The following is a 72,089-nucleotide window of genomic DNA, read 5'->3' on the forward strand; positions in this document are numbered from 1 at the left end:
TTTGTGTTAAATTTACGATTAAGTTAATGTTTCAATGTAATTTTAGCAAACTGCAAAAGTATACAAAAAAAAATTTTTTTTGTTATTTCCAAAACTAAATAAACTTAACTTAATATATAGAAATAAGGAGATATAGAGCATATAAGTAATAAAAATTGCAAAAAATAAACGTGAAATTTTAGTGTATCATCATTTTTGAAGAAAATATATTTATTGTCCTAGTAAAACACGTAATTTATAATGTATTTTTATTATTCTAATTCCAAGTTTGCATATAACATCCAACAACTAAGGCTACTGTTAAAAAACATACTGAACTAAATACAAGTTTAAAAGTGATTTTGTTTATAATAACTAATTAAAACTATTTATAACTTCTTAACAATTGAAATGCAAATCAGAACAAGTGTGATACTAATATAGCAACTAGCGTTTAGATAAACTCTTGCTCAATTCAAAACATTAAGTTGTTTTAGACAATAATCAGATTTTTGCAATAAAAATTAAAAGGAATAAAAGAAACAAACGTTTTGACTATATTAATTTTTATTCACAGAAAACAAATTTAGTAAATAATAGTTAAAATTCACGAAAATAAGTTCAACTTGCTGTAAAATTAAACTGAAGTTTTTCAGTTTTGTTTCAAATAATATAACTATTTATTTTTTTGTTTAATATTTTTTTTAATTTGCGATAAAAATAGTTAAAATACTTATTTAAACAAGATTTTTTGACTTCTAAAACTACAAACCCTGGTTAAATTGTCATGTACATTACTTTTTTTTATGGTAACCTACAATATGGTGAATGTTGAATCTATACTAATGCTTCTGAAAAGGCATAAACAAAAGCTCTCATTGTTTATCATTGTTTTTCAATCTACAACTACATGTTACATATCCTTGTGATACCCTCTCTATTAAAAATTTTTTCAGTAGCCTAATAACTTTGCATTGTCTAATTCAGGTTGTTTAAAAGATTTTGATGAATTTAAGTTAGTTAAGAACATAAATATTTTGTCTATTTTAGCTTAAATACCAGAAAACCTTGAATTTAAACATTTGTCCTAATTCAAATCATGGCCTAAGAACTCCCTTATTCCCCCTCACCCTTTGGCTCCTATTTCAGTTCATGACCCACTTTTTTAAACTTGGTTTTGGCAAACAAAATTAACCTTAAATTTTAGCCGAAATGAATCTTTGTCAATTTAGGTAAAGTTTGGTTAAATATAAATATGACAATTGATAAAAATTTTAACACAATATTTAGGGAAGCCACTTTACCTGGAATACTGGAAAAACCTGAAATTTGGAAAATTTTGAACTAAAATCACTAATAAATCCTGGTATTAACAGTTTCTACATTTTTATTATAGAATTTGGATTTGAAACTAAAAATATATCATTTAGATAAGAATACTTAGTCATTATCAGAAATTGTTTATATTAAAAAACACAATTAAAGTAACTTTACAGCATCTTTTCAATGTTTTTATACTATTTAACACAGTTTCTAACATTAAACTTAACTTAAAACTAAAAATAGACCAAAACATGTGTACTTTTAGAAACCTGAAAGAAATTTAAAAAACCTGGAAACGTTTGAAAAAACGAGTGGCAACCCTGAATATCTTTTTTTTTGTTATATGATGAAATAAAAGTAGTAATGAAAGTATCTAAGTACAGAGGAATAAAAAAATTGTATTGTATAAATCTTGAAGTAAATCTTTGATGAAATTTATTAAGGTACTGTGGCTATCCTAATAAGAGTATTAAATCTTTTTTTTTAAACTTGTCCTTTAAATCTAGAATAGTGCCCAACAATGCTGGGTAGTTTTGTAAATAGCAATTATTTACAATATAAAATATTTAAGATAGATACATTTTGATTTATTAAAATTTGATGTGTGTAAAGTTAGGTCTTAGTTTAAAAGTGAATATAAATCAAATAAGTTTAAAATAACAATATAATCATGTAGAACTTAATTGTATAAATTGTATAGTATATAATTTGTAACATGAAGCCACAATGAAGACACTCATTAGCTGATCACCCACCAGTGCTGAAATGGAACAAGCTGACTTTCATTAGTTGTATAAAGGTTTGTTATTCCATGAATTCTCATTTAGTTTTAAATGCTTTGTAATTCATTTAATGTTAACTATATTTGGTGAATTAAATTATTATGAGTGATTTCTAATGAATTTTTATTGTAAACAAATTGAAAAGTTTACTGTGTCTGTAATTAGTTCTCAAAAATAAAGGAAATTTAGTTTTAAGGACTTGAGTAATTTAATACTATAAAGTTTGTGTAATTAAGAGATAAAATATGTTTTGAGAGTTTTAATTACTTTCTTTAGTAAATAATGAAATAAAGTTACTTATATCACTTTGGTCTGAGCTAAGTTGAATCTCAATACATTTTATGAAATCTTAAGGTGAAACCTGTAAGGTCTATTCCGTAAGGTAATATTGTTAAAAAAGTTTTAGATTGATAAAAGTTTATAAAGCTCACTACATTATAACTGTTATGGCCACAAAAGCTAATTAGAAGAAATACGATATGGTTATAAAAAACCCAGTTTTATTAGAGTGTTTTGTGCAAACCTAAGAATTTTTCTTTAAATTGGTCAAATTTTCTTCTATCCACCTATTTATTTTAAAACTCAAATTTTCTACAATTAATAATTTATTTTAACTGTACTTAGTTCTTAAAATCATGAAACCTTGCTCATTAGTAGCTTTTCACTTGTTGTCACTAACTATTTAAAATGTTTTAATATACTCAAGTAACTCAGGCTGGCTTTAGTTGTTTCCTCAAAGAATGCCAACTATTGTGGTATTTTGTTTAAAATTAATATAACTTTCTTTATTTTATCGAATTTCAGAGAGTGGAAACATTTTGTATTAGTTAGAACAATAAAAAACAAACAGGTTGAGACCATAAACAGGGTGGTAAAACACTTCTTTTCCAAAAACTAACTTTGGGTTTTATATGAATGCTTCAAGTACAAACTACAAGCCAGTTTTTATATAATTTGAAAATACCATTTAAACTTTTAGGTATTTTATTTATTGTAAAAAGTTTCTAATACAGACATACGGACCGCAAATTTTTTGGGGTCAATTTTCTAGAAAATTTCAAAATACACTAAAAATATATGTCCTTCATTTTTCAAGCAATCTGATTTAAAATTTTAGGAAATGTTCCTTATATAAAAAAAAAAGTTATGTATAAATTTCTATAATAAAAAAAAAATCCACAAAAAAGTCTTTTATTAAATAAAAAATATTTATACAACTTTTTTTAAGTCCAAAGTAAGTATTTGTTAATGTATAAAATTAGACTGTGAAAGTTTAAATAAGATTGCTTAAAAAATATAAGAGGAGATATATTTTAAATAAAATAGTCATTTTTTGCTGTTTTAGTTTGCCTTTCCCATAGGGAACCTATTATGCGACCCAACTTTGACTGGTTATATTTTAAAAATTAATTTGAATTATAAATAATGATAAAAAAGTTCTTGAAGCTTAGAAAAAACCCTATAAAATAAGATAAACTTGTAAAAATTATGGCCAACCCCCCTCCCCCCTATGGCCTTAATAAATGTACATTTGTCATCTCATCTGGAAAATCTAGAATTATTTCACGAAGAATTGTTTGTCCTATAGTCTTTTTGGTTAATGGCTTATAGTATGAAAATCAAATGTATTTTTTAAAAGTTAAAGTTCAGTTGCAAAAATTTCAATACTGTAGTTAGAGATATATAAGTATAGTAAAACTATATATAAAAGAATTATATACAAAGCAAATGGGTTTATAACTGTACATACATTAAGAATAGTCTGCAAAATTTGAACTGCTGCTATAAAGAAGTTTTTGTGTTAAAAGCACGTTGTCCAGTGTATAAACACTTTGAAAAACTACAGATGAAACTTTTTAAATAGTGGCAAAACTAAAAGCCCACTAACAATTTATCTTCAATTTTTAAAGTTTCTGAAAAATATATTAGAATTGAAAAAGTAATAGTGATAAATTTAAAGTTTGTATAGATATATTTTTTAACATTATAAGTTATTTATTTTTAGAATTAATGCTCTATACATTTATAAATATTTATATGTTGAAGAAAAGTTACATATTGCTTTAGTTATTTATGTTATAAGAACAAAATAATGATCATACAAAAAAACCTTCTCACACATAAGGGCATTTATGATTAAGTTTTTCAAAATTATCAAAAAATAACTTTATTTTGTTTAATTGTAATGTAATCAAATATTAGTTACAATTAAAGATATTAAAATAAAATGTTTACTTTGTATTTGACATCTTGAAAAACAATTTATATTTAAAAAAAATATATTTAGGGAAGGTTGGTAAGCTAAATTGTATATAAAATTGTTGGTACATGGTGATACTGTACTATTTTATCAGACTGTATTTACTTGTTTATATAAATTAGTTTTTCTTAATCGAATATAAAAAATGGTATGATTCTTAGTCCTAAGCTGTACTATTGCAGCCACTATCTTAATTTTGAAACAAAAAGTTGTATTTAATTTATCTGTTTATTAAGGTCTAGTTTATTCTTAGTGATTATGTAATGAAAATAAAATATTTATTTGTATAGTTTTAACAAGTTAAGTAGCTAATTAGTAATTTTAGGTGTTATTAAAAAAAAATTACAAAGTAGTTGAAAAATTAAAATAGTTGACATTATAGGTCAGAAACCCCCATGCAAGAACGTAGTATCCTCAAGTCATCAAGGAAACCAGGTCCTGGAAGAAGAAAGGTTTTGGATACAAGGATCCAGAAACTTTCCAAACAAAAGCCGTGTGAGATCTAAACTGACCAAACGCTACAAAAGTTAGTTTACTTTGTATTTCAAGGAGATATTAAAAGGTTTCTATCAAAAGAATTCAGTTAGTTTTGATTCCGTTTGTAAGACGTTTATTGTTTAAATTACATTTATTAAATTAAGTATTTAGATATAAAAGTCTGTAAGAGCTTCTCAAAATTCTTTTTTTTAACAGACACTAAATTGAATGTATATTACAGTTTTTTTCTTGATAGACACTTTATAATTATAAATATTAAACAAGGAGTTTAAATAAGAGATTTATGTTTTTTTTGTTTATATTAGAACAAGTTTTTTTGAGTAGATTAATCAGGGTTGCAAAAAAACCTTTTAATACCTGGAGTTTGACTGTCCTGGCAAAAACAAAACTGAAAAAATCTGGAACTTGAGAAACTTTTGAAAAATCTAGAACTTAACACAAATTTACATTTTGCATAATAAAACTTCGACTAAGTACGAAAAATCTACCATACCCAATTTTTTTTTTGCTTTCGATTACAAAAAAAGTATAAAACACATTAAAAGTAGCATCACAGTATTGTTTTATTACTTATATGCCATTTAAGAGCTTAAATTTAATTTTCGACTAAATGCAGACTTAAACACTTTTATTTTCAAAAATCTGAAAACTTTTCAACAAACTATTGGCAATCCTGTGTGATAGTTTTTTTTTTATTATAAGGTATTTTTTGTAAAGATAAAAATTGTAAAACTTTACTAGTTTAATAGTTTTACTTTTGAAAAAGAATTTTGCATATGTTTATTGTAGGTTTTATTATGGTAAAAGTCTTTAGAGTTCACTTAAAATGTTTGTTAAGCTGAAAATTAATTTTAAGCTTAAATGTTTTGCTCATTGTTGAAGTTTATGTAAACTTGATGTATAGTATCACTTGTTATATAACCACTTGTTAAGAAGTTGATTTATTATTATTTTGTTCATTTTATAGTAGCTAAAATCTTAGAATAATTCAACATTTGTAAAAAATATAGTTTAACTGTTAGTGTTGACACTTTTTGGTCTGGATTTATTTTTAAAGATAACAATTTTTTGTTAATCGAAGCCTTAATTACTTATACTACATTTTATAGTACTGTTTTGTAATTTATGTTTCTTTTTGATGAAACTTTGTTTTACAAAAAGCCTTGTAAATTTAAATAATAATTCAAAACTGTCTAGTGGTAAACCTTTATTTTGACAAACTTGGTTTGCTTTTATTATAACTTTTACCAATTAAAATATTATTAAATTTAAATAAGATGCAACTTGAAATAAATTTTCTAAATTTGTTATATCTTTATTAATATATATAGTTAATTATTACTTATTATAATATACTTGTTTAAAATTCGTAATTTATCCTAAAGTACAAACGTAATCAAAGTAACCAACTTTTAAACAGGAATTGAAGGAAACCAGCAGACGAACATTGATGGCTGTGTTTTCTTTTGTTTTATTGCTTTTTTATTTTTGTTAATAAAATTATCACTGACGAAAAATCGATATTTGTTGTTAAATTTAAATTAATTGTGCGTTTTGAAGGTCTACATATAAAAATGTATATTTTTGTACCTAAAGTTACTAATTTTGTTTATATAACGACTGTAAATCAAGCTATAAGTTGTAGCTTGAAAGTTTTCTAATGTCATAAGTAGTGTATACCTTGTTATTAAAATTATGTCTACTCGCCTAATTTAAGCAGTTTTTTTTTCCAAATATCAAATGTAACTTCGGCCCACAAGGTTCATGAGGTTTCTTATAGAAAGCTCAAAATGAAAGTAAGACTGTTTAACTTTAGTTTTTCTAATTGCTGAATAAAAAATAATTCATCTTTAAGTTTGTTGAAAAACTGTTTATTGAACGACAAATAAATACGGTCAAAGGGTTTGGTCCAAGGACCCGTTGTACAAAAAACCTGTTGATTATCGAGTCATGCACCAACACAGTTTAACGTCATGCCCAGGACATTATTGTTCATTAGCGACCTAAAAATGCAACAAGTGAAAACATATTTATAAAAGTATAGTTAGTTTGATATGTGTAGTTGAACTCAAAAGAACTTTTTAGCGGGCCGAGCTTGTTAAAATGAAGTTTGTAGATCGAGTTATTTTGAAGGACTTAACTAAATCAAACAAACATCCTTGTGCCAAAATTAAAACAGGGGTTAGGTTGGTAGCCATATACAAGTCTTTGGTAGGTTTTTCTTAAAATACTTGCTCGCGTGCCATACTTTCTTAGGATTGTCCAAGGATGTTCGTTATAATGTACGCATTTTGCTGATTCCTAGAATAAGAGTACACTTCGTATTATTTGATTTATGTTTTGTGTATACATGTTATGAAATCGGACTTGATATTTGGTTACACAATGTTTAGCAGTCAAAACAATATTTAAGCCAGTTAAGTATTTCTTCTTTTCTATGTATAGTAAACTGGTTCAAATGATCAACGTAATTAGGCCGTCTTGACCTCGAATTCATTTTTGACATGGCTTTTACTTTAATTGCATTTCATAAAAGTAAATCAGTATATTTGAAAATAAGTTAGACTTATTTCATCTGAATTTAATGTCTAATAAAATAGGTTATTTACGTCTGCAAATGTGTTTAGACTGAAGCGAAATAGAAGATAAATAGGCATACTTAACAATTTTTATGGATATCTATTGATTACCACTCAACTAGAAATTATGTAATTAGATTTCAAAGGTATTTGTATGTACATGCACATAAATACTTATCTGAACAAAACAGTTTTTCTTTTTTAACTAGGCTGTAAGTTGAGTATAAAATTGACATTTTATAGTATGATTTTGGTTTTGAACAAATATCGTTATACTTTTGTTGATTTTACACGAGCACGTTTAAAATAAAATCTTTGAACTGTTTTTTCGTCAAAATTGTTTTGTTTCGAAGTCTACAAAGATACAACAAATTAATTTTTAAAATGCAACACATTTGTAAAATATATTGATAAGGTTTAAAACCCGTTTTTGATTTTAGGGTATTTGTTTTCGTTGCAAAATGACTTAAATCGCATAACTTTGTGTTAAAACTTAGAAATGAAATAACTTAGCTGCTATAGTGTTGAACTACTGATAATAACTTAATACATTTCGCTACAAAAATTTGTTTGAATAATGAACTTTCATGATGCTTTGTTGATATTATAAAATACGCTTACAGCAAAGTCTTTGTACAGTCTCAGCAAACATATTATAGATTTTAAGGACTCGGCAACTTAAACCTGTAAAAACTTGTTTGTATTCTTCAGTTTATTTGCTGATGGACCATGTTTTGTTTTAATGACTAATAATTTAAAATTACCATTCAATTTTTTTGTTTATATAAGTCATAGAAAGTACAGTTTAATTTTATTTCACGATTTATTTCAAAGTTTTCAAAAAGAATTCTTTGGTTATACACAAATATCTATAAACATCTTTTAAAGTCTTGATTAATTGCAACGGTACGTAAAAAATCGAAGTTTTATATATACAAACTAACAAAAAATTGACAAATGAAACTATACGTTTAAACGGTATAATAAAAATTGCCTGTTCTCAAAGCCATAAAACTTTTCAGATGTGATGAAATGACTGTAAATTCAACAGATTTAATCGACATTATATACAACATAATATATGTCTCAAGGTATAACTGCGTAACTGTTTTCACAGCATAATTTAAGCGTGTAGGCAACACAAACGCTATAAATGAATGAAATATAACTTTTTCATGAAATAGTTGGATAGAAGTGAAATTAGTCTGGGTTGAGTTGCAAAGTAGACTTTTCTTTTGAAATTATCTGATACATACCAATGACAATGTTATGCAATTAACAAAGCAATATTTGTTAAATTTTGAGCTTATAATGTGTTTGTCGATTTACGCTTGATTTAGAATATATAATGCTTTATAATTTTACTTTAAACTCTTTTTTTCGCTTTACTGAATTTGTAAACAAACTAACTAAAATTACTAAAATACTGTCTTGTTAAAATGAACCAGTAAGTTATGTATATAGTTGTGTCATTTATAATACAAGACACAATTTAAAACATTTAGATTAATCTATCAATTTTTTTTTTAAGCTTGAACTTACAAAAACTACTAAATGATTTAATAATGCAAAATGATCTACAATTTTTTCGTATAGTGAATTAAATCTAATTAGTAACTGCATAAAATTAGTTTTAAACAATAAACCTTGAAATATATCAGTTTAGCAAATTATTAACTGCCTTTTTTTACAACATAGACTAATACAGTTTAACTAAGTTTAAAACAGTTGTTAATTTGCATCTTTATGTTTTTTGAATTATCAAAATGTTATATAGCATCATAAGCTTATAGCTAACCTTTTAAGTATTAAACAAGACTATTATTGTTTTATTCGAATCATGTTAATGCCTGTTATAAACCTTTCTTTTATATCTTGTTTTTTTTATGAAACTAGAAGTTTTAAAAGTTTTAGGGACTGAAGTTCATACCTAGACAGACAACTTATTTAAAGTTATCATTTACTTAAAGAACAAAGCAGCACCTTATTATACAGGTTTTTTTAAGCTTAGAGAAAGTACTTATTTAAATCTCTTAAAAACTGTACTTAAGTTTAGCAAACAAAAACAACTTCTATCTTACAAAAATTTAGCGTAAGTTTTAATCGATAATGAACTGTTGAAGTGTTTTCAAAATTTATAACGAAAGCATTTTTTAAACTAATATTATACTTGAATTTTAAGGGTTTTTGTATAGTAAATGAAGAACAATTATCAAAATCATTTTTAATATGAAAATTAAATTTTATATAAGACTGTTACACTAATAAGTAACACTTTTTAAGACCTTTTATTAAACAGTAACGCAAAAACTAATTCAAATTTTTAGTATGTTAACTTTTTTACTGAAAGTAAACATTGAAAACTAGAGAAAGGAAAATTTTACACGGAATGGTTCAAAATTTAGGTTATAAATCGTATGAGATTATTTCTTAAAATAGTTTTGTCGTATGATTATTTTATTAATTAGTGTTAAATTGTTAAAGTTAAGACTTTACTTTTACTAAGTGCGGTATATTTAGTAAAATAGGCTTAAAGGCGTTTATTCAAAATAAACATACGAAAAGTTCAGAATTTTTAAGCTCTAACTATAAAGAAAAACATAGTTATCAAAATACGCATAAAGACTAAAAGAAATTTATCCGCTAGGTGGCGCCACTGAGTCCCTAGTTTTGTCTGAGATTGCACAGATTTTGATCTAAAAAAAAAAATAATTAAAAAGGTTTACAGGTTTTTTCACCACACGTTGGCGCTGTTCTCAGGCCACCACGTCCGTCTACTCCACCCTTAAAGTTTAGCTTGACTAATACTGAGCCAAATCTTTTTTTTAACTAAATTTTCATCTTACGTAATATTCCCTTTCAAATGCATTTTTCACTCTTTTATATATTTTTGCATTATTTTGTTACTATGCAAACTATAATAATGTTAATTTATTATATTTAAGTATACCAGTTGCAACCTTTTTTTTCTTTTGCTCTATCTTTTACAGTTTATAAAAAAAAAACGTAATTTTTAAGTCGAAACTTCATTTTAACAGAAAGAATGTATTTATTTTAATTAATACTCAAAGTTTGTTAACAATTACGTTTATAGTTTCAGGCTTTTTATGTTGTTTGATAATTTTCTTAGTTTAGTTATAAGTTAACAAAATATCTATGCATAACTAACACTTACAATTGATATACTTAAAGTGACAAAGGTTGTGTATTGAAACTTTGATTTCAAAGCCAACGATGCAATATAATGTCTAGTAATTTAAGTTCTTCATAATTTGATTAAGAAGTTTTTAAACATTCAGTAAGTAATAATTAACAAGTTTAGTACTTTTTACAACCTTAAAATGTTGCTTTCTTATAAGAAGTTTGGTGAAAACACGGAAAGTATCATAAAGAGTCTTAGCACGTGTTTCAACGCAAGAATGTTCAAGAGTCCACTGAACTTGTTGACAACCTTTATAAGAGATGGTTTTTACTCTTGTTTGTTATTTTACGCTTTTTACTTGTTGTGTTGTATTTTTGTTGATGGTGCTTCATACATGCTTTTAAGTTATTTTTTAACTTTCTTTGTTGCTTTTTTAATGTAATATTCTGGTGTCCAAGCTTATACAAAATAAGTAAGTGTTTTTTACTAGTTTCTCTTATTACTAAGTTAGATTTAGTTTTCTCAAAATTATATATATGTATAAATTATGAAAATATTAATATATTTAGTATACTTTTATTTATTTTGTAAGTTCATTCTGAACTAATTTTCGTTTTGATAAAATTAAATTTCAGTTAATAGGAAACAAAAACATTTTATTACATATTATTTTGAAATACATTACTTGTATCAAGTTCAAATTTACCTCAAAGACTATCAAAAGTGCTGAGTTTTCTTATATAAACTCACTTGTTACAGTCTCCTGGTACATTTCAAATACTTTATTTCAATTGAAAAACATAACTAGTTTTGTGGAAGTAAAATTGTTAAGTTGCAATGTAGATCTAAAGTATATTTACTTGAAACTGTTGTGAAGTAAGAACCTTTGACTAAAGAAAAAAGCAACCTTTGCTTTGGTATGTTAAAACAAACTCATTAGTTTTATTTAAACAAAATCAAGATTCAATATTTTTTTAAACACTTTAAGTTATACTTTGTCATTGCTAAGTTTTGAATTTAAAGTTTAAACAAAAAATAATCCTTTTAATACATGTGTGCTTATATTTCAAATTCACTCCAAACAGATTATATTTTTGATAAAACTTATTTCATGTATTAATCACGAAACAAGTATGTTTTATCAGATATTTTTCTGAACGTTTCCTGCATTGTTTTAATCTTTTTTAAGACTCACGCAAGTGCTGATCCTTCTGAGATCACTTGTATCAGCCTTCCTTGTAAATTTAAAAATACAACTATATTCACAGTAGAGAAGTTGTAAAGTAGCAATAAAGTTCTTTAAAGTAATTTTAATTAAAACTAAGGTTAAGTTAGACCTGTTATCAAAAAAAAAAAAAAAACAGCCTGTGTTCTGTTTAATAAAACGTTTTTCTTTTAATTTTATTTTTAACAAAGACATGGTTAAAGTTTTTTTATGTAAAACTTTTATTTTTAGTTTGTCAATCCTAAGTATAAAAAATTTAAAATAGTTTTTATGATTGAGATAAAACAAAAAGGAACTTTAAAAAAAATGGTACTGTTAAGTTTCAAATGAAGAATTTAAATTTGTTTATGAACTACTAAAAACAAAAAAAAAACTTTATTTTGTTATATTGAAAACAATAAGTTTTACTACTAGTAATTTAATCGTACTACGTAAAAGATAAAAGCCATTAAACCAAAGTAGCAAGTCTAATAAAAAAATATTATTAAATTATCAAAAAAAAGTTAACCTAGGTTAATCACTGAATAAAATTAAAAAAAAAAATGGTATCTGTAGTAAAAGTATCAGTAAAAAAAAATTAATTAAAAGAAGCATGATGTGTAAATAACGTTGTTTTCAATAAATTTTCAGAGGCTTGAATTTCTACAATATCCTGAATTATTTTTAAAATCTACGAAAATCTTTGCAAAAGTTTATGTACTTGAAAGACTATACTTTAGATTACAAGTTAAGTAGAAACCCAGTAATTTTTTTTTTAGTTTATGATTTAAGCTATTTAACTAGCATAAAAAAGAAAAAGCATCTTTATTTATATTTTATAAAACTTTTAAACTTTTTTACTTTAATTTACTCAGTAACTGCTTACTTTAAAAATAAATAAAAAACTAAAATCCTTAAATGCATAACTTTATCGAATCGAAAAAAATCTTGTTTAAAAGGCTAAAATGTTCTAGAAAACATTTTAAATACAAATTTAAAATAATATAATGTTTTTGAAAAGAAAGTAGAACATTATTGAAAAAAAAAAAAAACGTTATATAGTTGCATAAAGCAACTTTCATTACAAAATCATTAAATAATTAAAACTAATAAAGTTAACTTTTAACCACATGCCACAAAGAATTTTCAAGAAAAAAATGTGTTAAAATATATACTAATGTTGTACTTTATTTGGCTTCGTGCAATTTTTTGCACTCGTGCAATTTAGTAACCTCGTGCAGTTTTGTATTCGTGCAATTTAGACCCGTTTCCACATTTAAAAGTTGTTTACGTTAAATCTGTTGGCGTTGAGTTTAGTAACACCTAATTGTAGCTTATTTTAGTTATGATAAAGTAAACTGTACTGTTACGTTAAAAAACTGAGTAAATAAGATATAGAATATAGTGACTTTAATTTTAAACTTAAATAATTGTTCGGAGCAAAATCAATTAACTCGATAAAATTAAGCAATGATACAACAAATGACCAATATAAAATAACACTGACACTATAAATATTTAACTATGTCTATTTTGTATTAACCTTGCATCAAGTGCTTAACTAAAGTCACTTGTTTCAAAGTAAACTTTAAATTTAAGATAACTAATATTTCATTTAGAAAATATTTATTTCCATAATAAAAACTTAGACTGTAATAACTATGACATTTAAATATCAAAATTTGTTATTAAACAATATTAGAATAGCGATTTGCAACTTGTCTTTATGATTTTGAAAGTTATTGGTTTTCTACACTTTAATTTTTTTGTAACTTAACTTTTTTAACTAAAAAACACATGATAGTTTTTTTCTCTTGTGATAATAGAAACAAATGCATGTAAAGAAAAATGTTTTGGAAAGTAAATTTATACAGTGTAACTTTTCTTTGTTTTATAAATATTTATCTTTCAATACAAGTACAGACAAAACAATGTTCACTTTTTTATAACATTTTAACCAATAAAGTTTAATAAAGTGTTTCAAAACAAAAAGTATAAAGGTCATTTGCTTCTAAATTAATAAAATACTTATTTTAGTTTACTTATTATTAATTGATTTTACTAAAAATTGTATTGATACAAGTTAGTAATTTTTTTAAGTTTACCTACTTTAGGTTGGTTATATAAATTTAAGACCTAATTTAACAAGACTTAAAGAAATAAAACTTAGTCATTAAATTTTTGGCTTGTGAATTATAAAAAATTGTAGTTTTAATCAAACTATAAGTTCACAATCAAAATAGTTAAATTACTGTTAGAAACAAAAATGTACCTAGGGCAAGTAACAAAAAAAAAAACATTTTCACCTGTAACTGATACATTTTAAGTATAAATGTTATTCATTAAAAAAATATAATATAATTACCTTAGGGAAAGATACGACTAATTTTATTTTAACTTTTTACTGATTTGTTTTAAGTATAATAGGATTATTATTCCAAAAAAAAGCTTTTGAATATATTAGTGTACACAATTAATCAAGTTAATTCACGCAAACGTAAAACAAGGTTAAAATTTAAATAAAATTTTTTCTATTGTTAACGTTATGAAAATGACACTGAACGAGCTTTCAAATTCCAACATTAGAACTCTCAGATTAAGCTTTAGTTGTGGTAATATATAACTACTCATTGACTAAGGTAGTGGTAAACAAAGCCACATATATAAACTGAACGTTTTCAACCACGAATATTGTACATGATAAATTAATTAATTACCTAATTTAATTACTTATTAAATAAAAAGAGACGGTAAAAACGTGACTCACTATTTCCTTCTCAAACAATACTTAATATATTAGTTTTAGTGCTACATAATTTATATAATGCATATTTTTTTTTACCGTAGTTTTCATTTAGAATAGTTGTTATATTATCATGTTAAGACCGAGTTTTAGTATTTTTATTTAAATTTATACTTAATTTGCTAAAATTTTCTAGTAAACATTCGCAAATGTTAACACTTTGTTTATTGAGTTTTTAAAATATGTTCATTTATTTTAGTCTTAACTTACTATTTTTTTATCACAGATTTTTTTATTATTAGCATATATATTGAATAAAACAAAGTTTACTATTTTGTTATACTTCTTAAGGTTACACAAGGTTAAACTTATACTGATTTTCTAACTAAACCTAGTGGTGAACAATACAATTAATTTGTCTAATACTTCTATTTAAACGAGCTGTTTAAATTACAAAAAATTGAGCAACATATTTTAGTTAAGACAAATAACTGCTAGAAAAGAAACAAGTAAATATTGTACTCCAGTTTTACACAAAAAAAAAAGATTAATCACAAGTCAAATAGTTCAAACGGATATCTCATAAAAACAAACAAATTGATAACAATTGAAATTGTAGACTTATTTCATTCAAATTATCAGTTAATCGTTTCAGCTAAAATACAGGCTAAAGGTAAAAGTAAACAACAAACAAAAGCAAAAATTCAAAAAGTTGTTTACAACTTTCAGACTTTTTCCAGTAAGTTTTATTGTGCCCTGAGGAAAGCTAATAAGGTCAATGAATCGACAAAAGACCGAACATAAAGAACAAACACAAACGTTTTCCAAGCCGACAAATACGTGCAACCTCGAGAGAATTGAAAACACATGCACTTTTGTGTTAAAACAAGCAATAAAATTAGTAGAAACTTTTACATAACACATTTGAACTTGTAAAACGCTGTCGGTGATTTTTTATCGACTTGAATAAACAGTTCCGGTCTTTAAATTTATTTAAGTTTAAGGTAAATATTAATTGATAATATTATAGTGAGTTTAAATTTTATTTTATTACTAAATATTTCTTAAAATTTTGTTCATTGTTGAAAAGTGTTATTTTACATGCCTGTTATAGTTTACAAGTTTATTTGATTTTATAAATGGTTTGTTGAAAAAAATAGCTGTAATAAATTTAAGTAATTAGCAGCTAGTTAAAATTTATCCTAGATAATTATTTTATAGTTTAGCTAGTTTACTTTGCCACTAAAGCTTTTTATCTAAGCACAATTAGGTTAGGGTAATAAAAATTATAATTTTATGTTCTGCTTAGACATTCGTTGAAATAAATTTAAGTAAATGCTGAAGAATTTGTTTGAGAAATTGTTTTACAAAGCATAAGCAACTTTTTTATTAGTTTCTAAATTATTTAAAAACATTTATTTGTCGTTATATAAAACACTTTATTTTATATAAAGAGTGCTAAGTTATAATACAATAGATTTAGCTATTAATGTCGACTTTTTTCTTTAAACTATATGTTTTATATCTGATTTTTCTAATTAAAAAAGAGTCTAATTGTATTTATTCTACATGTATGTTAAACCTAAAATAATATATAACATCAAATATTTCTAGTAATTAATATTTATTTTTGCATGTTTTAAACCAGATTGAAAAGTAAAGTTTATTTTCATTAAAGATAAATTAATTTTGTAACAGCTTGTTTATTTGTCATTTGTAGTTATTTGTAAAAAATTGCTGCCGAAAACGAAAATTTAAAATGAAACTATAACTACATGATTATTTAAAGTTTTGTTACTGTAGGTAAAACTAACTTTTCTTAAGTTTTAAACGCAAGCCTCGTAAAATACTTACAACATCTGACTTAATTTGAAATTTGTTGTAGTAATTTTCCACGGTGCTAACAGTGATAATATAATTGGTTTTCGCTGAATACTTGTACAACTGCCAGCGAAGTTGCTATTAGCCGAGATTAATCATGAGAAGTGATGTTCAAAAACCGTTTCATATGCAGTCATAGAGCTCTCGTTATTATATTGACCTTTTCGAAGTGTTTAAATCGTGCAAGTATTTAGCTTGCTTTTTGCTTTTAAGGAAAATTTTTAAAAAGTTTTTATTGTAGAGTTTAGTAAGACCAGAGTATAAGTTTTAGTTTTCAAATCTAAGTTGTAAAAAATTCGTGTTATATCCAGTTACGATTATAACGTCTAGATTATAATAGATAATTCTAAGATACATGCAATTTTTCTTTTATAATTATAGTTTTTTATTTAGCTTTTGTTTATAATGTGCTTTGAAAATTTGAATTCAAGTTCAACTGATAAAAAATGCGTATTTGCGTGGGATATTTGCGTTTTTATTTCACGATATTCTAAAGAAAAATCGATATATGGTGTAGCACGTTTATTAAGTTGTTGATAATTTATTAGTATACGTACATGTAAATTATCAGTTTAAAAAAAAAGAAGAATGAATAATATAAATTAAAAAAATGTGGATAAAAATGTTACTCGTAGGTAAGTTAAAATTTCTACATGTTTATAAGTTTTAGTTATTTTAATAGTCTATTATATATTGAAATTAATTACATTATTACTTATTTTTCCTTGAGTTCTAAATTATTATGCATCTTTAAAATACATATGTTAAAGCATTTTTTTGACTTGTTATCATGATAAATCAAAAATGTTTACAATTTTATTTGTTTTTTTTTAATTTTAAATTTAGAGTTTGCATACAATAACAAACAACAAAGAGCAGTTAATTGAAAATAAACATTTACAATTTTACTTGTTTTTCTTTTATCTTGATATCAAGTTTGCATATAGTATCCAACAAATAAAATTACTCTTAAGAAGCCTAGTAAAATAATAAAAATTATTTTTAACCTTTAAACAACAAGTATTTTAAATAATGCAGAAGTATTATTATTTTTTTTTTTTCAATTCTGAAAGTAGAGTTTGCATAGAAAGTCAAAAAACAAAAACTTATTTTATGAAATATCAGTATTATCTTCTGGTTTATAAGTTTACTGAACTTGTAAAATATTATGTAATTTAAACTTAATCGTAAAAGTTGAACTTTTCAAACTTTTTTCAAAAAAGTAAACATTTTTGTCTTAGTAAAACAGAAAAAATACAATGTATTTTTAACATTCTTATTACAAGTTTGCATATAATATTCAACAACTAAGACTACTGTTTATAAGGTTAATGAACTAATTACAATTTTTTTCTAAATATAAAATCAAACCGTTTAAGACCACATAAAATGTCTTGAAAAAACTTTGGAGTTATCGTAATAAAACCTTTAAAGTTGTCTTAATTCCTCGTTTATAAAAAACAATTAGACAAACTTCTTTCTGTAAAATATTTCATAAACTTACTGATTTATTTACAATATATTTTTTTAACCCTTGAAATTTTTGTTTTTATTTCTTTTCAGTACTTCAGTAAATTTTTCGGAAAGCCTGCTATAAAGTTGTCATAGTAGAGCACATGAATTTTAATGAGGGCTTGTCTTAAGTGCACGGGTTAATTACTTCTTTTCAACTTTTTTAACGCATGATTTTTTTTCAAACAGTTTAATAAATTCGTTCGAGCAGTAAAATAACTTTCTTTTAAAGTTAAAGTATAAATGATTTTTTTTTACTTTAAGTTCATTTAATTTAAATAAAGTATGACTTTTTAATTGCTAAAACATGTATATGCTTTTTAATATCATTTGTTTAAAAACATAGTATAGATGAAAATAGTTCAAAATAAATTTAATAAAGTTTTTTGTGTTTGAAAACAGTTGATGTATAAATGATGTTTAAAGTTTTTTGTCTCAAGTAAATATTTTTTATAGATTTAAATTTTTTAATACTAATGAAAAAATATTATTATAAATTAAAACGAACGAAAAAATTGACATCAATAAATTTATGTTTGATTTTTGTTTGTGATAGGAAATGAAAACAAAAGTTTTATAATTAGAAAAAAAGTTTATTTAACAAAAAGTGTTATTAAACGTTCGAGTGTACAATGCAAAAGTGCTCTTGAGTATTGATTTGCCGAATTGTTTTTATTTCACATTTTCATACACACACATGCAAATGTTCAAAGGTCTATTTGAGCACTTTGCTGTGTTAATGCAATATTAGCGACTGTTATAATTTTGTTTCTATCATTTTAGTTAGATTGTCTACAAAAACATAAATAGTTTTGTTTAAATTTTCGTCTTTTTTATAGATAAATAATTGTTTTTATATTTGATTTATACGTTTATTACACAGACTACATAAGTTTAAATTAAAAGATCAAAAAATAAAAACTATAACTATTTTAAAGCTAAAAAACGAAATAAAGGTGATAAATTAATACTGCAGTTTTTTTAAGGTTTATAGGTTTTGTATTTAAACTAAAATAAATATTTAGCACTATGAATATATTAGTTTAAAGAAAAAATAGTTGAAAAAAAATCTAAAAATGTTTAAAGTCATGTTTGTTTCTTTGCTAAAAGAAATATCTGATCTATAAAAAATTTAAAGCATGTTATCTATCAAAAAACCAAAGAAAATTGCTGTTGTCAGTGAAAACTTAAACTTTAGCCGACATAGTAAGTATGCTTTTATTGTAGAAAAAAAAGCTTTTGTTGAGAAATTGCTCATATTTTAGGTGTGAGTAAAATCTGTCTACTAGTAGTAAACTTCAAGCAACAATTATCAACACAGGTGTCAATACTATTAGACTGATTATGAGTGATAAATTATTAGTATAATTACAATGATATTAGTTTTTTATAGAAAAATGTAAAAGCTAGTAAATAATTTTGAGTATACCAAACTTTGTATAAACAAACATGCTAATTATTTTGTATAACTTCATATTTTAAGTTTGAGCTGCTAATAGTATTTAGCAATTAGTAATAATTTTTTTTTGGTGTTGTATGCAATTTTTTTTATGCTAAAGTGTGTGAGGTTATTCGGTTTTACACAGAGTAACCTTTTGTTCATATATTTTCGAGCATACTTTCTTTGTTGCATTTTTTCGCACAAAACGAAACGTGTTAGTAGTGAGAAAACGCTTCTATGTGTTTCCAACGTTTTTTCTTCGAAACTTATGTAAACTTCGCTGTTAACTTCAGTCTTAGTGCTCATTTCTGTGTTTAATTAGTCTCGAGTGTTTCGAATAACTTGCATTTTATTTGTTGAAATTTTTGTATTTGTCAGTATTTTTGTTTGAAAGTAGGTAATGTGAACTAATTTTGTATGAACAGTTTGGTTTTACAGTTTGTTATGTTTATCTTTTTTTTTAACATGTTTTGTTGCAGTTGCTTAATTTTATGTAATTTTATAATAGTTTGTTACTTAAGTTAGTATAGTATGCTTGTTTGTTGCTCGAAACTAGAGACATAATTACAAGCTAACTAAAAACTCGTTATCAATTGGTATTTTTTTATAAAACAATAAAAAATAAAATAAAAGCTACATATATGTACACATCTCAATTACTATTTTAAACAAATTTAAATACCTAAGTTACAATCTTCTAATGCTACTACTTAAAACTACAAAAAAAACGAACTTACTGTAAACCATACTTAGTTTATTTTATTATTCAAACAATTTACAGAGCTGTTAAGTCAAAAAAAAAATTTTATGGCATTTAAGCTGCAGTTTCTTTGTTTTAAATTTACGATTAAGTTAATGTTTTAATGTAACTTTAGCAAAATATGAAAGTAAACAAAAAAGAAAGATATTTTTATGTTACTTCCAAAAGCAAATAAACTTAATTAGATATATTGAAATAAGGAGATATAGAGCATTTAAGTAATAAACAATTGATTGTAGTAACATTTTATTGATTTATCTATTTTCGGCGGTAGTAATTACGCATGAGTAATTACAAAATAAAATACCTTACAAAGTATTTAGGTTTAGCTACTACAAGTATATTTCAATAATAATTATTTATTTTATGCAATTTTTTCATGTTATTGCAAAAATTTAAGAATTATTGTTTGTAATAATAAAAGCATAATGAAAATTATATTAAAAAATTTTAATTTTAAATTTCTTTTATCAAAAAACTTTTTTAAATAAAATCAAAACTATTTTCACTCTATTTAACAGGTTAAAAATATGTTTTGGTAGTAACACAGTTAAATATAGAGTAGTAAACTTTTAAACTCAAGAAAGGCTCCTCATCAAAATAAACCAGCACTTAAACCAAGTCAGATTTAATTGAATCGTTAATCAGTTTAACGAGTTTATAGACAAACGACTCTGTTAAACTTAACAGCCAACTTGATCGTATAATGTTTGCATCATCAAACATCAAAGTGTTTCAACATTGAGTCATTGCAAACAATTCTAATTTGTTGATCAATGCAGCAGGAGACTTTGTACTCGATACAATTATAGTAGCGCTTTATGCTTTAAATTTTGCTCAATGTTAGTCGTCTCATATGACATAAAACTTAAATTGTTTATAAATACAATTTGTTTTACTTTGTGTCTGTTTATAATGTTCTAGTATGTGAGATAACGAAGTTGCTGTTTTTTTAAAACATTTTTTTCATTATTTTACTACTACTAAATTGTTTTCAAGTATTTGTTTTTAATTCATATGATAAACAGGCAAATATAGTGGCGCTACATGCTATATATTTTGTTTAATTTTTTAGTTTTCATGTGACAAAAACTAATCCTGTTTATAAATACTTGTAGCTTAAAATATGTTTGTTTATAAAGCTGAGTATGTTAGATAAAGGTTTAATGTATGTTTAGTTTTGTTCAAAGTTACTCAAACGATTTGGTGTTTTTTTACATTTTATTATCATTTTACTATTACTATATTTCTGTTTTTAAACCTTATATTAAACAGGTAAAAGTAAATTTATTTTGAAAAACAAAAAAAAATGTTTGGTAGAATAAATATTAATTTTTATTTAAAAAGTTTATACATAACTGACTCATTTTCGAAAAAAGTTCAGTACAACTCTATTTTATTTTCAAACTTTTTTTAAATAGACTTTTATACTTTATGACGTAACTATTTTTTGTTAGACTTTTCAAATTATTTATATATATCTAAAATTACTCTATAATATTCATAGATTTTAGAAATTTTATTCCGAAGAGAGCAAAATCATTTTTCGAAACTAATCAATAAACTTTTTTCGAAAATGAGTTAGTTATGTTTAAAATTTTTAATTTTTATTTAGTATTAAAACGTCTTTTTAATATTACATACCATAGCTTATAATTTAATTAACAGCAACTCAGCGAAATTACTGTGTTAGTTTATTGTGACGTAGAACTCAAGCTGTTTATATTAATATGAACCTTAAATTCTCTTGTATTGCATTTGATTTTTAGTATTAAGGTAAACAGGTATAGAGTGTACTAGATATAGTTTAAAAAATTACATTTTCTTACTGTCAGACTGCAGGTTGTTATTTAAGTAGTAGCAATTCATCAGAATGACCTTGCAAAAACTAGATGAAAAAAACACGGAATTAAAACGAGAAGTTAGTTTTATAAAAATAAAATGCAATTACTAAATGTTTTTATGTTTTTTTTTAACTATTATTTTTAACTAAATTATTTAAACCGTACAGTATGAATTTATTAAAAATAATTCGACTTTTTTGCTACGGTTAGTAGACTTAAAAATTAGACTTTGTTCTTATAAAACTAAAAAAAAAAACAATGTTTTAAATTAAATATAAGTTAAAGATAAAATAATAACGTATTAATGTAACTTGCCCTTTTAACTGTCGAAGTACCCATTATTGTACAACTACATATATTTTTTAAATCAAAATAAGGTTTTAACTTCAATTTTGTTAGAAATTTAAAATTTTGGAATACAGTTAAACAAGCTGGAATGTTTTAAATCACACTACATTGTCTAAGCCTACACTGTATTGTACGTCAGCGCAATACACAAAAACAACTTTGTTTTTTTTTTGAAGTGAATTTGCTGCAAATCTTGCTGAACCCAGTTTTAGCAATCCTAGCAACGAAAGAGCTTAAAATAATAAAATATTCAAAAGATTTTGACCACACCTGTTTCGAAAAGGTTTATTTTAAAAACAAATTTTACGCAAGTTTTGTCTTGAAATAAAAATTACGTAAAATCATTCGTTGAAAGTATTTATTAGCGTTTTGTTTTTTAATATAAAATCTGAAACTGATATCATTTAAATGTTATGCGAACCGAGCTTGGTTTATTAACCTACAAAAAACTCTTTTAACTTTGATTTTTTTTTTTTGATATCTATTAAGTAGTTCAAACAATCAACTAATTTTGTTTTTAAAACAAAGTTTATACCTATTTTGTCTTGAAATGAAAGTTACGTAAAATTTTTAAATGCAGATATTTATTTGCACATGTTATTTTTATTCAAAAACTCAAACTAATATCTTTGAAATGTCATGCAAACCATGCTTGGGTAATAAAACTAAAGTAAAAAAATTTGAACTTTGTTAATTTTTTTGATTTGTATTAAGTAGCACTTGTTTAAACAATGAACTAATTTTATTCAAAAGAAAAAGTTTATGCCTGTTTTATCTTGAAATAAAATTTACGTAAAATTTTTCATTGCAAGTAATTATTTGCAAATGCTATTTTTTCATACTAATATAATTTAAATGTCAAACGAACCATGCTTGGTTTACTAACCTAACTTCAAGGATAAAAAACAAACTCTTTGAACTTTGATTGAATTTTTTGATTTATTTTAAATAGAGCTTGTTTAAACACTAAAATAATTGAAAAATTCCTTGTAAGAAAATTTCAAAATTCTTCGTTTCGTATTTTAATTTGACAGAAGATTTTTAGAAAACAATTGATATCATTTAAGAGTGTACTTACATGTTATAACTAAATAATTTTACTAACAAAATCATTAAACATATTTAATAACAGAACATACTATAAGTTACATACTTTTAGTAGTTTACTCTTAACTCTTTATTTTTGTAAGTTTTTTCTCTGCTCTTTGATTTAGTTATTTTCAAAAAGTATGTTTGATACTATTTGTTTTTAATGTTTTTTTGCAGAAGTGGGTTAAATTATTTAAATTAATTTTAATTACGACCCAAAGAAAATAAAATCATTTATTTGTGATACGGTTGTTAGCTACTTCATTAGTGGTTTCCAAATGAAATCGTAAGAGTATGTCTAATATTTTTCATTTAACATAGATAAGAATCGTAGGATTAATCTAATAGTTTTGATTTTTTTAGAGTAAGTACATATAGATTAGTCACAAAACTATGTTCAAATATAGTCATATGTAGTCATATGAGAATTATATGCCATAAAGCTCGTTTTATGAAGTAATTTTTCTAATTTTTTCATGTTTACAGATAGGACTCGTTGGTGGAGTATGCGTGATCGTGGGATCGATGATCGGATCCGGAATTTTCATCTCCCCGGTCGGAGTCCTCGCTAACTCCGGATCCATTGGTTTCAGTTTGGTAGTTTGGCTGCTGTGCGGAATCATCGCTACTTTTGGTTGGTTTTTAACTGGCCCAAAATTTTAAATAACGAAAAATTTAAAACGTAACAACTGTATTGTGTTGGAGTTATTAAAAAGTCATGTTTAATTTTATTGGGGAACAAAATGTAAGTAAAGACAGTTTAAAAGGTTATTTCGCAATAGTTTAGCTGATTTTGGTTTTATAAACTACATATAAATACAGTATTTAGACTAACTAACTTGTTAATACACTTAAGAGAATTTTTCTGCATTAGCTTTTATTGTAGCAATGAAAAAAAAAAAGATAAACTGAAAAATTTTGACTAGTCTGAAAGTTAAACTTCTTGTTTTATTTTTGTTAAACATTCTATTTTGTTTTGTTAATAGAATTCTGTTTATTACAATATTCAAGGTAATTTTCGTACAAAAACTTGAACTTAAATTTGAAACTAAATATATTTAGGATCGCTTACATACGCGGAACTTGGAACAATGATACCGAAGTCAGGAGCGGAATATCCATATATCAAGGAAGCTTTCGGTAGGATGCCAGCATTCCTGTTCGCATGGACAAGTTCTATAGTACTAAAGCCTTCATCTGTAGCTATTATTGGTTGGTTTGTTATAAAATAATTGAATTTAAAAACTTTTGTTTACAAATACAAGTTCTGTAGTAATAAACCCTTTATCTGTAGCTATTATCAATTTGTTTATAAAATGTTATTTTCCTAAAAAAATATTTAATTTTATATTGCTTTGAAACCTTTATCAGTAACTATTATTGGTTAGTATGAGATAAAATATATAATTTTATTATATATGTACTATTGTTTACAAATAAAAGTTCTTTTTTTTTAAAGCTTTCAACAGTTGCTGTTATCGGTTTATTTGAATAGATATAGCAGCAACATATTGAATATTTTTTCATTTCAATAAATCATAAATATGTATTTTTCAAACCTTTCTAATAATTTTAACAGTCATCTTTGGCTATCATCGTTTGGTTTAAATGTATATTTATTTTAAGTTTAGTGATTTGTGTTCAAATCTTTTATACTTTAAAGTTTTAGAGAATTAACAAAATACAAGTTAATTATAAAGGTAAACATTTTTAATTGTACTAAAATATTTTTCTTAGAATTTCGAAACTATATTTCTAAAAGATTACTTATTTTATATAATTTTGAAATTTTATAAAACTTTTGCTGTTCAACTGTGTAATTAAATTTGTTATTTAAAATGTTTTTGAAAATGACAAAAAAAAAAACATTTTGATAAATAGCCGAACACATAGTTTTGCAGAGTAAAAATAATAATTTTTAATTTTACTCTGCTGTTTTTAAACTTCATTTAAACTAAAATATTGTTTACATGTAGCAATTATCACTGCAGTACATTGTACAGAATTTAAGAAAAAAATTTTAACAAAGGAAAAAAAAACAAAACTTAAATTATTCATTAAAAACAAAGTTTAAAACATTTTACAAAAATAATTTACACAAAATTAAAAATTTCTCCACAAAAATTTCTTTTAGTCAAATTGAATTTTATAAAATGTGCTTTTGCAATAACTGTTATGATTAAAACACAATTAAAATACAAACTATTAGGTTGTACCTTTGTTCCCGTACAGATTACATTGGGGTTGCTTTCAGAAAGTCTAAAATTGTCTTATTTAAATTTAATTTTTATCAGCTAAAGCTTCGCACAGGATGCTTTTGAGATATTTGTCTAGTATAAACTTTTCCCTAGATGAAAAATTAAAGTTGACATTTTCTATTAGCATTCTGTCATAGAATAATATATTACTTTCTATAAAAATTATTTTTTTTGAATTTAAAATCAACATATAGTTTCTTTAATTACATGTTTTTAATTTTATTGATAAAAAAGGTGTTATTGTTACAGCTGTTTAGAGTTTGGTGAACTTGAGTAAAAAATATTTGTCAAAAATATTTAGTAATTCTACGAAACTATTAAAATAGCCTTGCAATAAAATTTCGCTACTTTAAAACAAAACAGTAATAAACTCTTTCGATCAGTCTAAAGTTAAAAAATATAACTTTAATTACTTACTTTGGCTAGCTTATTGTTTCATAACAAGGTGGCCGATTAGATTATGATAATTAGCTGTCACATAGCTAATAAAAAATTAGCAAAAACAGATAACTTTTGTACTTCAATACAAAATTAAACAACAGTCGTAGATAAGAAGGTTTGTTGTGCAACGGAAACAAAGTGCAAACTTTTGCTTATGCTATTTTGACAAGCCTCCGTACTATCCAATCAAAACGCCTTTAAAGTCTTGCCTTTTATTTTTCGCGGTAAATGCAACATAGAGCGGTTTTTTAACAGGCAGTTGCAACGGAACTGGCATTGATAATTGTAATTAAACTTGTTGTTTCTATTGGTATTGATCTAAATACATGTTCATTGGATATTTATTAAACATCTTAAATTGTACTGTTTTTAGTCGAAGTACGTAGTTTGTTTTTAATTAAAACAATTAACTTAAGTTTGTCAACGAAATTTTGAAAATAAACAAACATGTATTTTAATTATGTACTTTTTTAGTCAAGCTTAGATTTTTTAAGCATTTTAATGTATTAAAAATTTTTACATCAGAAACACAACATTTTTATTTCAAGCTTTAAATAAAAAATAATAACTCAAAACTTTATGTTTCGTTTAAAATTTTTACTCAGCAGTTAAATTGAAATTTCATAACAAGTTTGGATTTTTTTTTTCTTAAATAATATTTTTGTGAATTTTAAACTGATTAATTAGATATTATTCACACAATTTTAATATTTAAAACTATAGTTAGTTAAAATACTTTTATAAACTTAAACTGATGTAGTGCAGTTTTTATTGTTTATAAAAAAAAAACAAAAATCAAGGTTTTGAAATAACGTTTAACTTTTTTAACTTTTAACACTTTCCTAGCTGACAATTTTACTTGGTTTATTTTATGTTTAAAATTTTTTTTTTATTTAGTGAGAGTTTCAAAAAACAGTTATTATAATATGAAAAATTAATTATATATAATAAAATAAATTTATGTAAAAATAACTTTTGCGGATTTTAACAAGTACTTCTACTATGATCATTGCACTTAAATCAACTTGTCTGATGCATTGTTTTTGTAATACACATCGTGAATAGCATGTACTTGAATTTGTAATACATATCGTGCAATGCATACACTTGATTTTGTTAAACATATATGCAATGCATACACTTGAATTTGAACTTTTGTAATATGCCAGTTCCAAAGTTAGTTGTAATTGAAAATAAACAAACCAATAAACTAAACTAAATAAAACAAATTAAAAAAATATCTTTTCAAGTCAATAAGTAACTAATAAATAACAGTTTTTTATAATAAAATTAAGTTTAGTAAAATGTTTTTATATTAATGTTTAAACGTAAGTTACCAAAAGTTTTAGGAGTCGTTTAATTTTCATAAAATATACCTTTTTATTCAAATATTTCAGTTTATTTTTTGCTAATTTTTATTTCAAATTTAGACCATAAAAGTTCAATAAAAATATTTTTCAACACAATATTACTTTTTTAAGTCAACTTTTTAATGTAAACAAGTTTAAGTATTTAAATGTACGTGTAATTTTTTTTACAGCAATGGTGTTCGGAAAATACCTGACAAAACCAATGTTTCCCGGTTGTGACAGTCCTGACGTACTTGTGAAAATAACCAGCGCAATGTGCATATGTAAGTGTAAAATTTAAACATTTTATAGAAAGTATAAGAAAAATGCATATTAGTCCTGACGTTCTTGTTAAAATTACCAGTGCATTGTGAATATGTTAGTTTGAAATACAGAGTAACAGTAGAAATTAATCAAAAGTTGTTGTTACAAATTCAAAGTTGAAAATCGTTAAATTTTTTTTGAACGTTTTGTCTAATTTAGCATCAAATCTAAACTATTGCGCGTTATAATTTTCAAGTTTTTATTAACTTTATATATAATAATATACTTAAAGTACAATTTTTATAAACTTTACAAATGTTATTATTTGATATGAAAAGTTTCTAAACAAAAATTTTCAGAAAATGCTACTTGAGAAATTACTTTTACTTTTTATATAACACTTTTGTTTGCGGTAAACTGTTACTACATGGTCTAAGTTTACCTCACTTCTACAAATGTTACCTAACGAATATGAATTTTTAACGAAACTTGAATTCCACGCTAAATAAAGCTAGATATGTAACATTGTAATATTAAGAATGTGCGTTGTTTTAATGCGTATTAGTTGGTTTTTGGAGAGTATACCAAGTCTACGCAAATTTAATTAAGTCTGCTGCGTAAATTGGAAAAAATAGACTGTTTAACGTAGAACTATAAACATAATTTCTAAATAAACTAGTAATATTTCTTGACATAGTTAATTTTACATTGACATAAAAAAATGAGTACCTTTTTCTGTATTCAATAAAAGTAAAAGTTTTAATCTGAATGATAAGTGTGTGATTTTTTTTATTGTAGAATTGCTTTAGCCTAAAACCATTACCAACCTTACAGTGAACATACTTTTATTTAAAACAGATTATTAACAAAACAATACTGCATTTTAGAAAACGGTATATACTGCATTATCTAGTCAATAATATATTTATTAAAATTACTTTATTTGAAAACTAGTTAACAAGCTATAATGTTGTAATTACTATTAAGTGACGTCATAAATGTCTTTAATGGTTTAATTAAATTAAACTTGCGGTTTTTATACAAGTGTGGTTCAGTTTTAACACTTTGAATTCCAAAATACATTGTAAATGCCAAAAAGTAGCATGTTTGCCAATATTTGTAAAACTATATCATTTAGTGTAAAACTTAAGAATGTTTTACTAGTTGAACTCAGGCTTTACGCTTAATAAAAGGTTGTATGTCATTTAATAATTTACTGAAACATTTATTTTCATCAAAAAAAAATATGAATTTTTTTTTAGTAAATTGCTATTTAAAAAAAGTTGATCAAAGAAAGTTATTGTTTTTAGTTAAAATGTAAAAATAAAAATTAAAAAAATTAAAAACGGATTTTACTTAGTTTATGTTAACAAATTAAAAAATAAAAGCTAACTAATTTACTATTCTTTAAAGTTTTATATATATAGGCGACATATAACCTTACTAATCTAAATTTATTAAATATCTTAAGTATTCGGTAGTGTTCGTATAGCTGGAAATATAAGACAATTTGATCGATATAACTTTATATTTTAGTTTCAGTCAATACACAGATTAAAGTATATATAACAAATTTAAAAATCTCATTAGGTGTATATTCTTTAAATTTATTTTGTTGAAAATATTTTTAGAATTATACTTTAACAGTAGTGTTGCTGCTATGTTATTTTAACTTTCATATATTTGACCTGCAAAATTATTTGTAGTCTTTATTCGATTTACCTATAAAACTTATTTTTTACTAGTGGAATTTAAAGCTACTGCATATTGTGTATTTTGTTTAAATATATTTTTTCAATTTTTCCTTGAAGTCTAAAGTTGTTTATAGTATTAATACAATTGATCTGTAATAATAATAAATAATAATTTATTTACAGTACTGGTCGCCTTCATTAATTCCTGCAGTGTGAAGGCAGCTTCAAGGGTGCAAATATTTTTTACAATCACAAAAGTTTTGGTTCTAATTGTGATCGTTTCATTTGGTATGATGGCCATGTCTAATGGTTAGATAATTAAATACTTACTAGAAATAAAACATAAATAACTAAAATGTATGTAGGCTGCAATGTAAGCAATACAAATTTAAGCTTTAATAAGGGTTAGGTAAAATATTTGTTTAACTCATAATTTTGTTGCGTATAATTTTATAAAATTAAGTGAAAATAATAACTAAAAAACTATCATTGTTGTAAAGAAAACAACGCTTGATCAAATTTCAACTCTAAAAATATTTTTAGGTCTCATCAAAAATTTCTTTTTACCTTTTTTAGCCCAAGATCTTTACTATAAAGTCTAAAAAATTAGTTTGTAGTAAAGTAAATTTAATTTATTTTGACAAAAAATTACTTCTGAAACTATCTTTTTGTATGTTTTTATAGGAGACACAGACAATCTACAGAACAGCTTCAGTGAACCCATCCAACTGAAAACACTTGGAACCGCTTTTTATCAGGGTTTTTGGGCTTACGATGGATGGAACCAACTCAACTACATCACTGAAGAACTTGAAAACCCCTATGTGTATGTTCGCTATCTAAGTTAATTTAAAATATAAATCTTTAAAAAATCTGTTACTTTTTTCTAAAATAAATGAAAAAAAGTTTGTTAAGTGTTGAGTAAAGGAGTATTAATACGACTTATATTTGCTACAAATCAACTAACAATTTGGAAGTTTTAATTATTTAAAGTGTTTACTCAGTTTAGCTGATAAAAATTGTTCAAAGTTATCCAATTTTTTTTTTATATTAATAAAGTTTTTCAAAACAGTGAAAAAATAACTTTAGTAAAAATTCAAAACACCTTTTTTCTCTGTTTTTTGCTAGAGCAACTTACACATTTTGTACTTTATTATTAGTTTTATTTAAAATACATAGTTTAGTATAACTATAAATTTTAAGAAGTTTAATTAGCAGCTAATACTTGAGAAAAAATATTACTAAGTTAGTTGATTTTATCGAAGTAATAAGAAAATAGTCACATACAAAACACATAACCAGTTTCGTTTAAAGCTTTAAGATTTTTATCCTTTACGAAAACTAGCTTATGTTTTTAATTAAAAGTTTAAAGGTAGTATATCTTTGTAAGATGATATTTAAAACCTATTAAGTTTAAAAAACAAGTTTTTTGTTGAATAATATTAGTAAAAAGAAAGATATCAAACGAAAATCTAACTTTATACTTGCTAAATTAAATGTCAACTACTTATTTTTATAGAAACCTACCAAAAGCCATTTGGATCGGAATACCATCAGTGACATTTATCTACCTCCTCACCAATATTGCTTATTTAGCTGGCTTGAGTTTGACACAAATGCTTGAAACCGAATCTGTTGCTGTTGTAAGTGAATTGCAAAATTAACACTCAATACTTTTAGCTTTTTAAATAACAAAAAAAAATAAGCAATACTTTTAATCTGTTCAAGTTATATTTTATAAAAAAAGGTTTTATTATAATAAAATTATCACTAGTGTATAAAAGACATTTAAGGTTAAACAATAGTTTTGAAATAACTGCATTTACCTAAAGACTTTTTAGTTAAAGAAAGTTTAAACTAAGAAACAAAAGTTTTCATATGTCTATATAAAACTTAAAAGAAAATACTCGTATACTGAAAAACAAATATATCAAAACTTTTTGATAGACGTTTAGAAATAAATATTTAGTAATCCTGTTATTGCATAACGATTCTTTTATTTTAAATGAATATTATATATCATTTAATTAATAGTTAATGACCTTTAACTAATTTATAAGTGAACTAGAAGTACTTGCTTAAAAATAAAAGTTTTTTAAATTAATACTTACAAACAACAGGAGATAAATGTTTAGGAGTATTGAATTGCTTGAATAAAGTAAATATATTAGACAGTAATGACTTTTTCAAAATCAAAATAGTACTAATTTTATACAGGCGTTTGGAGATAAGTATTTGGGAGTGTTGGCGATACTAATCCCCATCGGAGTTGCTTTTTCAACATTTGGAGGATGCAACGGTTATACTATTACCTGCCCAAGGTATAATGCTTGTTTAATACACTTATTTTTTATGAGCACTGTTTGTTTTAACCTAAAATTAAAAGTATTAAACAAGTTTTGGTTGCTTGAATTTTCAATTGCTTAAACTAGTACTTTATAACTAAGTCTAGTTCAAGCTTGATCGCTTTATTAAAAATTAAAAAGTTTAAGATAAGTGTATACACTGTTTTTTCTAATGTTTACATGCTTAAGTTAAAATATTGTTTAGACTGTATTATAACTATTTTTGTATCAAAATAAAAAAACAAGTTTTATTTCTTATTATTAAACATTTTATTTTCATTAAACTAAAACTATTTAAAAATTAAAAACTAATAAACTAGCATTTTCTTCAAATTCGCTGCAACAGTTTTTAAACACAAAACAATTATGTTTTATTAGTACAGACAGGTCGTATATTATCAGTTTTAGGAGAAAATATTTCTGAATTTGTATATTTTTATTTGATAATAATTAAGTTATTCAATTTGAAAATATCGATGTTTACAATCTAAAAACAAATTTAGCTTAGTTTTATTAGGTTATGAAGTTTTATTGCTTTTTTTAACTTAGTTTTATTGGTTGTAGCCTGTATAGTTTAATTCATTTACATATTAAAAAAATCTTTTTATAAGCAAAAAACCGTAATAAACAATTGTTTTTTAAAGTACTTTTATCAGTAAAATTTTTAAGTAAATATTTTTTAATAAAGTATAAAAAATTAAACAGCACATTACGTAAAACTAAAACGCAATTTACCTTTATACTTCCTAACTTAGATACTTGTTACCTTATAAAAATGTAAATAATGTTTATTCATGAGTGACAAACTTCAAAGAATGCTATACAATGGTAATAATTACTTATTAATTTTGTTGGATTTTCAAACTTTGTTAACAGTTAATTTCGTTGTCGATTACATAAAAACAATTACTTGGTTTTGTTTTTATATAACCTCGTTATACAATATATTTGCTTATTTACTATAAGAACTATAAAAAGTTTGTAATAAAAATTAGTTAATTAGGTTTATTACTATCAAAATAAAACAAGTTTTTAAGTTTAAGTAGTTAGCTAATAAAACTAAACATGTAAATAAAAATACTTAATTTTAATACTTTAAAAACTGAGTTTTACTAACTAATAAATAACTTTAAAACCACTTTTAAAAAACACCAGCTTTTAAAGATATGTTGAGAACTAAAAGAAAAGCATTAGTTTTGTTTGGTTAATATAAAACTAAAAAGAATGTTTATCGAGTGAACACAAATTTTAACTGATTTCTTTAAAGAAACTTGTAAAACCACTTGAAACTTAAAAACTATATATTTCTTAAAATTCGTAAATATATGTAAATATATGTAGAATAAGTAATATGAAAACTACTAAGTCCTAGAAATTAGCAAAAAATTAAAATCGTCGCTGATCTAATTAAATTATTTTAAAGCACGCATTAAAAATTGTTGATTTTCATGTAAGCCTTTCATTTTCGTAAGTAACATGTTAAACTGAACTGTTTTAATGCATATTTTGAAACGAATTGTCAAATAAGTTTTGAAGTAGTTAGCTTACATAAACTATTCGTAACTGTTACAGATAAAACAACTAATATAATCTGTTTGTAATTCAGAACTTATGTTCTAGTGGTTCCTGATATTTCTAAAACACTTCTTTTTTTTTTATACACTTTTATGAAAAAGGTATGCTTTAAAAAAGTATTTAATCTTAGTTGTAAAACTTAACTAAACTTAAACTAACGTAACAAAATTTATAGGCTAAATACTAAAAATAAAATTGCAATAAGTTCATCAACCTTGCCACAACAATGTGCAAAAATACAAATTTGTTTGAAAAACACTTTTCATTTGTTTGTATATTAATTCAATTACTTAACTTTATTACAAACAGGATAACGATGACGGCAGCTAGAGATGGTTCGATGCCCGAACTATTAGCGATGGTTCATCACAAAAAATCGACACCCATACCTGCTATTATTTTCAATGTAATGTTTTTAAAACATGAAAAAAGTTTGAGTAATTTATTAAAAGTCATCACTTGATATAAATTATTTCCTAAACTTGCTGTTTATTAGTAATTTGTTTAGCTAGTTTCTAAAAAAACTTTCAACTACAATTATTTAAACGTAAAATTAAACTAAAGTTTTATAATTTTCATTTTGGCTTTAATAGACAAGCTTTTGTATTATTTTTCTAAATATATCTAACCGATACCAATAACACCTTAAGCTTTACTTTACGCATTAAAATTTTTGTTTTTATCTAATTAAGTTCTCCTTTTTTACCGATTTGAAACATAAAATCAAAAGCAAACAAATACGATAAGTCCACAAGTAAAAAATCAGAAACATAGTTTGTTTTACAGACAGTAATAGCAATCTTGGTGCTGTTTCCGAACGATTTCGGAACTCTGGTCAATTACTTTTCATTTTCAATGTGGATCTTCCACGGAATGTCGGCCGCAGCACTCATAAGGTTGAGGTACACACAACCTAACAGACACCGACCTTATAAGGTGCGTTTATAACTTATATTTTTAAATAAAACTGTTCATAGTTAGTAAGGCATGTTTTTGATTTAAAGTTTATGAGTTTTTTGAGTTTAAAAATAGAGCTAATTTATTTATTTTAACTGAATAAAATCTAGTAAAGTTAAATGTTTTAAAATTCAAACTTCTGATCCAACTTCAATTTTGTTTATCTTGTTTAGTATTTTTAGAATGCAAATAAACATTCAAATAAATCCAGGTACAATTAATTGTATAGTTTTTTTTAGCTATCCTTCTAGTATTGTTTTCTATCTAATGTTTTTAGATCTACTTAACGACATCATTTTAAAGGTCCCATTCTCAATCACCTGCAGTGTGATCTTGGTAGCAATCTTTCTAATATTATCTTTGGTTTAATATAAAAATCTTATTACAAAAATACAGGTGCCTCTTATATTACCATGTATCTTAGTAGCAAATTTCCAGGTATTAACTTTTAAAAGTACACACCAAACATTTTAAAGGTTCCATTCGTAATCCCGTGTATGGTGATCTTGGTAGCAATCTTCCTTGTTTTCTTTTATTTCTAACGTAACTAATCCTACTCTGTTCTAACACTCACATATTGTAAGACTTGTAACAGTCTTCCTGGTTTTCTTTTTTATCATCAGCGAACCCGGAAGTTGTACTTTATGTTACTAACATACATTTACACACACTTCACAGGTACCATTCGTAATTCCCTGCATAGTGATCTTGGTGGCAATCTTCCTCGTGTTCTTCCCCATAATAAGCGAGCCTGCTTGGGAGTTCTTGTACGCTTTCCTGTTCATCTTATCGGGATTGTTGTTTTACATCCCCATCGTTCACTACGGGAAGAAACCAGATTGCCAGTGCTTCGGTTTGTTTGATTTTCAGATTAGTTTTGATTATTGTTATTAATTTATAATTTTTATTAAACTTCGGTTTGTTTTTTATTTTATTTCAGATTAGTTTTGTTTTTTAATTGTTTATTCGTATTTTTTATTACGCTCGTGATTTGAACTGCACTAAAACAACGGTCTAAATTTGGTTCGTTTGTTTATTTCTTTAATTTGTTGTCGAATAAAGTTATTAAGATTTTACAAAAACCAATTAAAACATTTGAAAATTTTTACAACATTATTTTTATTAACTTTTGTTTTATAGCAAGCAAAACTCGACTAATAAATTAAATTGTTATTAATATATTAAAGTAAAATTAGAAATGTAAAAGTTTTTTGTTTTCATTAAAATGTTTAGCTAGTAGTGAAAAAAAAAGTTAGGACCAAAACATTAAAATAATAGTTCGTAAAGTATCGTTGTTATTAAGCAAATCAACGACAGTAATAAAACCAAAGGTTGGTAAAGTTTTGATTAAGTATACTAAACTAAAGTACATGAAAATAAAATAAAAATAATTAAAAGACTTTATACAAACTATTTATTATTTTCAAGGTATATTTACGAGGTTCGTGCAAGTGTTGCTGCAAGTTTTACCAATTGAAACTCAAGAAAAGTACTCGCTGAGGGAGGAGAAACCTCGAAAGAAATATTAATTTAGTGTTTTTTAAATATCAAAGAAAATTTACATGCTTTTTATTTAACATTTTATAGCTTTATCAAAATGCAACAGTCTTTAAAGCAACACGAAAAAAATTAAGTTTCAACTCGCTAAATGCTTGATTCTGTTTTCGTATAAAACTTTTTCGTTATAAACCTAAATAAACAAGTAATAAAACAGTTTCGTTTTAAACGTTTGAGTATATAAAAAACATAAAATACTAAAAAATTTATGTTAAACAATTGTTGAAGTGTTTTAAATTTTGTTTGCTAAAGAAATAGAAATAGAACTAGATAACCTGAATGGACTGAAGAGCTCTTTTTGTAATAATTTATTTTTTTTTAGAAAAACCTCAAAAACTAATTTTTTTAACCATTTTTACTATTTATAATGTAATTTTGAAAATTTTATATTGAAGTATAGTATTATACATACAATTTTTTTATTTAGATGATAGTTAAACTAATTAACTCTATAGAATAAATAGATGTTTTGTTATGGTTTTGTATTTCAACTTTGTCGTATTTATTATTCATGTATTTTTACTTTAGTATGTAGTAATATTGTAATGTACTTTAGTACATAACAATATTTTTTTTGCTTAAATGTTTTCAAATGTTTCTAAAACAATTTTTAATAATTTTTTTTTACACGCTCAGTACACTTTATTTTGGGTTAATATTTGTTAGTGCTTTTTATTCTAGAATTTAAATATCATTACTAGATCCTGCTGGTTAAATATTATGCTTAACCATAAGTTTGTTTTTCAAAGTCAGGTTTTTCAACGCATGTTTAGACACTGCCTATTATTTAACTCAAAATCTTATTGATAGTTCTTATAAATAGTTTTTCTATTTTGCCTTTTCTATGCTTTAAAATAAATTATATAGTAATCGTTCTTTAGTACACATATACTGTAGTTTGAACTTTTAAGCGTTGTTACTCAAGTTTTGATCCATATAATTTTAATTTATTTAAATCTAGTACTTGTTTAAAAACGTTTTTTATTGAACTTCATCAGTGTATAAAATGCGTATTTACAAAAATACCTTCAGTAAATACTAATTAATTCAATGCTATGTGCTTTTATTTGTAGTTTACTTTTTTTTAAATGCTTTTATGTAAATTTAAGCTTAATAAACTTAACAAGATCAAACCACTATTCGTTATCTCTATTTAATTTTTTCTTTAAACTATTTGATTTAGATACAGTTGCTTTAATTTGTTTAGTTTAATCCAATTTTAGCAAGTATTTTTCTTTAGTTTAGTTTGAAATGTACAAATAAAAAAAAATTGTAATTAAGTATTTAGTAAGTTATATTAATAATTGATAAACTTCATTTAAAATTATAAAAATATTGACTTATATCAAACATAACATTATAACCAAAAGTTATATAATATTTTATTTGTTAATAACTACAGTAAAAATAGTGGATTTTTTTTAAGCTTTGTTATATTCTAAAGAAAAAATTTTTTTATCATGAAATGTAAACAAAATTAAAAAAAAATTGAAATAACTTTCACTAAATGATCAGTATTTTTGTTTGTGTTGCTAAGTTTATAATGTTATGAACACAGTAGTTTTCTTTAAAACTACACCTAATACTTTAATCTAAACTATCTCAAATAAACAATATTGTTGTTTTCAGTTTCTTATTTGAAATATTTAATAAATATTAGAAATAGTAAATATATTTAAAAAAAACTATAAGATGCAACGTTAAAATGCGTTAAATCCTAGAGATCCTGATAAGCTAAGCTACAGATCAGTGGCGTAGCGTGGTAATTTGGTCAGGAGGTGCGCAAATTTGCTTTGTCAAAAAAATCTCCTAAATTAAAACTTTTGTAACTAGCTATAAAAAGATTTTTTTATAAGTATTACAGTTGAAATAAATTCATTAAGTAAAATAAGTTCGAAGTAATTGTTTTAAAACATACTTATATATTACAAAGTTAAACAATTAAAAAAAAGTATGAATTTTATTAAAATTACTTGTACTGTAATGTAAACTTAATAAATATTTTTTTTACTACTTTCAATAATTTTATATGTTTAAAAATTAATATATTCAATATAAAGAAAGTATATGTTTTATGTACGAAAAAATATCCATCTCTTTAATATACAATCAAACAGTGATAACAACACCTCATTACACAAAATGTAAATAAAGTTTAACAGAAATTAAAATAGACCAACTTTATAACTGTTAATACAACTTATTACAACTTTGTGAAAAAGTTAAAAGTATATTTTTAGAATTTAGTTTATCTTATTGTAATTGTTTAAAATTAAAATCACAAACAAAGTTTATTTCTCATAGGCCGACACGCTTTTTCTTTTATATTTACAAAAATAAAAACTAGCAGTAATCTTAACATTCATTGTAGCATAAAAATAACTTGTAAAAATTGTTTAATTTTACTTTAATCGTGACGTATTTTTGTAAACTTTTTGTAGAAAAATCTGTCATAAAATTATACTACTGTGGCGCACTAAGTAGTTGCGTAGTTTTTAAGTCTTAATACTTATGAAGTTAATAAAGTTATAAAATTTTTCCTTATGGAGTTTTTCATCAACATTGGTGCGCACTTTCGCTTGCGCACCGAATCAGTTAATTGGGTAATTTCCTTAACTTGTCACTAATTGGTATTAAAAATTTGGTTTAACTATTCGAATACTAGATAAACATAGTTGAAAAAAGGCAAATTAAGCAGAAAAAGTACATAATAAAGGATAAAGATATTACATTCTTTTTTTTACTTCTTTTCTTTTTTTTTGGGTGGCACGCATGCACCAGTGTCCCTCCCCATGCTACGCCCCTGCTACAGATGTTTTTGTGTTAAAATGTTATTCCGTTACATTTTAAAACATCTGTGGTAAAAAAAACTATTTACTTTTTGAAAATTCTTAACCAATAGTGCATATGTAACACAATCTTCTATTAAAAACGTTAAATTCCACAACCATTGTTTTTATATTACTTATTTAAAAATAGTAAATTTTTGTAATTATTTAACCAAATTAAGTTTCATAGTTCCAACGATTAAGTTGAAAATCATTATGAAAAACCGATAAATAACATTCTATTTACAGTTTGTACACAAAAATTTTATAAAATTTTATGTTTTAAAACCTTAATGGGCATTGAATAGAAATTAAGAATTAAAACATAAAGTTTTAGTAGCTTCAGTTTAAAAGTTATAACAGTGTACAGCCGCTGTTTTTTTTTTTATTAAATTCTTTTATCTAGGTTTTTTAAAACGTCTAAACTTGGTTTCAATAATTTTTGTTTTAAATAGTTCTAATATAAAACTTTAAATTAAGTTTTAAAAACTTATTGTATAAGTTGAATTTATAGTAATTTTATAGTATAAAATTTAACACCAAAAATCATCATTATTAGCGATAAAAACAGCTACTATAAACGTTTCTTACAATAACTTGGAATTAAAAAATTGTTTTTATAATCAACTTCTTCCGTTATCACTAGACGTAATATATACGGTTTCATGTTTTCTTATATAAAAAGTATGTCTTGAAATAAACCAGTTGTTGTTGCAGCAACCTAAAAAAGATCATATAATGGGCTTAAAAGACAAATTTTTGAAATGATTTGTTAACCTGCGCATTTAACATTTGCATATTCTTTCATGTGTTTTTGATGGGAACTCCAAATGTTACGTCACTAACTCCATCACAAGGCACTACACAGTAATTTTGAAATTTCAATTATTCAAAGCTGATACTAAACAACTTTACTAAAACTTGTTAAAACTCACAAACGGTTATTGTATTTTTTATTCACGCAAACTTATGATTTTTTTAAAACTTTTATTCATTCACCTAAACTGTTTTTTCAACAATTAAAGTTTTGTTAATAAAATAGATATATGTTATCTAGTTTTTTGTCTATTAGTAAAATATTCATGTATAAATATCTTTTCATTACTAACATTTTTAGAAATAAAATTGCAATACTTTAATATAGTGATCATATAATCTCTAAAAACTACTTATTAAAATAAATTAAGCTTTATATTTTATTATTATTTTTTTACTCTTAGAAATTTAGAGATGTGTTTCCAAATATAAAAATAAATTTTTATTTAAATTTAACATGCTACGTCACTAACCGCATCACAAGGTACTGCACGGTAAATATGAAAATGAAATTATTCAAAGCTGATATTAAAGAAATTAAGTAAAACTTCTACAAGCTCAAAAACTGTTATAGTATAATTTGTTCATACTATTTACTAACTATGATTGATTTTTTCAGTAATTAAAGTTTTGTTATATAGTTTTGTTGTCTATTAGCTAAATAAATTATGTATATAATATCATTAATACGAACATTTTTAGAGCTAAAGTTGCAAAATATTTTTGATGATCATATCTTTTTGATAATTTATATATTAAACTAATTTAAGCCAACAAATATAGAGTATTAGAAAAGTACATTTAAAAGAAAAAAAAGTTTGTTTTTAATTGGGTTTTGTTAAACTATGTAGTAAGCAAAAACTAGTAGGTAAGAGATTTAGAGACACATTTATGATAAACTGTTACTTTTTAAAGCATTACATTTTTGATTTTGTTTAAAAGTTTTAAATGACTAATAGGTTTAAGAAAGTTGCTAATAGTTAGACTTTTTGATTGTAAAATCGGAATGCTTTCTCAAACTTATATATATTAGGGCAACAAGTTCTTAATAAAATAACTAATATAAAAAATACTTGGAAACTAATTACTTTATTTAAGTTTATTAAACGATTTATAACTTTATTCGATTATGGACAATTCTACTTAATATTCACTTTCATAAATCGTGACAACTAGCAAAAAAAAAAACACTCAATAAGTAACATTCTACGTTGAAATATAACTACTTTAAATTTATTAAAGAGATTCTTTTAAATTAGAATTATTAATTAGTAAATACAGCTTGTTTCGGAAGCTGTTGCAAGCCTGTAGCTAAATTAGTTTAAACTTATCATTATCAAAAAGTTTTAGGCGTTTAGTAGTTCTAATTATATAGTTGTAAATATATTTGTTTAATTATATGTTTAGCAAAAACTTTAGAATTACATTTAAATTAGTTTTTCTATATTTATAAACATAACACGCAAAAAATAACAGGTTTGGTGTTTCAACATATTTATAAAATAAACTATAGAGATAAAAAACATTTAAAACTTGTGATTAAATCAGGTTTTGAATACATTACATGTATAATAAGTTTTAGATTTCCATTAATTAAGATATTCTATTTAAAAGTGAAATGTATAAAAAACGAATCCTGAGAGAAAAATAGAACTGTTTGATTTTAAATCGAAGCTGTAAAATTGAGCTTGTCAGGTAATTAAAAGCAATTTATAGCGTTTACAAAGACAAGCCTCAATATAATGTTGTGAAAAAAATTGTAGTTCTTCTAAACTAACTTACTAAAAAGTAAAAACTGTGAAAGGTTACAATACTGCATCCTTTTATAAAATACTCCAAACAACAACTATAGTAGGTTAGTTGTAAGTTGTTATTAAATAAATATACCTTTCTTTGTTGAGTTTATTTCAAACTAATTAAAAGAATGATAAAATCTGTACAAGAAAACATAATGAAAGCTAGGTAAATACTTATACATCTCCCCCCAGATTTTATCACCAAGGGGATGAAACGACACGTCTAGCTAACAAAACAAATTATTTACAAAATTGCAAACTTAAATACCGTTTTCTGTGCTAACATCAACGAAACAACACTCAAAACGAACGTAAATCACTAAAATGTTACAATAAACATAGTTACAATTTGTAGAAAAACATTAATTTTAACAACAGTTTAAACAGGTTTGTATGTACCGCTTTCGGCATCATAAATCTTTCTCCGGGTTCTTACACGACCGGAACGACGCAGTTCATTTTCTTGAAATACTCCATCGTCATTAAAATTTCTTTCAAATACCCTAGATTTATCATTAGGGTCCAAACGAGACAATACACCATTTTTCTGATTTGTAGAGGATTGGCTTTCATCAGGGCAATTTGAGTCCTCAGGTGAAAGGAAGGTAGTTGGTTTCGCTTTGCAAATTTTGTCAAAGTTATCTCCAGCTTTGAAACGTATTCCTTTATGGGAGCGCACACAATCAAAACTTTCCTTGGAATCTTTTCTCTCATAGTTGCCAGAAAAAACCAACTTCTGCGTTGGTATGTTTGTTTTTCTAAGATAAGGGATACTATTTTGAGATTTGCAAACAGGAGGATTAAATTTTCTTAAAAACTTTCGATTTCGTACAGTTAAGCGACCTGATCCATCAATCTTGACAACATACTGATGATAGTCTTTTAGTTCTACTATTACACCACTTTTCCCCCACTTGTTAGGGAAGTTACCTGCTTGATTCTGTATCATGGCATGATCACCGCAATTCAATGGTGGCAACAATCTTGTGTGCTCACTTAAATTCTCGAGAAACTTAACATAACGAGACCTAAGAGCTTCTTCCTTTTTACTCCATGCGTTACGCCAAATTTTTAAGATCTGCGGGTTATTGTAAGCCATAATACTCTTCATGAGGTAAGGCAAGGAGTCCTTTAAATTTCTTCCAAGAAGGATCTGTGCAGGTGATAGTTTGCATCCTGGATCAGGCGTGTTTCTCTGCGTAAGTAAAGCTTGTACCATTTTGTCATTATATAGTTCACCATTTGAACCAACATTCTCCATTAGCAATCGCTTAGAAGCCTTTACTGCTAATTCCGCCCTACCGTTTGACACTGGATGATATGCAGATGACATACGATGGTGTATACCCCATCGTTTCAGAAAATCTTTGGTAACTTTTGCAGAAAACTCTGGACCTCCATCAGAAGATATTTCAACTGGAACACCAAAAGTCACAAAAATACGACGCAAAGCTTTACACAGCCCTTTTGAACCAGAATCATTTGTACCCAATTTGATTCTTTGTTGTTCTGTCCATCCTGAAAGTCTGTCGGCAGCTACAAAATAATACCAACCTTTGAACTGAAAATAATCACAAACAATTGACTCAAAAGGAACCTTTGGAATCAATGGTTCAATTGGAGGTAGGCGAGGATTGCTTGGTGCAATTAAGTTGCAACTATTGCAATTTTCCCGACAGCCTTGAATGTCATTTGTTACTCCCGGCCAATAAACAATCGATTTTGCTCGCTCGTTCATTGCAGTGACTCCTTGATGAGCAGAATGCAACACTCTTAAAACCTCTTTTCTTAATGATGGAGGAATAACAATTCTATACACATCATCCTTAAGTATACTGCTAGGTGATAGAAACTTATTACGATCAAGTTCTCGTTTACGATCACCACACATAATGACCCCATCCATCATAAACAAAGAATAGCGAACTATCCAAAACTCATGCAATTCTAATGGTAGGTGGTCTTTGGTCTCTGGAAAACCAGCTTGAACATAATGAATAAGCTTCATCATTTGTTTATCTTTTAAAGTTTCTTCTTTAACTCGGTCAAAAGTCACATCTTGAAAATTGTCACCTACTTGATTACTTGCAATGATACACTCACTGTCTGGCAAACGTATTCCAGCTAAAATTTCAGAAGCACTTATCTCAACTTCATCTTTTGTTTTATGTACGGTAACCACTGGATGACGTGACATTGCATCTGGAGCAAGGTGTAGTTTACCAGGTTTATGTAGAATCTTGAATCGCCATAAAAGACTTCTCTGCTTTAACCGGAAAAGGCGGGGGTTTGCAATTTCATCAAGTGTTCTGTCTCTAAATAATTTAACCAGTGGTTTGTGATCAGTCAGAACCAACAAATTATCACATCCTTGTGTGAAATACCGTGATTGCTCAAGTGCCCATACAATTGCAAGGCTTTCTCCCTCTACCGCAGCATAACGTGATTCAGAAGGTCTAAGAAAGCGAGAGCCTGCTAAAACAATACGCCATCCGGTTTGACAACATCCTGGCACAGCAGACTTACAAGAGCAATGTTTCTGCGACAAAAAGTAACCAATACCAGTTGTAGACCAGTCTGGCTGTATACAAGTGGGCTTTCCCAAATTAAAAATTTGTATTCACTTTGTTATGGCTGCAACTATAGCTTCTCTTGATTTGTAGAATGTATCCTTTAGCTCATCATTCCAGTAAAATTTAGTTTTTGGACTTAATAATGGCTTAAACACAATCATCAAAGAAGTCAATTGGTTGTAGTGTGAAACTTGGTGCACTAAACCAAACCATGATCGCACATCTGTTATTGACTTTGGTATAGGAAAATCTCTAATAGCATTTATGAACTTTTCTTGTGGCTTAATTTCAGATTTCGTAATAGTAAAGCCAGCAAAGTCTATTTCTTTTTGTGCAAATTGAAACTTTTCAGGATTGAGTACAACTCCATTTTTTCCCATTAAATCTAAATAGTCAATCATACGCCACCAATGATCAGCCAACTTCTCATCCCATAAAACAGTGTCATCAACGCATTTTGTCTTTCTAGGTATATCTATTATGATTTCATCATACCTGCGCGTATATGCATCTCCACTTGCCAAATAACCTTGTGGTGCTACTTTGTAGTAGTACCTCCCCCATGGAGTGAGAAATGTTGTGAGATGATGATCTTCTGGACGAAGTGGTACTGAATGAAACCCATTCCATGCATCGGTCACACTTTTCCAGGTGTTTGCAGGAATTTCACATACTTGAATGAATGGAGGCTTTACATGATGTGTTTCTCGTACACAATACTTATTTAAAGGTGGAAGGTCGACAACTCTTCTACAGCTACCATCAGCTTTAGCAACCACAACCATACGATGTACCCAAGTAGACGGAACACCAACTGGAGTCTTACCAAGCACACCTAATCGAGTTTCCCTATCCAAAGTTTCTTTTACTTCATTTTCCCAATGTTTTGGAATTGGGGAAGCAGTTGATATTGCTTTTGGAATGGCATCTGGGTCAATATGAATTTTCAAAGGTGGACCTGTCATTTCTGGAAGCAATTGGTGAGTACATTTATTAAATGTAGATGATGCGTACCTATCTAAAAGCCATTCTCTCATCTTTTGATTGTTTGCAGGAATGCAAGCAAATGGCAACTCCTTTGGCCTATCAGGGGGAGGAGTTCTAGGTATACAATCACAAGTTTGCAGTTCTTCATGGACAGTGCAGGATTCAATGGTCGCACCAATACGAGGAAAATCATGATTTATTATGCCAAGTGTTATGCAGGCATTTCTTGAAAGGAAAAACCTGTCAGTACATGGGCTTATATATACCATTTCTTTTGCAACATGAACTTTACCTATATCTTTAGCCATTAATTCCATAAATATAGCACCAGTTATTTTGATCTGTTCTCTGTTGGCCGCTAACATTTTTCTTTTAACTGGTATAAGACTTGACTTCTTAAAACCATGTTTGAGGTAACTATTAAGGTCCCATAAGCATGACTGAGCACCCGTATCTGTAACGACATTAATTTTGCAATAATTTTGTCTAGGGCATTTTATATTCATCTGAGTGTATGCTTGTTCATCAATAGAAGCTTTTAATTGAATTGTTGGATGTTTCAGTGACACTGATGCTTTCCATCTATTCAAACAATCAAAGACGTAATGATCAAGTTTTACTACACTATCATTAACACCAACTGACTGATCAAAATTTTGTGTATATGATCCACCAACTAGAAGTGCATTCGTCTCATCTGCACAATTGTTGTCACCATGATAAACTTTTTTCCTGGATTTAATCCAGCATTGCTTACGTGTAGAACACTCAATATACTTGTTATTTTTCCTGCTCCAAATAAATTTTGTTGATGTTTTACTACATACATTACAAGTTATTTTACCACTTGGTCGTTTTGTAATTTTCCTAAAGGATTTGTACGAGGAAACTGAGGCAGTAACAGCAGGTTGTGTCATTGCATCACGTGCCATCTCTTTTGCTTCAATAAAACCAATTGTCTCATTGACATCTTTCTCGTCTAAACTACCCCATCCTAACACCTCTTTGCGTATATACTCATCAGCTAAACCGGTTACCATGACATCTTTAAGGATAATGTCTGTGAAATCTATCATTTGGTTACAGCCATCCTTTGGGCATTTACATGAGTACGAGCATGTACTAGCTTTTCCCTTTAAACGGGCAGCAAATGATCTCGTGTTTTCAGTCAAATCCTGTCTTGTACTAAGAAAGTCTGATCGTCGTACAACAACTGAAACAGGAATAACTGCAAGCTGCTTGATCATCCTTAAAAGCTCTTGCTCACTTAAATTTACTACATCATTATGTCCCTTCAAAATAGCATCGCCTAGATCTTCCTCACAGCACTGGTACAGTTGACGATGCTTTTCTACTTCTGTCATTTCCATACTATCTTTAAAAATAGTCCACTTTTGCAAAAATATGTTCCAACCCTCTTCATTGCAGTCTCTCCCTATTCGAGGACGGTCCATTTTTGGAGGCTTTGGTTTTGAAGAATTTGCATTAATGTGAACGTTGTTGTGAATGATAAGTAAAGAAGCAGCTACAGAAGCATCAACGTCTGGTGTTTCATATGTGCAACACTCAAGAGGGCATTTAATCACAGGCATTGTAGATTCAATTCAGCAAGATTTTATCATAAATAAATATATCTTTCTTTGTTGAGTTTATTTCAAACTAATTAAAAGAATGGTAAAATCTGTACAAGAAAACATAATGAAAGCTAGGTAAATACTTATACAGTTATCTTAATTCTTGAAACATATTTTCAATCATAAATAAAAACGGTACTTTCGTTTGAACCACGGTCAATTGCTCTAAACCACGAGCTTTTACTAACAAAAAAAAATAATAATGAAAAACATCGGCGAAAGTCTGCAGAGCAGAAGTCCGGACTTTTGTTTGCCGTGATACAAGCTCAAGTTTAACAAAAGGGTTGATCATGCCAATCCGATCATCAGACCACAAGTTTTGGTATACTGAGACCGGTTTCGTCCTTATTAGGACTCATCAGTCAGTCAGTTTTCTTATAAATGACTGACTGATGAGTCCTAATAAGGACGAAACCGGTCTCAGTCTACCGAAACTTGTGGTCTGATGATCGAATTGGCATGATAAACCCTTTTGTTTATTTAATAATGAATTGATCATTTAAAGTTGATAAATGTTGTTGTTAAATCGGTAAGCTGGGTTTTCCTGAAAATATCTTTTCTACCATTGTTATTTTTTTAAACATGTTAAAAAACGTAATTAAATTAAACTTATAATGAAATGTAACATTAATAAGCACTAAGGTATAAAAAACAAGGAGGACTTAAAAAGTGCATACTTGAGGAATTGTCTTAAGTTAATTTAAGTTTTTCAAAAGTTATTTTAGACTTAAATTTATTTAGCCGAAAATCAGAGGTTTTGCTTTTAATCTTAATATATTTATTAGTAATTGAGACTATATTTCTTTTATTAAAGTTTGGTAAATTTTTGTTATAACGTCATTGTTTTAATAGGTTTTATTAGGTTTATACAATCTCTTTAAATTTTTGGATTTTAAATAAACTTAAAAGCAATATTTAGTTTAGCGTTTGTGAAGTTGCTTAATGTGAAGTTATGTAACGTTGGAAATATTAACATTTAATTCAATTTGAAAATAAGCCAAATTGTTTTATGAGGGTTAACAATAGGTATGTTGACAAATAAAAAGAAATGTTTTTTCATATAAAAACATACAAATAATATTGTAAACTTTCTTACAACTTTACTTAAACCATATTACGACTGTAACACTAGATGGTTAAAAACATTAGAAACAAATGTATACTTATTGCTGTGTTTTAAAAAACACACTTAAATTGCAAACTTGAAAATCAAGTGATTTTTCCACAGATTTATTGCTGTGTTTTAAAGCAGCTTACAAACTAAACTTGTTATTTTTCGAGCCATAACTTGACAAAACTCAACTCTATTATTCACACTTAAAAGTCAAATGAGTTTTCCATAAGTTTATTGCTGTGTTTTTAACAGCTTTTAAATTGAAGTCCAAAGTCTACACATCGGTATATTTCAAAAGTAGATACTGTAGTGTTGATATCTAAAAAAAGCGCGCACTTTGATGCGTTTTCGACTTGTTACGTCACAAGATGCTTCACAGCGCGTGTTACTTGAAGACAACTTCTAGCTAAAGTTTACGCATGAAGTTACTTATTAATGCTTTTTTCTCAAGAAACTTGTTGATAAACATCTGCTACATTATTTTGAAAATATTGAACAGGTGTATATAATGTGAATTGTATATTTTGTTTCTAAAAATAATGTATATAATCATAGTAATAGTTATAATTTATAAAGTTTAAAAATAAAAGCAAATAAGCATATAAGTTGTTAAATTTGTTGTTTTATATATAAAGTCAATAACTTAAAGATTAATTTAGTAAAAGCAAAAAAGTAAAATAATAAAGTCAGTTGAATACAAATGTTATCAATAATAACATGAACTACTAAAAATGTTGTTATATAACTGAATTGTGAATTATCAAAAGATATAAATGTATTAAAAATGTGTTATCGTTATTTATAACCTTAACAAAACTAATAAATAAACTTAAACTGGTAGAATAAAATCATAAACTTATTTTGGAATTAAAATTAACTTAAACAACACATTTAGCTTTATATAATCGCTTATTTTATGTTTTATCGACAGTTTAAAAATAAAGTTTCGTTAATTAGTCATTCTTTTAAAGATGTTAAACTTAAGTGTTATTAAAAAGCTTTTTTATATGTCAGTATGGAATTTCCAACAAAGTTTATGTAGAAAAAATCAAATTTATCAACTGTTTTTCTTACGCTTCACCGCTAACTCTCATTTATTCAATTTGAAAACTGTTAAGTGACGTATAAAAATTTCTGAGGAAAGTTAATAGCTCTTTATATTACCAAGTGTGTTTAGAAGAATAGCGGGTGCTTACAATATCTCCTGTCTAACTATTTTCGTATTTGTGAGTTGTTGTAAAACAACTATTTTATACTTATAAATAAGCTTAAAATAATCTTAAAAGAACTTTAAATGTTTTAGTAGAATAAAAAGTTAAATTAAAAACTGGACACATAACATCTTATTTTGTTTTAAAACTTGTTTACATTAAAATTTAAAACTCTACTTATGAACACTTTTCGAAGAAATTTTAATTTCACAAGCAATGTCTAATTGTTTATTAATTAAATATTTATTAATTTAGCATATTTTTATAATAAGCGCAAACGTTTGTAAAAAAAAATCTAAAGGTACAAACCGGCAAATTTAAACTAAGTAATTTTTACAACTTTTAACGAGCGTTTCATTTGTTAAGTCACGCTTCACAGCGTAATTTTAAACGAAAATAACCAAAAACAATAATTATACAATTAAAATTGTATTAAATAATTAAGTGAGTATTTGCTGTAAAACAAATTAATCTTCTTTAAACTCATAAAACGCGTTTAGCTTTAAAAAAATCGTCAAATAGTGTTTTGATTTATAAATTGTTAGTTTTAAACCGTTAGTTATAATGTAATTTGTTATACTAACAACTATCTAATTGTTATAGTACTAACTAAACTTAATAATATCAAAATACTAAAAACGTTTTAAAATTTTAAGTATAAAATATTTTACTTTTATAAAACTTCAACAACTATTTTCTTCATTCAAATAACAAACTTTTAAAATTAAAATAACTTTGTTTTCTTTTTGTAAAATACATAGTTATAAATTCTTATCTATGACTTATTGGAAATTAAAAAAAGTATTAAACTTAACTAAATTAAGTTAGATTAAATTTAATTATTTTTTTATTTTTATTTATAATACTTACTGCCCGTTTTATAACTGAAACGAAAATCAATAAATGTATATCGATACAAAACATGTATGTATACATTATAATCTAAAATTAAATTATATGTATTTTTATAAGAAAACAAACTACAAAATTAAACTTTAAACCTATACAAACAGACTAAACAATATTTCTTTTTGAGTTTTTTAATGTATCGTTATGAAGTTTATGTAAGTTTGAAATACAAAAATACGTAATAGTTTTACTTATCATTAAAATGTATATCATAAAATAAAAGTTTACTGATTTTTAATTTAGAAAATTTTCACCATTTTCCTATCTAAGCACTTTTAGCTTATGCAGTAATATTACTAAAATTGTAAAAACTTTTAAACAACTGTATTACAAAACAGCTCATAAATAACTGTCGGGACATTTTTGCAAATCCCACTTCAAAATAACAAATATTTTTTTTACAACAGTCTTATCAATCGCTTAAGTAGTTTTCTAAATTTTAATGCTTTTAGTGAAAAAAACTAATGTTCCATTATAAGTGTCTGCGGTAAGTTTGTGATGATTTGCAGTGAAAACATATCAAAATCTTTATTGAAAAACATTGATTGTCATTTATTCAAGTTAAACAGATAGTAAGTGCTAATTTATATTTATAAAAACGTCAATTATTTATAACAAGGGTTTAGTAAGTTACGTCACTGTACGTAGCACAAGAACAAAAATGCTTAGCATGTTAAAGGCGAAGATAAAACTTAAAATGAGTTATTTTTTCAAGTTTTTGTTGAAAAATTAAGTTAAAAGTATTGTATTATGTTAACTTAACGAGTTATATTAAGTTGTATTAGTTATCTAATCAACTTAATTTTTTTAACAAATAAAAACTTATAGTTTAAATGTATTCAATTTCAAATGTCAACAACCTATCAAACAGTATTATAGAATTATAAAAATTATAATCCGAGGTATAATTTTCAAAGGGTTAAGTTATGACTAGAATTGTTTAAAGTTTAATTTAATTAAAGTTTTTAAGTAATTATAAATTTATACTGCAAAGTGTAATTTAAACTTAAAAAAAGCTATACTATTGTTTGCTGGTACTTTGAAAGATACTTATTTAAACACCTTTAACAACGAAACAAGTAAACTTTATAAAAAAATAGTTTTTCAAATACTTTGACTATTTTTAAGCAATTACTTTTGAAAAATCAAAATAATTTCATGAACTTTATCCTTTTGTACTAAATTTTTATATTTAATTTGTTTATATAGTTGTAAATGCTACTTTTTATGATGTCATCATGTGCAAATCTTTAAATTCAATGAAATATTTGTCCGTATTTATAAAAACTTAAACTAGCTGCGTTATATATGCAAGGATTATTCCTTGGGCACAACAGGTCTCGACAATTTTAGTTTTGGAGACAAAATTATTTTTTAAATTAATTTATTTACAAAGGCAACAATTTTTCACCCCTAAGGGATCTTCAGGCCTGCAAAATAAAATAAACATAAGACTTTAAATAGTAATCACAAGTCAAAAAAAACCTGAATGATGCTTACATTTAAGCGCACCTTTGTTAATATTTATAATGCTTTTTAACACTTTTTTAACTAGCTTTTAACTTGTAACGTCATTAAACAGTTGACATTAAACATATTTAGAAGTATTAAATTTTTAATACTTAAAGCAAAATAAAATTGACATGGATTTCAACTTGTACATCACATAAATTAAACTAAACAGTCTTTACTTTAAATAAATAATTTTATGAAATGCTCGTTTAAAAATATTTTTGAATTTAACAAAAGGTAAGCAAATAAGTTAAAAATGGAATATTAAAATTTAAAATTCAAAGAAACTCAACTATCTCCACATGCTTTAGAGTTTTTTCCGTATAATATCTAGTAAAGTTTAAAAAAATTTCTAATCTATCAAGTAACAATTATTTTATATATTATAATTCTTGAATTGGTGTTAAATTATTTATCCAATAAAATAAAGTTAATATATAGAAATTATTTGTTATAAGTTATGTTAAAAAACAGATATGTTTTTTTTTCTGTTTCATTTAAATTGAGTTTTAAATTTTAGCTTATTTGTTTGATTTCTACAAACTTTTGTATTTACAAATTTTTTATTCAAGTTAACAAATAACGCACACAAAAGACTTCTGTTCTTTAGGGAAGTTTATTTTGCCTACTTGAAATTTTTACAACTACTAAGGTAGTTCAAAAACTTTATTTTTTAATTAGTTTATTTTGTCTAATTAGTATTTTGATCAGCTGTGATTGCAACAGCTTTCAAAAAAATTTACAATAAGTTGCGGAATAACCATTCTTATTTTAAATAAACGTGTTTAAATTAATACACATTGCGAAACACTTTTGTTAGTTGTTCTAATTATTTGTTATTAATTGTTAGTATGTCACTAATTAATTTAAAACACATACTTTACCAACATGGAAGCTGGCAAATAAAACTTTTTTAACGGTATGCAGTATGTAACGTAGTAATTTGTTTGAAATTTTTATTTTGTCTTTTTGTTAAATAAACAAAAACATTTCTTTTAAACAACAAAACTATGTTTTCAGCAACAGTTATGTTTTTTTGAACAAGGTTAAAAACGCAAAAAAACCTAAAATTAGATTTTTAAACAATTCTTTTTTTTTTAATTTTCAAAAATAATAACACAATAATGTAGAAATAAAATAGATTAATTACTTTAATCTAAAAGTTTTAAATATATCGACATTATATTTTAGTTTCATATTTGAAAAATAAAGTTGTAATATAAAATTTTGAATAATAGAAGTTCATAAAGTCCTTAGTAAATTAAAAGAATGGAAAAGATGTAAAGTTTTTTATGTAAATATTTTAATTAAAAGTAGGCGATTTCTTATTGTGCTGCCTCACTTATCTAATTCTACTTAATTTGAATTTTAATTTTGCATTTCATTAGGTAGAAATAAAGAAATGTTTATGAATTGACTACTCTTGAAACCTTTTATTAACATATGACTGTAGTTCAAATCAAAGCATAAGACACAAAATAACTAAATTTGTTTTAAATATATTCTAGTAACTTATATTAAATAATAAGTATCCTTTGCAAATTTAATATTTGCTTCAGTAAACTTAAAAAGGTTTACCACATAAATTTGCAAAACAGTTATAGTAATCAATTTAGCTATTTTATAACAGCTATAAATATTTTGGTAGAAATAAGACAACAATTCAGATACTTGGAAAAAAAGAGATGGTGTTGTATGAAAAAATTTGAAACTATTTAACAAGCGTTAAAATGTTACGTCACTAATTATTTTCTAGTGCGTTTTTAAAATGTGAGTTTTAAAACAGCTTTTTAATTTTTTTAAAACCAGTTTAGATTTATATAGTCGTAAAAAAACTACTATTTTAATTTAATAGTCTAAGATCTTGTGATATTAAAACCTGATAATAATGTATATAATAAACGACTTTATAAAAGCAGCAAACACTTTATCTTAAAAAGTAAAACGTTTAAATTATTTTCAAAAAGCTCGTTTATTTGGTGTAAATAAAATCTTCTCCGCGGACTAATTCAAAAAAGTAAGTGTAAATTTTAGAACTTTATGAAAAAAATTCTTTAAATGCTTATTTAACATTTTTTAATCCTATTAATTGTTTTAAATCATCTATTAAAACTTAACATACTTTACAGAACAATAAAAAATGTCGTACAATCTAAGAACATTTCACACAAAATATCGATAATAAATTTGTTTGTTTTATTCATAAAATTTAAGCAACTACTTTTAAATTTCAAAACAATTATTCTACTGCGATAGTATTATAGGTTTCATTAAATTATACTATATCTAAATATTTTAATGAAGTTATAAAACTAATAATCAATATAATTCATTTTAAATGAGGTAAGATATTAAATTTCAAAAATTTTATTACAAAACAGTCATTTTTAAAAAACCTGTTAGTGCTTGTTTAAAAAAAAAATCCATGGTAATATTTCGCATAGCTAATGCTTTTAATCAACCCTTTTTATATTTATATAAAACATAACATATATAACTAAGAAAAGAAATAAAAAAAAACAAAAATGCTTCTTAATAAAACATTATGTAACGCTTCTAAACATAAATTTTATCATACATAAATCGATCTAACAAAAAAATTAATTCATTAAGGGGTTATATTATAAAATTATTTAGCTTGAAATAAATAAAACTAAAACTGTTTTTCTAAATAAAACAGTAATACAAACAATTAAGTTTTAGATTTTTTAACTTAACTTTTATGAAACATTACGATTTTTAACATCAAAACAAGTTTATTGTTACTTAAAAAAATCCCTTCTTTTTATAATATCTAATCATATTAAGTAATTTTTTAACTTTTAAATTGCTTTAAGCAATGTTATCACACTTAAAGCTGTAAAACAGAACCTAAACTTTATATGATTGTTTTTTTGAGCTTATAATAATTTACATTACTTTTTTCCTTAAGTTTTATAAAGGTTTTAAGATTGCTATTTTTCGTAAACTTCAGTATAAATTACTTGCAATAAAGTGTGTCAAAAGTTAATATGTAAGTCAATACGATACAAAATAGTTGGATGTTTATCAACATTAAATAAACAGTATTTATGCCTTGTATGTTTTTTACTATATAATCACTGCATCCTTTTGTATATAAATATAACTAAAACAATTTAATAATTGTATTTGATATTTACTAGTTTTATTAACTAAAATAAAAAACCTGTTTATTGTAATTATCGCTTTAGCGTGAAACAATTGTTAAGCAGTAAACTCAATATATTTTATTTCTTTATTCTACCAACATATGTTTCTGTGTGTCAACGAATCAACACTTTTCAACATATGTGGTAGAATAAAGGAAGATTACTGTATAATTTGTTTTTTTTTTATATTCCAGTGAAGTTACCTCACTAGGATCTTTTGTTAACAAACGATTAAAACTATATTTTGAACAGTTATGTTTTATTTTATAAAAATCTTATCTATATTATCTTATTTGTATTTAACAGTCCAAATCTTTTCTATAAGTGTGTTAAAGAACTTTGTAGCTTTCTAAGTAGAAAATTTTGAAAAAGTTGTTTAAAACTAGCCGTGGTGGCAACAGCTGCCAAATATTCCGAATTACATGATTCTGAAGACTAATTAACCGAATAAAACGGCTCAAATTTAAAGAAAGGTTTAAAAAGTTTTATCGAGTATTTTGCATATTACGTCACTAATCACCTGACTGTGAGAAATTTTACAAGTTAAAAGTCTAAAATAAAACTAAACTAATACTATTTCACATTTAGTTTTGTTTAGTAACTTTAGATAAAACTTAATAAATTTTAATGTAATATAAGTTAACTATATAAGTATTTAAAAACAAAACTAGTTTGTATTAACAAATTAAGTCGATATTAGCTTTTAAAACCTTAATGAATTTTAAACATTTAAGTACTCGACGTGTTTAATGTTATTGCGTTGCGGTTTATTTACTCTTTTAATCATAATTATCTTAAAATTATCGCATAAACAACTACTTACTATTAACTAAATTTCACAAATATTAGCTGAAAAGTTTTCCAAACCATAAACACTTTTAGTTAAACAATTAGTCAATTTTGATAATTATGTACATCATTTTAAAAAAAAACTTATTTATGTTGGTTTTAAAATAAATCTTAAATACTTTCGTAAAAACTTAAAGTTTTCTTTTTTCTAACACTTTTATAAGTGTCTAGTGAAGTATAATTATTTAATAGTTTACTTTAAAATTTCTAACAATAGTTACGTTACTAAATGCTTTACAGCGCGTATGTTTAAAAGGCAAGTGGGATTTTTTTTTCAAGATAATTTGAAGCTCGGATTAAACGTTCTAGTACTTTTTGAAGGCACAGATTTTGGTTTTCCAAAATTTTAAAATCTTTTTCTTCAAAAGGTAATAAAATCAGTGACGCATCAATATAAAACTCTACTAAAGTTTTTATAGTCAGGAGATTATGTTTGCACTTGATACATTGCGGTTTAATATCAGTAAAAATAGTTGACGCTTGCAATAGTAGAAATATTTCACTGAATCTAGCATTTTTATTTAAAGTGTTTAAAGTTTTTATTGATGATTTAAAGCTAAGTTTTGTTCTAAACTTTTGTGCTTTGAAAAAAAAAAACTCAAGTTTTATCTGAAGTTTTAGGCTTTAATTTATTTTATAAAGTGAGCTGTAAATAAATATAAATATTAAAGTCAAAATATGTGAATTATAAAAGTTTACTGTAACCAATGCATAATTTTTTTTTACACTATATAGCTTTGAAACATAATGTCTTAAAACTTATTTTTTACCTACAAAGTTCTTATAATTAAAGTCCCAATTAAGTTGAGGCTATAAATTATTTCTATAAAATAATCTTCACATGCAGTTATTAAACTGCGCCGTAAAGTATTTAGTGACGTAACATGTCAAAAACTCCTTTTAAAATTTCATGCCTGACGATAGATTCAAGATTTTTTGACTACAATTCGTTACATTACTTTTATTCTTTTATATTTTTAAGTTGTTGCAAAAACAACTAATTTAATAAATCAAAATTTTTTAATTATAATTCAAAAGCTTTAGGTTGTAAAATAATATCTTTTGTAAACTAAACTGGTATTTAAACAGAATACATCTTTACTTGCATAAATTTACTTTAAATAAACGTTTAGCTTATGTACAAATTTTGAACACAGTCTAAAAGTTTTTTTAAAACGACAAGCTTTATAAATCACTATTTTTTAGAAAATCTTGTAAGTTTGTATTTGTTTCAATTGAATTAAATTTTTATTAAATTAATTATCTTACATTGACTTTATTCATTAATTGAAATTTACTTAGTCTCAATTATACCTAGCATGGCCCTAATTATACACCCCCTCTAGTCTAAAAGAAGCAAAGATACCTTCTAAAAAACCTTCTCCACTATTTAGCATGGCCACTAATGTGTTCACCAATCCGGGGAACTTCCCCGTAATTTACAACTTTACTACTTAAACTTTAAAATGTACAATAATGCACAATTAACTTTAAACATTTTACGAGCTAGCTGTAGTAGCAACAGCCTAAAAAAACTAGCTGATGATGTTTGCTTTTTATTCTGAATACTCAATTGCTAAAAAAATATTTTATTTAAACAATATATTACGTACTTTAAAGGAGAGTATCATATGTTACGTATTTATACATTTCACAGCACAAACTCAACGAGTTACAACAATTGAGTTACTTGAGTCCTGTTAAAACTACAATCAACTTAATGTTTTTAAAATATAAATATTGTTTACCTAACAAAGGAAAAATACTATTTTTACTAAAATATATTTTACAAACACTATTTTTTATTCTGAAAAAAGTACTCTAAAGCAGTAGGTCCATCATCATATGCGCCTGTGTACAGTAATGTGCATAAAAATTTTCTTATCGTTAGTATAAAATCTAAGTTCACAGAAAGTCTTAACGGGTTAATAAAAATATTTTTAAATGACGCTTGTTGAGCGCATAAAGTAACTTTTCAAGTAAGTGATGCGCTCCTTTTAAAAGCGTTGAGATCAACTACATTAAAATTTTATTAAATTTAAAGCTTTTTAAACATTGCTATTATAAAGTAATTGTTGCAAATTATATTTATTACGATTTAACTAGTGATTAACAGAGAAAATAGATCTATAATTTAATTAGATCATTAAAAGGTTTTAACGATTATTATTCGTGTTACGTCATTATTAGTTTAAAACTGCGTAATTTAAACAATGTGAATGGTTAAAATAAAAATTTTTTTGTTTTATCCCTTGCAGCTATACCAACTTATATTACTTGCAAACTTTTAATTGCTTTGTTGGTTTTTTATATTTAGTATCAACTTTACTCAAAACATTTAAAGCAGAGTACAAAGTTATTCATACTAAACTAAATTTAATTTTAATAAAAATTATAAGAACGCAATTGCAATAAGAAAAATAGAGCTAATTAAAAATTCAGGTCATTTTTAAGACGTATAACTTTAAATAAAAATATTTTTAACCTTTTTAAAGTACTACAATTTAATAAACATATTCGTAAATTTTGTATGTATCAACTAAATAAAATCTTTTTAATTAGCAATCTGGAAGTATATTTACAATAGTAACTCATTTATATCAAAAATAAGAGAACAAAAATTTTAAAAATTTTGGATAAAGTGATATACAAAAAACTATATTTTAGTATCTTTATCTGAATTTTGTTTTTTTTATCAATTTCAATCTTTTACATGAAAAAAAATTGGCTATCAAATATGTTAACTGACAGATAATTTGTCTAAAGTTACAACCTAAAAATTTTCATAAAATACAAAAAGTTGTTATATCTTTCGTAATTCAACTGATAACAAATATCAGGATACTTTAAATCTTATTTACAAAAAAAAAGCTACTTTGTTAATCATACTAAAATATTAAAAAATACTATAAATAACTAAAAGTAACTTTCAATTAATAAATTAATGAACAAGATTAAATATTGCAATTACAGTGCTACAACAAGCAAAATTGTCAGAATTTTGTTGCGAAAACTGTTTTAATTATTTTTTATAAAAAAAGTTAGTTGTTGTTGTGATATATATTTTTTAGCTTTAGGACAATATATTATTATTTGAATAAAGAAACAATAACTCAAAGTTAAATGTTATACGTCTTTAAAGAAATTTATACGCAGAAACAAAAATATAAAAATTATTAGTAGACTGTTTTAAACATAAATATTTCACTTAACGAATTAAACAAGTTAATTTTACTATTTAGATTAAGATACACAGTTTAATAGTTCTTTTTCAAAGTAGAAGTATAATAAATGTTATTAAGTTAAAATGTATTTTAACTCTCTAAATGTATATTATACAGCTAAATTATTTTATGATAACTCATGATGAAAAATAGAATAAACCATGTAAGAATAAAAAGCAGTAAACGTTAAATGTTAAATATAAACAGACTTAAATTAAAAATCTCAAAGAAATATTAAACAATCATCTATGATTATTGAGAGGATACTTTAAGAACCGGTGAATTAATTTAAATTTTGCTTAGTAAAATATTTTCACAGGTTTTTCTATTCAAAAAACATTAATGTTTAATCAAAAAATTAAAGTATAAAACTTTACTAATTAAAAGTTTGAACTAATCGGAAAAAGTCGAATATAGTATAATTAAGTTAAATTAAGTTTTTTTCTTACGTAAGATAATTAATTGACAATGTGCAATAGACATGTTATATATTAATTTGTATAAAAGTCTATTTTGTTATTTGAAATCAAATTAATAAGCTAATCAAACTATCTAACGTTTATCTACTAAAACAATGATTTATTTAATTAAGTTTTTTTGTTTTAAATTGCTTTATTTTTTCTAAACCACACAAAAAACATTGGAACTTTGTTGCTCAAAAGTATTTTGTTTCATAATCAATTTAAAAAAAACTATAACGATACTTCTAAAAGCTGCATTACTAAGTGTTTCAACGAGCAGAAGTTATAACTCATCAAAAAATAACTTACGTTTACAACCGTTATCAAGTTTTTGCTATGAATATTTTATGTTCGTATAATTAACAGTATTACCTGAAGTTAAAAATAAAAGTAATAAACTTATGTTCATTACTTAGTTACAGTGATAAGCAAAACTATTTAAACAGAATTGCATTTGATGCGCTTATTACTTTTAAAGTAACTTTTACAAAAACATATTATTTTGTATAGCCATTCTTATGATTTTTCTGTGCGCGACGTCACTAATTAATTTTTAATGTATCTTTTCAGTATTAGTTTTCAACGACAGCATTTTTGTCTTTAAAGCATTATAGAAGTTTTAATTAATAAGTTTTAAGTTTAATTTTAGTATTTGTTAAAAATCTCTTTGTTTTAGATTTAAAACTAATTATTTAATTCTAAGAAAAGCAATAGAAAAATAAATCTAATAAGTATAAATTGCATTAATAAATTTAGGTCTAAAAATGAAATTATTTATACTCCTTTTAAAAAAATTCTGAATTAGTTGTTTTAGAAACAACTTACAAATAAAACAACAAATTCTTAAAAAAACCTAGTACAGTAGGCTGTGAATAAATTCAAGGTTATTAAGAGCTTAAAATTGTTTGCACCAAGCTTTTATTTTGTTACGTCACTAGTTGCTTTAAAGACAGAAGTACATAGCTTATATAAGAACTATATTTTAAGCTGTTTTAAATAAATAAAACTACATGCAGTAAATGAAAGGCAGTAAGATTTGGTTTGAATAATTTTATTTCATGTATTAATGTGTTTTATTTTTTAATACTCATTTAGTTATTACAGCTTTAAAAAAATTCATAACTATAGTAGCTTTACTAGTTTATTGTTAAGTTTTCAACTAAATACTAATATTTTGATCAAAAATGTGCGTTTTAAATGTGTCTCTTTACAAAAGTTTATTTAAACACTAAACATAAATCTGAACTTTGTAAAACTTTTTTACAAAAAAAAAATGTTTTATTTAAATGATAAAGATTAATTACCGAAATTTATTTCTTAACATTTTAAAATACATTTTAACTACAAAATGCAAATGATCTTAAGTTTAATTTTTTAGAACAACTCAAAACGATCAGTACATTTTTACAAATCATATATACTTTTAAATACCGTCAAGTTATAATACAAGATAAAGCGTATACATTTATAGTTCTAAAATTTTTAATGCAATTTTTTGACAGACTACAATAAAAATTATTTTAAATTTCATTATAGCAAGTTTTAGTTAAAACTGATATCTAAAATTAAATAAAGACTAAAACAATTTTTTAGTCATTTTGTACAACTGCAGTAAGTTTTCTAATTTTATTTTGAAAAGTGTTTCTAAGTAACACACAGCTTACAAAATTTCTTCAAATTAATTCAGAAATAAGCTGGTGAAATAGCTGTAGTGTTAACATCTTATGAATAAAACAGGTAATAATGCTTTAACTTAAGTTACAGTCTTTATTACTAGTTATTAATATATTAAAGCATGTTATTTACATTGAAAACAAGTTAAATGTGCACAAATTTTAATAAATTTTTAAGGATTGTGTTAAACTAAAGTGTTTGTATTCAGTATTAGTATCTTTATTTACTAAATAGTATAGCAATCTAAACATTTTACAAAGTTATTAAATATTAAACCAGAAATAAACTGATAAAGAAGATGTGGTAGTAACAGCTTACAAATAGTAATTTTGTTTAAACTTAAGTGTACATTAACCTCTCGCATCTTTATGCACTCATGACGTTACGCAATCTCGTTTAGTTACGCATTTTAAAATTCTATTAATTCAAAAAATAATTTTTCTTAATTATATTGCACAAATTAGGTTTATTGTATTGTTTTATTAAAAAAAAAATTTAAATGCTAATATCTCTTTAAATCTTTAGACTTTGTAAACTTATGTTTTTTTGACTAATTGATAAACATTTATTTATACCTCAGTATATCAGATATAATGTTAACAGTAAGAGATTAAACTAAAATTCTCAAAGCATAATGAAAGTGTAATGAAATAATGACAGTATAAAACACAAATAAATAATACAGCACTTTTGCCCTATAATAAAATAAAGCAACACACGTTTTAATATAGACACCACACCATTTCTTAATTGTAAATAAATACTCAATTATAAATTTAATTTGCTAAGTAGGATATAATTAAATGTTACATTTACATATAGATAATATCTACTTATTATAAAAATCAGTAAACATTTTCAACAAATTTATTTTTTTAAATAAATTTAAATACATTTTATTTCAATTTATGTATTGTTTAATCATTTAATTTCATATTTATAAATAAAGTAAACAAATTGTTAAAAGTAGGAAAGACCCAAGTATGCTTTTAACTAAAAGCAATATCAAAAAACAGCCATTATAGTAAGTATATTTGGTATCTCTCGTATCTTTACGATCTCTCATATCTTTACGCACTTTTTCTGGGACACAATGTGCGTAATTAAGCGAGAGGTTACTGTAATTGTATTTTTAAAACTATTAAAGTATTTTATTAGGCATTAAAATAAAGTTATGTACTAGTTTTATTTAAATTCTTCCGTATTGTGTTATAGTAAATTCACAATACTTTTTAACAGTTATCTAAATTTTATAAGTATCATAAAAGTATTTTTTCTAAATTCAATATATTTACATGTAAACCAGTTGTGTTTTCAACAACTTATAAAAATGAAGACGGATGCGGAAGCGTACTTATAATATGTAATAATTGAAGAGTATTATACTGAAAGCTCAAAACTTTATAGCGATCTTTTCACATGTTACGTCATGAGTTTGCTCAAATGTAAATACAAATTTAAATTTTGTTTGAATTATCACTAAGTTTATGTGATAGCTGCTAGTTTTAAAGTCTAAAAAAATATTTAATCTATAACTGCATAAGTTTTCAATATTTTTTATAACTGATTTTTTTATACATTTAATTTTCTACTAAACTTTGTTTAAGCAAATGTACTATAAAAGTTTTAATTATGTGACATTTTAAACCTTATTTCCTTTATGACTTAACATTTAACTGATTAAGTTTTAAACCTTCTCAATAAACTTGGTTTGATAAGCTAAATAAAATATACAATTTTTTCCTTAGTCAACTGTAAAATTTGCATCAATTTTTTACACACCTTTATAAAACAACGAATAGAGTTGTAATTAGCTTTTAAAAAGTTTATAATTAATAAATTAAGTCAAACTTTTATAAAGTATATTTCTAAAATTTGAAAGTAGATGCAAGTAATAAGTGAATTAAAAGATTTAAAACGTACTGTTAATTTTTAACACTTTTAAAAATGTTTTTATTTTAAGTTAGTTCTATTTGTATTTTCTTAACATTTTTGAACGATAATGTAGGTTTTGTAAGCATGAATATTAAATACGTGTTTTAACTAGACATTGTTTTGCAAACGAATAAGGGATTTTTTTTTAACCGTTAAAACTTGTCTCAATAATAACAACTGTAGTTGTTAACAAACAAAAAGTTTAAAAACTTAAAAGATATATATATTTTTTTTTTAAACAACTCAGTTTTTTTATTTTATGTTACACTAAAAAAATTAAATGCATTACATAATTAAACGCACTTACCTTGAAATCAATTTTAGGCTCAGTCAACGTGAATTGTTAATTTTAGAAAAAGTATTAAAAAATATATACAATGTACAGGCTGTTTTTGTAAAAACTGCAGTTAGTTGAAAAATGCAATCAAGCATTTAAGTTAAACGATGTGTTTACTCTTAATTACTTAAATAGTATAATTATTTTTAACGAGTTTCTTTGTGATGTCACTAATCAATTGTCAGTTAAAAATATGAAGAATTTAACAAGTTTTTATAATAATTATCAATTTCGAAACCTTATAGCAAATTTTTGTTATTCTTTTTTTATACTAATAGTATGTTTCTATTTATAGATAGTTTTTTTAAACTTGTTAGACTCCGTGATTAAAAAAATTTGTGAAAGTAGTATAACAAGTTTGTTATAGAGGTAATAAATATTTCACATAAGTTTCAATTGTATGCTTATATCGGTAACATTACAAACATTTTGCATTTATACCGATATCTTTTAATGATATTTTATTAGAACTACAATGTAAAATATACTGCAATAATCAAAAATGATGAAACAAAAACTTTTATAGTGTCTAACATTAAGTATATTAATTTTAAAACTTAATATTTAACTTCCCTTGTAAATAATTAAAAACTTTGAATTTTAAGAAAATATCTTAAAAAACGGTCTTCAGAAGTAATAATATATTTAAGTAGAATAAGATAACATATCAAATTTCTGATTTGTTTAAGAGAATTAGAAATATTGAGAAAGAGAAAACAGACGCTTTTTCAAAACCTATTGGAACATAATATGTTTATGTACTAGTTAACTAATTTTTAAAGAGTGTTTAGCATAATGCTTAACTAAAGAAATTTACTAATTAGATTATTTTTTTTTAACAAAAAAACTTACCACGGCCGACACGTCACTTTACAACCAATATTTTTTAGCGTGTTTTAATTTCTTGGTTTTATTGTTTTTATGTTTACTTAAATATTGTTATAATATAACATAAAAAACTTTTTTGAGTTACATGTATGTATAAGAACCAATTATACGTTACGTACATGATGAAAATTATTATTTAATTAGTCTGCCTTAACATTTCTGGTATAAGTTATACAATAAACTTTTTTTAAGTTTTAAAATTAAGCCAAAAAAAACTAATTTGTTAAAACTACAATTGTTAAATTCATACTTTTTTAATTTCATATCAAGTAACGACTAGTAAGTTTAACAAAGTCACCTTGGTGCAGAAAAAGCGTAAGAGTTTTGTGCACCATTGTTAATACACAAAACTTTATATAAATAAACAAAATTAGTTTTCATAAGCACAGTTAAATAAACATTACTTTAAATACAAGAGCTTTAGATTAAGGTTTGTTTTGTTTAGTTTGTTTTAATTTTTAATTTTTTTGTGTAATTATTGTTTACAAAATTGAAACAGCAAAAGTCTTAACAACTAAGATAATTAATTTTTAATTAATTTGTCTCTTCTTTATTTATTTACGAAGCAAAATTAATAAAATGATTAGGATCGTTGTTAAAATTCGTTGTTTTCTAGTTTTATTACACGGTAAGAAAATTTGTTAAATTCACTTAGCCAAATAAAAAACATTTTAACTTAAGTTAGCATTTTACACGTATTATTTAAAAATCTTGAAAACTAACTAAGTATTTAATGTATCATTTTTTATTAGTCAAATATTTTTGTTTTGTATAAATATTCTAATAGTAAATACTAATCATTGTATTTGTTAACAAAACAAACTTTCACTCGCATGAACTAAGTTTAAAGGAGATCATTAGTTGAAAAAAGTATGTACTTGAAATATGTTTAAAAAAAAGTTTTAGTTTAAAGCTATTAATTTAGGAAAATCAGAATTTTACCCGGTTAATTCATATGAGGGTGACAAAAGTGTAAGATACTTAAAAAAAAATTGTGATTTAAAAAGTAAAAGTACGAAATTTTTAATATCAATTACTACATGTGTTACAAAACTATAAATAACTACAACAAGTTTATCAGTATACTTTTAGTAAACTATCAGATCTACCAAAAAAACGAAAGTATTTTTTTAACAATTGTCTGTGTCATATAAATAATTTTATTATTTTTAACGAGCGTTTAGAAGATTAAATAAGTAATTGCTTTATAATTACTTTATAAATGACATAAAAAATACTTTTATATTTGTTAAATGAAACATATGCTTAACGTTTAACCTGGTAATAAAATACTAGCACATTTATGTTATTACTATTATTAAACGTATTAAAAAATTCTTAATTTATTTATGCCTACTTAAATCTAAGCTAAAATGAAAAAGTTAAAACATTTGTAGCTGATAAACAAACAAAAAATTCAAAGTATTGATTAGTATTAATTTTATCAAACAGTAGGTGAGAAATATTTAAACAGGTAAATAAATTATTTTCCATAAAAAAACAGAGCTAAGGAAAGTAATCTAAGTAAAATACTTAACACTTTAACATTGCAAAATCTGATCAAATATTATTTAATCATAATATTGATAATTTTCGAATTCCTAATATAATTTTTTTATAAAACTACTCTTTAAATTATTCTATTGTTATAAATTATTTACAACGTATTTCATTAAAAATTATTTATTCGATATGTTTTAAATAATTAACAGTTGTGAATTTGTATAAAAGAAATTATCTTAAATTTAATAACATTTAAGCTACTAATCATAAATATTTTTTAATGTTTTTAATTAAAACAGTAAGATTAATTTTTTTTTTAGTAGATTTTTCAATATAAAGGTACAGCAAAAAAAAACTTTGTTATCTTATATATAGTTTAAGTTCTTGTATAAATTAATACACTAAACTATAAAAAAAAACTGGTTTGTAACAAATTTTGTAAAAAAATTACAGAAACCTCTCGCATATTTACGTACAATTGACATTATGCACTTTCGTTTAGTTACGCATTTTAGAATTCTAAAAAATTCTAAAAATTAAAATTTTTGTTTTTTTAATGTTGAACAAATAAGGTTTATTGTATATTTTATTTTAAAATATGTTTCCAAATGCCATTTCACCTCTCTATATCTTTATACTTTGTAAACTTATGTTTTTTGACTAATTGATAAACATCTAGTTATACTTAAGTATATCAGAAATTATGTTAACAATAAGAGATTAAACTAAGATTCTGAAAGTAATAAGAATGTGTTAAATATTGAAAGTGTAATGAAATAGTGAGATTTTAATACACAAATGAATAATAAAGCACTCTTGCCGTATATATGAATAAAGCAACACAAATTTCTGTATAGACACAACACAATTTCTTAATTTCAAACAAATGCTCAATTATAAACTGAATTTGCTAAGTAAAATAGAATATAAATGTTAAGTATCAAATATGTCATATTTAAATAAAGATAAAGATAAAATCTACTTATTATAAAAATTATTAAAATTTTTCTACAAGTATTATTACTTTAAATAAATTTAAATCGTTTTTTTTTAATATATGTTTAGTTTTATCTTTAGTTGTCATATCTATAAATAAAGTAAACAAACTGTTAAAAGTGGAAAGTCCCCAGTCTGCTTTTAACTAAAAAGCAATATCAAAAAACATCCATATAGTAAGTGTATTTGGGACCTCTCGTATCTTTACGATCTCTCGTATCTTTACGCACTTTTTCTGTGGACACAATGTGCGTAAATAAGCAAGAGGTAGTAACATTTTAAAAGAAAGTTGCTTCTTTAAATAACCATTAGTTTTAATTTTTTATAACATCTCTTAAACATTGATAAAATACTCAGTAACATATTTTTAACAATAAACTAATTAATATTAGTCATTTTAAGACTACTTGCTCATAAATATTGCTTAACATTTGATTAAAAGTTAAGAATCGTTTTATTTTCTATATAAAATAAATGTTATAAAAGTCTTAAAACATCTCTAATATTCGTCTATTATTAAATTTAAAACAATGAAAGTTTGTACTACTTATTTAACAACAACTAAAAGTTCAGTAAAAAAAAATTAATGTCTAATATATTTTTTTTATAAAAAAATATTACTTTAAACTGTTTTAGTAACAAAATGTCTACAAAAACGTTAGAAGCAAAAAAATATTTAACTTATATATTTTATTATTTAATATAATTTTACAAAAAAGCAAAATGTTTTCTCTTTTAAATGCAGCAACATAGATTTTTAAGTATAGTTTATACGTTACGTCCTTAAACTATTTACAATAGAAAAATTTAAAATGAGTTAAAAGCTTACGTACAAACAGCGTGAAACTTTTGCAAAGTAAAAACTAAATATTATTGTGCCCTAATTTAAACAGGACATAAGGAGTTTTTAACAAGTATTTTAATGGTTCGTGTTTAAACGCTTTGGCAGTTAATGAAGAACTGTTTAAAAAGGTGTCAGCATCTTTTTTGATATAAAATATTTAATTTTTTAATTTTTTAAGTTGTAAACCTTTAAAATTACCAAATAGATACAACGTGAAAACTTACCATATAACACTTTACAAAAGAATCTATTTATTTTAAAATTAATCAATTAATACTGTTTTTTAAGTTAATTTATTTAAAACAGATCTTTTTAGCTGTACTCTAATTTCTTACAAACTTAAACATAAAGACAGCCATAGTTTACAAAAGTTACAACATCTTTTGACGTTTAAGCGTGTTTTGTTATACTTAGTACAAAACATAAAATTAAAAAAATGGTATTAGTAAATTGTTACTAAAACATCTAATTAATAAAAAATAAAAGTTTTCAGAAAAAGTATAACAAACTCACATAGTGTTCAATTGTTTTCAGTTGCTTGGTCAATTAAATCTGTTAAGCCAACACATTACACCTCATTATACTAAACATCTATTTGAAATAAAGTTTAAGACTTTACGTTCTAACACTTTTCGAACAAAATTTGATTTATTATTTATGATCTTTTTAATAACCAAATAACCTATGAATTCAACGTTATAGATAAAAGTTATTTTACTAAAGGTTTTATGTATTTGAAAAAAAAACCAAGATGTTATTAGTGAGACATATAACTGTTTATTTAATTGTTTACTTAGACTAAGATAGTACATTTTAATTAATATCGCCTTTTATGTAGAAATATGTAATTCTTTTCTATGTTTTTTTAAGAGTTAGATATTAAAGGTTCTCAAATTATAAGTTTTTCTCTTTGTTTAATATTTTATGTGGCCTAAATTTGCTATATTATATCTATTATTTTTTCCTCTTTGGGGTAAATCCTAACGATTTTTGTGCCTTTACATACATGTTCATATCTAGCAGAATTAATTTTAATTAATTGGTTGTTTTATATTTTTCTCAAATGATTTAACAACTAGTTGAGCTACCAATGCATAAAGTTTTCTTTTACTTATGCTTTTTGTTTGAAATTGCTTAGTAAAAGGTAGATATAAATTTATAATAAATAAAATTATCAGTTTGTATAAAACATTTCTAGGCACTGTTTATATTCTTAATAACTTTAATTTTTTTTCGTATAGTATTTTTATAACAAAAATTTTTCAATTGTTTCTGAACTTCAGCAAGAAAACAACTACATATTTTAAATATTAAATAAAATAAGGCATTGTAGTCTAATTTTTTTTTTAAGAATTTTGAGCTAAAAATACAAAAGGTACCTAATCAATTTTGGCTAAATTATTTGAAGAAGCTGTGGTAGCAACAGCTTTAAACATTTAAGCTCAGAAATGCCAATCTTCCAAAACTACATAAAAAAACTCTAATTAAAAAAAAATATACCAATTTTAACTAGTTTTTAGTAAGTTACGTCACTAATTACTTGTCAGTGCGAAATTTGAAGTATAAAAAAAATATAATAAAACTAATCGTACTATTATTTCAAAGTCATTTTTGTAAAGTAAATGAAAAAACATATATATTTCATTTAATAATATAAATGACTGATTACTAATTGTAAAAGAAATCTAAACAACTGGAAGAATAACATTAACTAAAAATTGTATTTTTTTTTGACAGAATTTTGTATAAGTGTAAACTACGTGTTAACAGATGGTAAAACACTAGAAAAACATCTGTTTAATTGAGGTTTTTATAAAAATTATAAAAATTTTACCAGTTTGATCAACTTCAGCTAAAAAAGAGAATAAAGTACATTTTTTGCGTTTTATGCTTAATGCGTTCTTGTAATAGTTCGCTTTTAAATAATTTTACAGCTCATTAACGTTTACAGCTTCACAAATAAATTTACAGTATAACATCTAAAACACAAAGTTATTACAACATGTTAATTATGAACTTTTTAATTACTTTACTTTATTTTTTTTTCTCGTTATTTAATAACCAGTTTTTACCTTTAAAGGTCACATTTGTAGAAAAAAATTGCTTTAATGACATGAGTGACTTCTAAAGTTTCTAAAACTTAGATGCAATCAAAAATTAAATACAATTCAAAAAATATTATTTTTTTATATGTGAGGTATTGCATTTGTAATTTGTACACGTTATTTATTTTTTTTCCTTATTCTAATTATAGGAAAAAAAGCTACTGTATTCTACTTACTAACATTACTAGATATTTTAATTATTTTAATTGTGTTTGCTGGGTTTTAATACTTCCTCAATACTTATTACGGCATTTTTTTAAAAATCTCAATAGTTTTAAAAAGTTTCTACTAGTATAATAAAGGTTTTTTGTTTGTTATACAAAAACACCAAAAACTTGAACATTTTAATAAACTTTTTAATTTTTAAACTTTTCAGTCTAATTATTTAGCTGAAGTCCTAACTTAATTTTCATTAAAACTGTTTGTTAAAACATTTGAACAAATTTGGTTAAATTACTTTAGCTAACATTAGGTTGAATTTTTAAAAAACTTTTTTAGTAACAGCTATCGAAAAATTCAGAACACAAAGGCATAGATTACAACCAATTATTAAAAAATATTTTTAATAATAAAATTTAACAAAGTAATTTCTTAAAGTTTTATAAGTCATTAACCTCATAGTGCAATAAATAAATAAAAAAAAAAAGTATAAAGTTGTTTTCGGTTGATTATAAAATGCTTAATATGTTGTTTTAAAGCTATGATTGCACTTTAATACAGCTGTTTGTGTTATTATTATATGACTTACTTTTAAATAATATATTTTTTTTTAATTTTATAACATTTTTTTTTGTTTTCAGTTCTAACACACTTTTTAATAAAATATTGCAGTATGACTATTTTTTTTGTTTTAACTGTTTTTTTTTTGTACTAATTGATACAACTAGAATTAGTTTTCACAATTTCTTTTAGGTTTTTAAACATTGTGATACCTAATTAACATTAAGTTAAACAGACTGTTTTGATAACAACAGCTCATAGTTATTGCTTCAGACTAAAAAAAATGGTTATGTTTTTAAATTAGTCTAAAGTTATTTATCAATAATTAGGTTTGTGATGTCACTTAATGTATGCAGTGCATAATAAAATAGTATATACAAACTTCGATGGCTTGCAATAATTAAAAAAATTAATATCTTAAGAAGTATTTTTTGTTTTTTGATCAAAATTAATAAATCATCAATCATACGTTCTTAAAATATAAATGTACTTTAAGTATAAAATTGTAAAATAGGCTGTTTGTAACATATACAATTAATACTTGTGAGGACCGACTGGGTATGATCGCACGCAGCAATCTTTTTTTTTTTTTAAACTTAACGACTTTTCAACTTGCTTTTATTTATGTGACGTCATTATACTCTTTTTAATGCAAAATTTACATAAGAACATATTTTATAATATGTATTCTTAATTTTAAAAGTGTTCAGATAATTTTCTGAATTTTTTAAGTTATGTAACCAAACATCGCAAAATGCTCTTTTTTTTTAACTTTATTTTAATCAATTGTGTTTCAAACAACTTCAAACTAAAATTTAATATTTTTGCGGCTAAATATTGTTAGTGAAATATAGAATCAATTGAAGTATTTAAGAGATTTATAACAGTTTAAAGTTTTTATTTTTATTTTGATAAACCATTAACTGTTTTAGATTTCAGCAGTAAATATGATTTTCAGAACTAAAATATAGTAAAATTGTTTAGTTCAATAAATATTGACCTACTACAAGTTTTTTAAACTAATAGACAATTTATAAATATTGTGAATTAAATAATAAGTGAATTATTGTGAATAAGTGAATTAAAAGTTCCTTAATCATTTATAATCAAAAGTGCTTTTAAATTATTTTTTGTAACTAATTTGAGTAATTTTAAAAATTAAAAGCTATTCAAAACTTCACAAAATCTTTTTAAAAAGTAAAATAAAGTTGATAGCATAAAAAATAAAGAAGAAATGATCAATGCTTTGTTTTTAATATTAAATATCTGTACTTTAAAAAAAAAATTCGCGTAAAATGTTTTTTACTTTATATATATAGCTATAAAATACATAAAAATTTCAAATTTATTTATAATAGGTTAAAATAAAATCCTCATTAAGGTTTATATTTTTTGTAAACTTTAGGTAAATTATTTGTTTTTTACATTTTAAGTTTTTAACAAGATTTTAAGGACTTAAAATGTTTAAGTTTTGAGATCAATTGTGATGATATTTTTTTAAAGTTTATACTTATACTTACCAAAAGTATAATTAAAATATTTTTTTTTTATAAAGCTGGCACAAAAATCAGGTCAGACTATATTTAATCTTATAAATAAGAAATAGTTTTTAAGCTTTTTTTGATTTCTCTCATTGTAATGCAGCGAACTTTGTAATGTTTAATATACTTCGGTTTTTTCATTAATATGTTTTACATTCACCAGTATACAATAGCAGTAAACTGCGTGTAAAACTATATGAAAGTTTTTTGAATGATATCGTGTGATACAGATCTATTAACCATATTGGTTTTAGTGCGTAAATAGTTTAAGTTTAGAAAATCCCTGATTTCTTTTTTAATATTTTAAAATATATTAATTAATATGCTCTTAATATTTTTCAAGTAGATTTTTTGTGTTACGTCACTGAATGTTTTACAGTAGTTACGAAACTGTATTTGCAAAACTCATCGCTTAATAGCTTACATTAAAAACTATTTAAATAGTTGTGATTTTTATATCTGTTTAAAAGTAAAAATCTTATGAGTAACGTAAAGGCTTATTACATGAAAAACGTATATTTTTTATTAAACAATTTTTTTACTTATAGGGTTATTAAAATAACCATACGAAAGACTTTTCCGAAAAAATTTAGTTTAAGTACTAAAAATGTTTAATTTCTTTAGTAGTTCTCTAAGC

The 72,089-nt window shown here is 24.4% G+C and overlaps 1 protein-coding gene across 2 annotated transcripts; it reads left to right on the forward strand.

Annotated features, from left to right (window-relative positions):
• Positions 1–21,937: 21,937 nt before the first annotated feature.
• Positions 21,938–36,868, forward strand: LOC145849132 (b(0,+)-type amino acid transporter 1-like). Of its 2 annotated transcripts, none has more exons than XM_082954225.1 (12): positions 21,938–22,025; positions 23,872–24,019; positions 24,448–24,597; positions 27,625–27,717; positions 29,575–29,700; positions 30,076–30,217; positions 30,911–31,034; positions 31,609–31,712; positions 33,621–33,717; positions 34,098–34,247; positions 34,947–35,121; positions 35,697–36,867. In XM_082954225.1, the coding sequence occupies exons 1-12, from the start codon at positions 21,978–21,980 to the stop codon at positions 35,795–35,797; spliced, it is 1,458 nt and encodes a 485-aa protein (XP_082810351.1). In that variant the 5' UTR covers positions 21,938–21,977; the 3' UTR covers positions 35,798–36,867. The 2 variants fall into 2 exon arrangements, with proteins under 2 accessions (XP_082810351.1, XP_082810354.1); XM_082954228.1 differs by lacking the exon at positions 21,938–22,025 and adding an exon at positions 23,569–23,677 and having other exon boundaries at positions 35,697–36,868.
• Positions 36,869–72,089: the final 35,221 nt, after the last annotated feature.

This window comes from Thalia democratica, chromosome 1 (assembly GCF_965202585.1).
Source record: "Thalia democratica chromosome 1, ktThaDemo2.hap1.1, whole genome shotgun sequence".
In the NCBI taxonomy this organism is placed as follows: domain Eukaryota; kingdom Metazoa; phylum Chordata; class Thaliacea; order Salpida; family Salpidae; genus Thalia; species Thalia democratica.

Excerpts from the sequence above, each read along its gene's own strand:
- LOC145849132 (XM_082954225.1), top strand. The coding sequence starts at position 21,978 with ATGACCTTGCAAAAACTAGATGAAAAAAACACGGAATTAAAACGAGAA. Across the intron at positions 22,026-23,871 it reads ACACGGAATTAAAACGAGAA|ATAGGACTCGTTGGTGGAGT; the intron begins GTTAGTTTTATA and ends TCATGTTTACAG. Across the intron at positions 35,122-35,696 it reads ACCAGATTGCCAGTGCTTCG|GTATATTTACGAGGTTCGTG; the intron begins GTTTGTTTGATT and ends ATTATTTTCAAG.